This window comes from Chroicocephalus ridibundus, chromosome 23 (assembly GCF_963924245.1).
Source record: "Chroicocephalus ridibundus chromosome 23, bChrRid1.1, whole genome shotgun sequence".
Classification (NCBI taxonomy): domain Eukaryota; kingdom Metazoa; phylum Chordata; class Aves; order Charadriiformes; family Laridae; genus Chroicocephalus; species Chroicocephalus ridibundus.
In genome coordinates, this window is record NC_086306.1 from 880,850 (window position 1) to 947,315 (window position 66,466).

General features: G+C 57.9%; 6 protein-coding genes across 8 annotated transcripts in view; 2 read left to right on the forward strand and 4 right to left on the reverse strand.

Annotated features, from left to right (window-relative positions):
* The first annotated feature begins 8,350 nt into the window (after positions 1 to 8,350).
* Positions 8,351 to 15,234, forward strand: LOC134526683 (uncharacterized protein C2orf42-like). Its single transcript, XM_063358803.1, has 5 exons — positions 8,351 to 9,634; positions 10,317 to 10,427; positions 10,745 to 10,849; positions 12,524 to 12,628; positions 13,601 to 15,234. Exons 1-5 carry the CDS (start codon positions 9,442 to 9,444, stop codon positions 13,966 to 13,968), a joined length of 882 nt encoding a protein of 293 aa, XP_063214873.1. The 5' UTR covers positions 8,351 to 9,441; the 3' UTR covers positions 13,969 to 15,234.
* Positions 15,235 to 17,723: 2,489 nt separating this feature from the next.
* On the reverse strand, positions 17,724 to 30,228 carry MXD1 (MAX dimerization protein 1). 2 transcript variants are annotated; one of them, XR_010074019.1, is made up of 7 exons: positions 29,902 to 30,228; positions 29,699 to 29,795; positions 25,377 to 25,406; positions 22,725 to 22,839; positions 21,665 to 21,824; positions 19,781 to 21,577; positions 17,724 to 19,513 (listed from the first exon to the last, which is right to left on the reverse strand). XR_010074019.1 is itself a non-coding variant. In XM_063358834.1 (6 exons), the coding sequence occupies exons 1-6, from the start codon at positions 29,972 to 29,974 to the stop codon at positions 21,390 to 21,392; spliced, it is 663 nt and encodes a 220-aa protein (XP_063214904.1). In that variant the 5' UTR covers positions 29,975 to 30,228; the 3' UTR covers positions 19,523 to 21,389. The 2 variants fall into 2 exon arrangements, 1 of the variants encoding a protein (XP_063214904.1); XM_063358834.1 differs by lacking the exon at positions 17,724 to 19,513 and having other exon boundaries at positions 19,523 to 21,577.
* Positions 30,229 to 30,680: 452 nt separating this feature from the next.
* Positions 30,681 to 33,178, reverse strand: SNRNP27 (small nuclear ribonucleoprotein U4/U6.U5 subunit 27). The gene is made up of 6 exons (XM_063358835.1): positions 33,037 to 33,178; positions 32,353 to 32,473; positions 32,081 to 32,193; positions 31,845 to 31,924; positions 31,678 to 31,742; positions 30,681 to 31,045 (listed from the first exon to the last, which is right to left on the reverse strand). Exons 1-6 carry the CDS (start codon positions 33,071 to 33,073, stop codon positions 30,991 to 30,993), a joined length of 471 nt encoding a protein of 156 aa, XP_063214905.1. The 5' UTR covers positions 33,074 to 33,178; the 3' UTR covers positions 30,681 to 30,990.
* A 225-nt stretch (positions 33,179 to 33,403) lies between these two features.
* ADD2 (adducin 2) lies at positions 33,404 to 44,643 on the reverse strand. 2 transcript variants are annotated; one of them, XM_063358832.1, is made up of 16 exons: positions 44,585 to 44,643; positions 43,870 to 43,990; positions 43,200 to 43,383; positions 42,530 to 42,668; positions 41,972 to 42,123; positions 40,540 to 40,620; positions 40,270 to 40,419; positions 40,044 to 40,187; positions 39,834 to 39,932; positions 39,213 to 39,389; positions 38,849 to 39,106; positions 38,317 to 38,436; positions 38,111 to 38,200; positions 37,810 to 37,966; positions 37,604 to 37,708; positions 33,404 to 36,639 (listed from the first exon to the last, which is right to left on the reverse strand). In XM_063358832.1, exons 3-16 carry the CDS (start codon positions 43,380 to 43,382, stop codon positions 36,338 to 36,340), a joined length of 2,157 nt encoding a protein of 718 aa, XP_063214902.1. In that variant the 5' UTR covers position 43,383; positions 43,870 to 43,990; positions 44,585 to 44,643; the 3' UTR covers positions 33,404 to 36,337. The 2 variants fall into 2 exon arrangements, with proteins under 2 accessions (XP_063214902.1, XP_063214901.1); XM_063358831.1 differs by lacking the exon at positions 44,585 to 44,643 and having other exon boundaries at positions 43,870 to 44,147.
* Positions 44,644 to 45,084: 441 nt separating this feature from the next.
* FIGLA (folliculogenesis specific bHLH transcription factor) lies at positions 45,085 to 55,073 on the reverse strand. Its single transcript, XM_063358710.1, has 5 exons — positions 53,481 to 55,073; positions 47,348 to 47,574; positions 45,952 to 46,104; positions 45,447 to 45,593; positions 45,085 to 45,201 (listed from the first exon to the last, which is right to left on the reverse strand). The coding sequence occupies exons 1-5, from the start codon at positions 53,524 to 53,526 to the stop codon at positions 45,181 to 45,183; spliced, it is 594 nt and encodes a 197-aa protein (XP_063214780.1). The 5' UTR covers positions 53,527 to 55,073; the 3' UTR covers positions 45,085 to 45,180.
* A 4,677-nt stretch (positions 55,074 to 59,750) lies between these two features.
* LOC134526528 (hexokinase-2) overlaps positions 59,751 to 66,466 on the forward strand; it is a 28,432-nt gene continuing 21,716 nt past the window's right edge. The window contains exon 1 of the mRNA XM_063358471.1: positions 59,751 to 59,885. Within this exon, the coding sequence (XP_063214541.1) occupies positions 59,823 to 59,885 (63 nt within the window). The 5' untranslated portion in view covers positions 59,751 to 59,822. The remainder of the gene's footprint in view (positions 59,886 to 66,466) is intronic.

The following is a 66,466-nucleotide window of genomic DNA, read 5'->3' on the forward strand; positions in this document are numbered from 1 at the left end:
GGATGTTGTATGTCAGCCAAGCAAGTGGACTACCATGGAAAGAGGTATCCAGTACCTGAGAGAATTAGCCGTGCGGGAGATGATTTATTATGACTTGGACAATGCCGACTTACCCACGGACCCTGATGAGGTGCGATGCACAAGGCCCATGTGGCGGAAGTTTGTACGGAGCGCACCATCGTCATATGCCAACTCCCTGGCAGTAATGGAATGGAAAGGTGAAGAGGGACCAATGGTGGATGAGGTGGCTGGCCGGCTCCGGCGATATGAAGAAAGTCTCTCTTCCCCCCTTGTCTCAGCTGTGGAGAAACTGTCGCAGAAGGTCCAGCAACTTGAAGAGAATATGTTCTACTCCCCACCTGCACGGGCCAGCATCTCAGCTATTAGAAGCAGGCATTTCCCCACTCAAGAGAGAGAGTACAGAGGGTACACACCACGAGGCACCCTGTGGTTCTACCTGCGTGACCACGGAGAGGACATGAGGAAGTGGGATGGACAGCCTACTTCGATCCTGCGGACACGGGTACAGGAGTTGCAAGGAAGGACAACCACAAAAGGGGATCCCTCCAGGAAAAGTGCCGCCCCAGTTTCCAGTGGGCCGTTCCCCAGACAAAGCAGAAGGCCTGATCTTGCTTCTGATCCTCTTGAAGGAACTTCCAAGTCATTTATGCAAGAAGTGAGTAATGGATACTATGACGAGTATTAGGGGGGCCCTGCCTCTGGCCAGGTGGAGGAAAGGGACAACCGGGTTTATTGGACGGTGTGGATTCGATGGCCTGGCACATCAGACCCACAGGAGTATAAGGCTCTAGTGGACACGGGTGCACAGTGTACTTTAATACCATCAAGCTATAGAGGGGCAGAACCCATTTGTATTTCTGGGGTGACAGGGGGATCCCAAGAGTTGACTGTACTGGAGGCAGAAGTGAGCCTAACTGGGAATGAGTGGCAAAAGCATCCCATTGTGACTGGCCCAGAGGCTCCATGCATCCTTGGTATAGATTACCTCAGGAGAGGGTATTTTAAGGACCCAAAAGGGTACCGTTGGGCTTTTGGCATAGCTGCTTTGGAGACAGAGGAAGTTAAACAGTTGTCTGCCTTGCCTGGTCTCTCGGAGGATTCTTCTGTTGTGGGGTTGTTGAGGGTCAAAGAACAACAGGTGCCGATTGCTACCACAACGGTGCATCGGCGGCAATATCACACTAACCGAGACTCTCTGATTCCCATCCATGAGCTGATTCGTCAACTAGAGGTTCAAGGAGTGATCAGCAAGACTCGCTCCCCCTTTAACAGTCCCATATGGCTGGGTGAAAATCTAATGGAGAGTGGAGGCTAACTGTAGACTACCGTGGCCTGAATGAAGTCACGCCACCGCTGAGTGCTGCCGTGCCGGACATGCTAGAACTCCAGTACGAACTGGAGTCCAAGGCAGCCAAGTGGTATGCCACGATTGATATAGCGAATGCATTCTTCTCAATCCCTTTGGCAGCAGAGTGCAGGCCACAGTTTGCTTTCACTTGGAGGGGCGTCCAATACACCTGGAATCGACTGCCCCAGGGGTGGAAACACAGTCCCACCATTTGCCATGGACTGATCCAGACTGCACTGGAACAGGGTGAAGCTCCAGAACATCTGCGGTACATTGATGACATCATTGTATGGGGAAACACAGCAGAAGAAGTTTTTGAGAAAGGGAGTAAAATAGTCCAAATCCTTCTGAACGCTGGTTTTGCCGTAAAACGAAGTAAGGTCAAGGGACCTGCGCAGGAGATCCATTTTTTAGGAATAAAATGGCAAGATGGACGCCGTCAGATTCCAATGGATGTGATCAACAAAATAGCAGCTATGTCTCCACCAACTAGTAAAAAGGAAACACAGGCTTTCTTAGGTATTGTGGGTTTTTGGAGAATGCATATCCCAGATTACAGTCAAATTGTAAGCCCTCTGTATCAAGTAACCCGGAAGAAGAATGATTTTAAATGGGGTCCTGAGCAAGGACAAGCTTTTGAACAAATCAAACAGGAAATAGTCCATGCAGTGGCCCTGGGGCCAGTCCGGGCAGGACAAGATGTTAAAAATGTGCTCTACACCGCAGCCGGGGAGAACGGCCCTACCTGGAGCCTCTGGCAGAAAGCACCAGGGGAGACTCGAGGTCGACCCCTAGGGTTTTGGAGTCGTGGATACAGAGGATCCGAAGCCCACTACACTCCAACAGAAAAAGAGATACTGGCAGCATATGAAGGGGTTTGAGCTGCTTCGGAAGTGGTTGGTACAGAAGCACAGCTCCTCTCAGCACCTCGACTGCCGGTGCTGGGCTGGATGTTCAAAGAAAGGGTCCCCACCACACATCATGCAACTGATGCTACATGGAGTAAGTGGATTGCACGGATCACGCAGCGAACTCGAATGGGAAACCCCAGTCGCCCAGGAATTCTGGAAGTGATCATGGACTGGCCAGAAGGCAAGGATTTCGGAATGTCACCAGAGGAGGAGGTGATGCGTGCGGAAGAGGCCCCACCATATAATAAACTGCCAGAAAATGAGAAGAAATATGCCCTGTTCACTGATGGGTCCTGCCGGATTGTGGGAAAGCATCGAAAGTGGAAGGCTGCTGTGTGGAGTCCTACACGACAGGTTGCAGAAGCCAGTGAGGGACAGGGTGAATCGAGCCAGTTTGCAGAGGTGAAAGCCATTCAGCTGGCTTTGGACATTGCTGAGCGAGAAAAATGGCCAGTACTTTATCTCTACACTGACTCATGGATGGTGGCAAATGCTCTGTGGGGGTGCTTATAGCAGTGGAAGCAGGGCAACTGGCGGCGCAGAGGCAAACCCATCTGGGCTGCTGACCTATGGCAAGATATTGCTGCCCGGATAGAGAATCTGGTTGTGAAAGTACGCCATGTAGATGCCCATGTACCGAAGAATCGGGCCACGGAGGAACATCAGAACAAGCAGCAGGTGGATCGGGCTGCTAGGATTGAAGTGGCTCAGGTGGATCTGGACTGGCAACATAAGGGTGAACTATTCATAGCTCAGTGGGCCCATGACTCCTCAGGCCATCAAGGAAGAGATGCGACATATAGATGGGCTCGTGACCGAGGGGTGGACTTGACCATGGACACTATTGCACAGGTCATCCATGAATGTGAGACATGCGCTGCAATCAAGCAAGCCAAGCGTTTAAAGCCTCTTTGGTATGGAGGGCGATGGCTGAAATACAAATATGGGGAGGCCTGGCAGATTGATTATATCACACTGCCACAAAGCCGTCAAGGCAAGCGCTATGTGCTCACAATGGTGGAAGCAACCACCGGATGGCTGGAAACATACCCTGTGCCCCATGCCACTGCCCGGAACACTATCCTGGGCCTTGAAAAGCAAGTCCTGTGGCGACATGGTACCCCAGAGAGAATTGAGTCGGACAACGGGACTCATTTCCGAAACAGCCTCATAGACACCTGGGCCAAAGAGCATGGTATCGAGTGGGTGTATCACATCCCCTGTCACGCACCAGCCTCTGGGAAGATAGAACGATACAATGGACTGTTAAAAACTACACTGAGAGCAATGGGTGGTGGGACTTTAAAACACTGGGATACACATCTAGCAAAAGCTACCTGGCTAGTTAACACCAGGGGATCTACCAATCGGGCTGGCCCTGCCCAATCAAAACTTCCACGTACTGTAGAAGGGGATAAAGTCCCCGTAGTGCACGTGAAGAACGTGTTAGGGAAGACAGTCTGGGTTAGTCCTGCCTCAGGCAAAGGCAAACCCATCCGTGGGATTGCTTTTGCCCAAGGACCTGCGTGCACTTGGTGGGTGATGCGGAAGGATGGGGAAGTCCGATGTGTACCTCATGGGGATCTGATTTTGGGTGAGAATAGCCAATGAATCAAATTGTGTGTTGTTCATTACTAACTAACACTGTCACTGTATGTCCTCATTGCTATAATTGCTATCAGTTGTACTACGAGTAAGGCACGGGGGTGATGGGATAAGAACTGGCCTCAGCAGCTGGCGTCCAGCAACTTCCTCAAGATCTACATCTTCAGCCCACGGACTGTGTGCATGAGCCACACCGGGTGCGCCAGCCACAAGCTCCAAAAAATACAGCATGCAACAGACCAGCACCACACAGCATCTCACCTGCCCTGAGAGACTGTTCTAACAGATGGATCCCAAAGCCATGGATTACAAGAACTCAACGGACACTTTGGAGGGATGGCCTATAAACTAAGGGCATTATATCTGCATGAATATATATGTATATATATATGACAGGGGAAAGTGGTGGCAATTCATTGGAACCTGTAAGATCTGGGCATGGCATAGATGGTATGGACTAAGGGGTGGATAATGTCCTGGTTCCGGCGGGGATAGGGTTAATTTTTCCTGGTATTCCATGCCATGTGAGCCATGCCCACCCTGAGCTGCCGGGGGACGGGGCAGGAAGTCGCCGCTGGGAGCAGGCTGGGGCGTCCCGGGTCAGGTCGGTGAGCGGCGGGGAGCGGCAGTTCCGTAATCGTGTTTGTATGTTCCTCTATCCGTGTTATTGTCATTGTTTTGCTTGTTCCCTTTGCTGTTCTGTTAAACTGCCTTTGTCTCAACCTTTTTCTTCTGATTCTTCCTGTATTAGGAAGGCCCAAGCGAGCGGCACGTGGTTCTTTGTTGCCGTCTGAGGCTAAACCACGACATCCAGGTTGTAACGGCAGCAATGCCAGGAATTCAGCAATTCTGGGCCAAACTTCATATCGGGGCAGGCAGGGACGAGGATGCCCACGGTGTCAGCAGGCAGGAGCTGGGCACGGGACCAGACGACGGGCTGTGGGATCCCAGCCTCCCTGGTGGGACCGGCCCGATAAATTCTGAGCCAGTGAGGCAGCCACGGGGCTTGTCAACAGGTCATCACCCTCTTACATCCCGGTCCAATTACGTTGGGTCCAGGAGGGGTTTGTACTGATTCTGAGCGTGAGTTTGAGACACAAACAAGGTCAGATGCCGCTCACTGCAGTTTTATTGTTATTCCCCATCATTAGTCACTAAGATGAGCACTAGAGCGAAGGAGGAAGTAGAGAAAAGGCAGAAAAGAGAGGAGCAGTATTACGGAGCACAGCAAGAGTCTAGTCACCACCACAGGCCCGATGGCAACTCATCGGTCCTTTGGAGTTCAATGGCTTCCCGTTGATCCGTAGGTCTCAAGTGATGGTGGTGAGGGTCCCAGTTGTGGTCTGGCTTGGCACTAGTTTATAGTCCCTGTCGGCTCGCAGTTCGATCAATCAGCGTGCAGGTCGTCTTGGCTCGGCCAGTCGCTGTTTGATGCGGTTGCTGGGTGAGATTTTCCTGCCCCTGTTGCGTGGGCAGCGCTTGACTTAGCACAGTCATCCTGCCACAGTAAATTTGGGGTACCCTTGGTTGGCACATACACCACACAGGCAGCAGCAGGCAAACTTCCAGACATCCCGTTGGTCTGCCAAAAGTCAGACCTTTTGGCTCTGGACTTTCCTGGCGCCTTCAACCTCAAAACCACCCTTTCTCACTCGCCCCAGGTCCAGCCTCAAAAATTTCCATAAAGAATGGAAATCCCATAAAGAAAAGAGAGGCTTCTTCCCACTGTCTCTGGAAAGCCCCACTCTGCCCTCCTGGCACCGTCGCTGTGGGAGAAATTCTCAGAGGTTTGATGGTTTTGAGCCCGGTTCTGGGGAGAGCGTTAGCACAGAGGTTACTGGGGCAAGGAAAGCTGTCCCCAGAGAGGGTGAGAAGAAGCAACACTTTTCCCTCCTGGCTCCTTCGCCCGCGGGGTGAGAACGGGCCCGGGTTGTCGGCCCTGGCGCCTTGCCAGGAGCTCGCGCGCCACCCCACGTGATACTGGCCGACCAATAGGAGCGAAGGGGCGTGGCGCCACAGCCGAGTCCCTCGCGGTGGCCGGGGCCGGGCTCACGCGCCGCAGCGCAGGTTAAAAAAGAGAGGGGGAGGAGGGAGGGCCCCACGCGCGAGCGGGACAGGATGTGACATCAGAGGGGCGGGGGGGATGGCGGGAAAACGGCACTGGGAACGGGAACGGGAAGGGGAAGAAGCGACACGGTGGCGGGGGTGAGGGGCCGACGACAGGGTGAGGCCGCGTTAGTGACGTCAGCGCGGGGGTCAGGGGTGGGCGAGGGGCTGTGGGTGAGGCTGCACGGTGGGGAGCGGGGGGAGGGCTCGGGCCTGCTACGGAGGTGAACCCGGGCGTGGTCGTGTGGGGACCGGGGCCCAGGGGAGGTCCCAGGCCCTGTTCTGAGGCGACTGAGGCCGTGGGGGGGCCGCAGGGCCCCTCCTGAGGTGACAGTGGTTATGGAGAGGCCCCAGCCCCTATCCTGAGGCGACAGCAGCCGAGGAAGGCTCTGTCCTCAGGCGACAGCGGCCGTGGGGAGGCCCCAGGCACCCTCCTGAGGCGACGCAGATCGAGGAGAGGCCCCGACCCGAGGTGAGAGGGGCCAAGGGGAGGCCCCAGCCCTCGCTCTGAGCCGACAGTAGCCGAGTGGAGGCCCCCTCCTGAGGCGACAGTAGCCGTGGGGAGGCCCCAGACGCAGTTCTGAGGTGACAGTGGCCAAGGGGAGGCCCTGCTCCCCGGTGCCCAGCCCAGCATGGTGCCCCCATCCTGGTCTCACATCACCCAGGGCCCAGCCTGGCCCTTCGTTCCTGCGCTGGCCCCCGGGCCCTGCTGGGATGGGGGTGTCCCTGCCCCTGCGCTCCCCTCGGTGAGGGCCGTTCTGCTCACCCAGGGGGGTGTCGGGGCATTGTCCCGCCTGGCATAGACCCACCATTCCCTGAGCTGTGCCCTGTCCTTTGCAGTTGGGCCGGGAGCTCCCAGTACCGCCAGTTTATCCAGTGTAAATACCCACTGAGGTCTGGGACTAGCTTCAGTGAGCACGGGGGCACCGGGAGCTGCTTTTCAACGTCCCCGGCCTCTCCTTACGCCCACCGCTCAGCTCCGGCGGTGACAATAAATGTCCCTTTGCCGCTGTCTGCGTCTGTGGGACGCTGGCTCGAAGGCTTGGCTGCGTGTGGCTTTTCACACAGTGCCTGGTTTTGCCCCAAAAAGGGGGGTTTTGGTGGTGGTGAGGAGGCAGGGGTGAGCGGAGGGCTCTGCCGAGGGGTTGAGGGGAGCCGGGCAGCCCTCCCAGCCCGCCTGGTGTCTCACACCAGGACAGGGTGGGGCAGGGGAAGGGGGAAATGCGGTTGGCAGGGGAGAAATGTTTATGGATTGTGTCAGGAATGGTGTGGCCGGGACTGGGGCAGTGACCGTCCCCCTGTACTGGGCACTGGTGAGGCCCCACCTCGAATATTGTGTTCATTTTGGGGCCCCTCACTCTAAGAAGGACATTGAGGCGCCAGAGCGTGTCCAGAGAAGGGCAACGGAGCTGGTGAGGGGTCTGGAGCACAAGTCTGGTGAGGAGTGGCTGAGGGAGCTGGGGGTGTTCAGCCTGGAGAAGAGGAGGCTGAGGGGAGACCTTCTCGCTCTCCACAACTCCCTGAAAGGAAGGTGTAGCCGGGGGGGTCAGTCTCTTCTCCCAAGGAACAGGCGATGGGACAAGAGGAAATGGCCTCCAGTTGCGCCAGGGCGGGTTTAGGATGGGAATTAGGAAAAATTTCTACACCACAAGGGTGGTCAAACATCAGAAGAGGCTGCTCAGGACACTGGTGAAGTCGCCATCCCTGGAAGGATTTAAAAGGCGGGCAGACGTGGTGCTGAGGGACGTGGGTTAGTGGTGTTTTGGGCAGGGCTGAGTTAATGGTTGGACTTGATGATCTGAAAGGTCTTTTCCAAGGATTGTGGGTCCAGCAGCACCAGGGCTGCTCGTCGGGTGTCGCTCGTGCTCCTCGTCTGCCAACCTGCTGCCAAAACCCGACCCAGGTGGATCTAGTGGGAAATCGCTCGGTTTCTGTCCTGTCCACGCAAGCTTTTCTCTCCCACTGTTGCTGCCTCAGATGGTGGTTTCCACTCCGGTGTCCCTCCGAGGAGCTGCTCTGTGTGTCCCCTTGCCGCGTGTCCCCCCGCAATGGTGGCAGGCCACCCAGCTTTACGTCCCATGTCCTTTCAGCCAGTCGCTTCCCCCTCTCTCTCTTTGTCCCCTCCATCTCTGTGGCTGCTGGGGACTGAGGACGGCCACTGCCACCTGCGTATCCTGTGGGTGTCACCAGCCGAGCACCGCGTCCCCGCTGTCCCTCCCCAGGCGGTTAACTCACCCCCCTCTCTCTGCCCTTACAGGTTTCCCAGAGGATGGAACCGGCATCGGTGAGGACCAAAGTCCCCTCCTTCCTGTCAGACCTGGGGAAGGCCACGCTGTGGGGCATCCGGAAATGTCCCCGCTGCGGCACTTACAATGGCACCAGAGGCCTCATCCGCAAGAACAAGACCTGCGGCACCATCTTCCGCTACGGCACCCGCAAGCAGCCCAGCGTTGACGCCGTCAAGATCGTTAGTGGCTTGGACTTACAGGTTTATTCAGTGCAGCAGAGGGACCGGATTACCGGTGCTTTGTGGAGCTGGGGGTCTCGGAGATGGCCATCCAGACGGTGGACAGGACCATCATCACGCAGCCCCCAGCCATGGAATGAGGGAAAGACTTGGAAGAAAAAGGCAAAACTCATGGGTTGAGATAAAGGCAGTTTAACATTACAGCAGAGAAAAGAAGAAAACAACAACAAGAATACTGAGAGAGGAATATACAAAACATGACTACGATAGCACCGCTCACTGACCGGACCTGGGAAGCCCCAGCCCTGCAAAGTGGCAGCTCCCAGGGCATGGCACACAGGGGATGGAATACCTGTGTCCCTGCCAGGTCCTGGGGAAATTAACCCTACCCCCACCGGCACCAGGACAGCAGGTTGCCAGTTTGAAAAGGAGCCAGCTCTCTTAACACCCTCGGGTGGATATCATCAGGGCCCATTGATGTGTAGGGCTCAGGCGCCTGTAATAGCTTCTATACCAACTCTCCCTGGGTTTGTGTTTACGTCAGCCTGGATTGTTGTTCCCAAGGCCAGCCGCCCAACGAAGGGAATTCCCTTTCTTGGGAATAAACTGGTTTTGTGCTTCCAGGAGAGCATTCTTGAAAAACTCCCAGCACTCACTTGCTCCTCCGGGGAAGCTTCCCGTGGAATCCCTGCCATTTGGGCTCTCAGGAAGCTGAACCTTGCTCTTCAAAAATCTGAAATCTGTGCCTCAGTGCTAACCTTCAGGGCGCCCGGCAGGATCCCAGACTCCACAATACTGAGATGACTGCAGCCGAGGCTGTCACTAACTGAGGCGCTACGAGGCAGGTGGGCTTGGTTTGTGAGTAGCACGTCCAGCATCCTCGTTCCTGCTTGGTAGCGCATCACCAAGAACATCCTGGTGGTGAATTGCAAGGCCAGCCAGAAGCACAGCCTCGGCAACCTGCCTGCCTCCTTGCCCAGAAGATGAATGCCAAGATGCTGACGGACCACAGGTTCTTCTGCTCCTGCCAGGCTCCGAAGCCCAGCAAGGGTGGCCCGGCTGAGGAGGAGCCGCCATTGCCGCGCTGCGTTCACTTCTTGGCCTGCCTCTGCGCCTTCACCAGCGACGAGAGCCTGGCGCAGGAGTTCGCCAAATTCCTCACCTGCGACGCCAGCGGTAGGTGGGGGAAGCAACACGCGGAGGATTTTTTTGGGGGGAGTGGGGGGGAACATGTGTGGGGCTGATGCCACCCACTCCCCTCCTGCTCACCTGCCTTGCTTCACCAGGGCTGCCCTCGCATGTGCTCCCCATCAGGGCTTCGTTAGCTGGGGTTTAATTGCCTGCCCCCTCCCTCTGCAAGGACAGAGCTTCTTGGGGAGTGATTCCTCTTGGGTTGCAGCTCCCCCCTGCTGTGTGGGAGCTGGAGGGTTTTGCTGTGATGGGTGCTCGGGGTGAGTTGGGTGTTCTCTTCCCTTGGGCCGGAGCAGCGCTGGGGGGAGGCCAGCTCATTGTGAACCACCCCCTCCCCCATGGCAGCAGCCTCTGGGGTTCAGTCCCCCAGGGGTTGTGCGCCCCGATAGGCGCACCTGGATAATGCTGCCTTGGTTTTAGGCACCCAAAGGTGAAAATCCACCCTGAGGAGAGTGCCCTGAGTGACGTGGGTGAATTAAAGTCACTGCTCACCTCAATGTTCCCCCAAGAAGTGTGTCTGGGGGGGCCAGGAGGGCTTTGGGGGTTCTCTGAGGATGTCTTGGGGGTGAAGTGCCAGCGTGGGGAGGGGGACACGAGACCCCACATCTCCGCAGTGCTGCCATGCGTGGTTGAGATGCTTTTAAGGACGGAGTCTTGTTTCTCCTAGGGCTGAAAGGGCTGTCGGTCCTGCAGTTGGTGGGCAGCCCCGAGTCCCTGGGGCAGGCTGGGGAGGTGGCTGCTGCCAAGGCCAAGAAGAGGAAAAAGGACGTCATGCCGGGTGAGTGTCCGCGGGAGGTTCTGTGGGACAGCGGGGGTGCAAGCCAAAGCCAAAAGCCATTGTCCAGCAGGAGGAGCAGCCCCGCCGTGACCTGCTGGGCTCATGTCTGGTGCCGGTGGCAGCTTTCGGAGCGGCTCTGGGTGTTGGGCACAGCCCTGCCCTGAGTCCGGTGGGTCTTTTAACGATCGTTGGTGATGTTAAGAGCTGTGGTGACAGCCGGCTCTGAGGAGAGAGGGGATTTCTCCATCCCATCCTGCATGGGGTGCCCTGGGACCCCCGGGACTTGTGCGCTGACGCTCTTTGAAACCATCCCTCAGGGGCACAGGTGGCCAGCCCCCTCCTGGCGCAAGACCTGGATCATGGCAATGCCAGGAGAAGCAGCCTGAAGAAGCCGGCCGTCGCCTCCTCGCTGAAGAAACAAGGTAAGCCTTGGCCACGCGCCTCAGGATGCTCGGGGACTGGGCGGATGCTCGCAGCCATTCCATTTGTGCCACTGTGACCCCCGTGGAGGGGACAGCCGAGCCCTTGCCATCCTTTGCTGGCTCTAGGAGGTGGAAATTGGGCTCGGGCAGCTTGGTGTTACTGGTAGCCATGTGTCTGGCATGGCTTGGGGCGTCGGCATGGCTCTGGTTGGCCATAGACGTGGTTGTTGTTAGAGAAGGACAATGCCGGCGTCCTCCCAGGGTGGCTCTTTGGTGGATTTTTGGGCATGACAAGCTTAAAAAAGTTGGCTTTTGGTAGTGCTAGTGCTGCTGTGGGTGGGCAGGTGTTGGTAAGTATCTCCTAATGCCATGAGGTGCTTTCCCAGGTAAAATGAGGAGGTGAATGGGGTCAGACACAGTTGTGAGCTGGTTTCCATTGTTTTTTTGCTGCTGCTGGTGTTTGCAGTGTCTCTGAATGGCCAGAGCTGCTGGGGGGGAACTTGTTGTGGCCAGAGCCGCTGTGATTTCTAGTGGCAAATCTTTGCTAGGAAGCATGGTCCGACGCGGGGAGTGTGCCGGCGGGGGAGGAGCCGGGAGCTGGGGTCCCCCCGGGGAGGTGGTTGTGGGCACCAGCGTCATGCCTTGTCTCTGAGCAGGCGGCCGGGTGGTTGTGTGTGTTCCGATGTGATGTTCAGAGAGGGAAGGGTCAGCCCCATGCCATGGGAACACGAAAAGCAACTCGGGGCCCTTCAGAGAAAGCCGCTCTCCTGGCTGGTTGTGGTCTGGGGCTGTGCTTTAGTGCTTTTGTTCCTCCCAGCTTTAGCGTTGGCCTAGAAAGGGGTACAAATCCCTTCTCTTTCCCCGTGTTGCTCCCGTAGATGCCCACCCGCGGCCCTGGGGGGTTGCGGTGCTCTGGGCCGGGGGCGAGGAGGTGTCGGGTCCCGCTCCCAGGGCCAGGGGCTGTGGAGGCAGCTCCCGGGTGTCACCGTACGGCGGCGCTGAGAGCAGAGGGGGGTTTGGAAGCAGATTCAAGCGGTGCCGCGTTTCCCAGCCCTGGGAGCGAGGTGCCCGAGGCAGCGGCATCTCGTCCATCGAGCTGACGGATGGGGTTGCATTTGGTGTCCTGCTGCCTTTCGGGGCTCGGTTTAACACAGGCAGCTGCGGCTGGCGCTGCTGGGGGAACTGGTGCAGGTAGAATGGGGAATACTGGACTGCAGCTGGCCGCGGCAGCCGTTCCTGTCGAGCTGCAAGCCCCTCGGCGCACGCCACGAGCGTACCGGGGTCCGGTAGAGAGAAGGCTGCTGGTTTAGGCATCTGGCTCTTCCCCGGAATTCTAGGGCATCCAGGCTTGTCGGGCTAGGAAAGGCTTAATGAAAGCGGCTGGGTTGGATTCTGAAGATGCAGGTTGTTATCCTGTGGGTCTGAGCAGAACCTGAGAGGCTTTAACTCTTGTTTAAGGCTTGAAGGCCTTGGGTTTGGGTTATCCCTAAGTGCCTCGAGGGGGTCAGGATTATGGGGGAGAGGGGTAACAGGGAGGCGAGTTGTTATTCCCCAGTTGTTTCTCCTGCCCCGAGTTGTTTCTCCTGCCTATCGGGCTTGACGCTTCACTTGGGTGCGGATTTGGATTCGGGTTCTAAGTCTGATTTTTTTTTTCCTGCCCTTTCTCTCTTGCAGGCTGTAACCAGCTGCTGGACGAGGCGCAGGTGACCCTCTGCTTCCAGGACTGGCTGGCCAGCGTCACCGAACGCATCCACCAAACCATGCATTACCAGTTTGAGGGTAAGGCTGGGGGGAGCCTCTCTGCACCGCTCCCCTCCCCTCTGTCATTCAGCTCTTGGCAGCGTTAAATAACTCTTAACAGGGAGGGAAGTGGTTTTACCCAGTTCGGAGACAATATTTTGCCCTGGGGAAGCTTCTGTCTGCTGGGATTTATTTCCTGATTCGCTGCTCAGCAGCAGCCGGGCGCCAGGGTTTATCCCGGGGAAGGGAGAAATTCCCCAAGAGGTGGTTGATGCTCGAATTCGAGCTCGGGGAGGCAAAGGCGGGTGAGCTGCCCGACTCAGAAGGGCTGGGGGGCTGCTTTGCAGGCTGCGGGGAACTCTCTGCCCTCCCCCCCGGCCCCCTGCCTGCCCCGAAGGCAGGGCCCGAGCGTTCCCTGGGCACGTATGGCCCTGGGCGATGGCTCGTGGCTTCGATACCTGTCACCTGCCCCACTCCGCTTCTGAGCCGGCAGCGGGGCATGGCTCTGGCCCGGGGTCCAGCCGAGAGGCGGCAGCTTGCGTTGGGTCTGTGAAAATCCTTACTGGGGATGGACTTTGTGTGTCTCTGGGCTGCTGGGAGAGCTGGGCAGCTGCTGCCCTGAAGAGAGGGACCCAAAACAATGCCAGAAGGGAAGCAGCTCTTTGCAAGCAATTTAGGAGTGCTGTGAGTTTGTCACCTAGGACAAAGACATCCTGCTCTCCACCCCCTGTGCCCCTACACCTCCCCAGCTGACCAGCAGCACAAGCCAAAGCAGCTCTCCCCAGCCCGGCACCAGTTAAGATTCAATTTATTCGCTGTTAATCCAAAACCAAGTCCTGGGGAGAAGCAGACGGCCAAGGGCAAAGCCAAATACTCAGGAGTTGCCCCCCCCAGCCCAGGCCAACAGCCACACAGTGGAGTAAAAGCTGAGGCCGCTGCAGAGAAAATGGGGGAAGAAAGAGGCACAGAGTGACCCCCTTCGCCCCCCCACCCCCCTTTCCCTCCCCACAGCTTTTGTCTGCAAGGACGCCCTCCCCCTGGGCACCTCCTCCGAGGACAAGTGGCACATCACCAACATCAGGCAGATCTTCTACATGCCTGAGGTATGGGAGGGAGGGAAGGCAGCCCCCCACTGCCCCCTAACCCCCCCACCGCTTCACCTGCTGCTGCTGGAGATCACCCGCAGCTTCGTGCAGGACCTGGAGAAGCAGCCAGCCATCCAGCCCCTGGAGCTCAAAACCTTCCTCAAAGTGGGTAAATGGGGGGGCAAGCTGCAACCCCCCCACCTCATCCCAGCCATGACCAGGAAATGCCCCACCAGCAGCCTCTTCCCCCCAGTATGGGAGCAGCAGCACCCCCCCCCCAGCAGCCTGGAGTGAGACCCCTGTGGGAGCTGCAGACCGGGGGAGGGCCAGAACCCCCCCCCCCCAAGAATTATTTTAAGTGCTGCATCCTTTCTCCTTGCCTGGGATGGGGGGCATGGCAAGAAGTGCCCCCCCAAAAAACAGTCCAGGCACAAGACACAAGGGACCCTAGTGCTAAGGGGGTCCCCACTCCCCCCTCCCCCCCAGGAGCCTCACTCATAAGGGGCTCTCCCAGACCCCCAACCGGGGGGGCCCTGAAGCCAAAAGGGCTCCCACACACACACCCCCACCCGGGGAAGGGTCCTACACCCTGCCAGAGCCACAGCTCAACGTTGGTCCCCACCCTCCCACCCCCGAAAAATAAAAATAATCTCAAACACTTGCGAGAGCCCTTCCCAGATTTGCCAGCCCCCACCCAGGAACAAAAAGACAAGAGAAAAAAAAACCAAAAAACAAACCAAACCCTGAACACTCACCACACCAGTAACCCCCAGCTGCTCCCCCAGTCACCTGAAAGACAAACACCAGCTAAACATCCCACAGCCCCCCCGTAAAACACCCCAGGAGGGGAGGGACCCCTCTACTGCCCACCCACCAGGGGAAAGGGAGCGATCTAAGGTGGGGGGGGGGGGGGGGGACGTGAAGCTTGAGGCACCCACAAGCCAGTGTCGCTTGGACAATGGGTCCCTCCCCCACCCAGGGGAGGGCAATAACAACAACGACACCCAAACAGGTCAAGTATAAAACACTTTTCAGAGGGTAACGCTAAATAAGTCACTTTATTAATAATAATAATTAAAAAAAAAAAGCCCCCATGGAGCCCCACACCGGTATGAAATACACCTGTAAGAGTCAGGCCCGGACCCTGCGGGAGGGAGAGAAGGGCTCAGGGCTCCGGAGTTCTCATCCCAGAGAGAAAAACTCCTCAAACTTCCTCATTTCCCTGCAAGGTGTCGTTCCTGGGATGAAATAATCCCGGAGGCCGGTGCCCGGCTCTCGCTCTTCCTCATCCCTGCACCTTGGAGGGGTGGGGGGGCTGGAAAACACCCAGACCTTGAACCCCCCCGGCCACCCAGAGCTACCTGGAAAGGGAACAGTGGCACCAGTTCAGGCACCAGAGTCCTCGAAAAGGTGGGGGGGGGGGTGGTTTCCCAAGCAGACCTTACTGGAAAATAAAATTCCCCATGGAATAATTAGTCCTCTGTGTGTCTGCCCCCCCTCCGACACAGAAGGAGCCCCCCCACACACACACACACCCCCCTTCATCATCGAGTGGATCCCCAAAATCCTGCCCCGCTCCCGCATCGAACTGCGCCTCAAATTCCAGTACGGCCACCACAGCGCCCACCAGCCCCGGCCCCCCCCACCGCCGCCACCACCACCCCCCCCCACCCCCCCGAGCTCGCCCCTCTGGCCACCATTGCCTTCACCTGACACCCCCCCCCGGGGAGGGGGCCCAGGACTGCGCCCCACGCACCCGCAGGGACGATGGCGCACCCGCCGCCGCTCCGGCAAAAACACAAACACCTGGAAAATAAAAGGTGTCGTCCCCCCCCCCCCCCCCGCCGCCCCCCACTGGGTGCCTGGAGGCTCCCTGCACCCAGCGTGGGGGGAGGAAAACAGCCTGGGGACCCCCCCCTCCCCACCCCGGGCGGGGGGGGGGGCCTCACACCAACGGCAGCCCCCACCAGCCCTGGGTTCAAAGGGGGGGGCTTCACCCAGCCAGGGTTGGGGGGTGTCCGGGGGGGGGACGACCCAGGGAGCAGCACCCAGTCTCCCACGGGAGGGGAGGGGGGAAAAAAAGCCCCCCCCATCCCAAAAGTGACCCTGGGGGTCCCGACCCACCTCTCCCCGCGCTCCAGGGCTCAGCTCCGGCCCGGCGGCTGCTCCTCGTCTGGGGGGGGGGGGGGGGGTGGAGAGAAAGAGCTGAGACAACATAACCCCTCCCCCAGCACCGCCCCAGAAAGGGGGAGCCCCCCTCAGCACAGCCCGGGGGGGGGGGGGGGGGGCAGCCATTCCTCACCCCCCCAGTCTCACCCCGCTCCATTGCCGCCTCCTCCAGCAGAGCCCCCCCAACACCAACCTTCCAGCCTGGAATAAAGACACAGCACTGGGGGGGCGGGGGGGCGCACAGCCAGGACGCCCCCATAACCCCAGAACAGAAACAAACACCCCCCGGGGACAGCACTGGCAGGGGGGGAGGGCAGCCAGGGCACCCCCCCAATCCCCGGGACAAAGCCAAGACCCCCCTTCCAGGACAGCACTGGGGGGGCCTTCATCCAGGACCCCCCCCAATCCCCAAGACAGAGACAAACACAACACTGGCGCGGGGGGGCATCCAGGCCCCCCCCCCCCACCTCCAGACCAGCACTAGGGTCCCCATGCAGGACACCCCAAAGACAACACTGGGGCTGGGGGGGACCCAGAACCCCCCTCACCTCCAGGGCAGCACTGGGAGGGGGGTGCATCCAGGAGACCCCCCCCTAATCCCCAGGACAGACAGACACCCCTGGGGCTGAGGGGGACAACACATCCAGGGACAACCCCCCCGGGGGGGGTGGGGGGGAATCACCCCAAGGGCAGCCCCTGATCAAGGGGGGGACAGCACCTGGGCTGGGGAAGTCGCTCCCAGTAGGCACCAGCAAGCTCCCAGCAGCTCACCATGGGCAACAGCTAGCCCCCCCATTGCTCCCAGTAGGCACCGGCAAGCTTCCAGTTACTCCCAGTCTGCAGCAGCAAGCTCCCAGTAGCTCCTAGCAGGCAACAGTTAGCCCCCCACTGCTCCCAGTAAGCACCCAGTAGCTCCCAGTCTACTCTCAGTAGGCAGCAGCTAGCCCCCCCAGTGCTCGCAGTAGGAACCAGCAAGCTCCCAGTCGCTCCCGGCAGCCCCCAGTAGCTCCCAAGAGGCAACAGGTAGCCCCCACCGCTCCCAGCAGGCAGCAGCAAGCTCCCAGTTACTCCCAGTTGACACCAGGAAGCTCCCAGTAGCTCTTAGCAGGCAACTGTTAGCCCCCCATTGCTCCCAGCAAGCCCCCAGTAGCCAGCAGTGTGCCCCCCCCCCCAGCCCCTTTGTTCCCAGTAGGCAGGCAGAAGCTCCCAGTAAGCAGCAGCCAGCTCCCAGTAGCTCCCAGTCACCACCGGAGACATCCCAGCAACCCCCAGTGGCTCCCACCAGCCCCCCCGGGGGTTTAAGAGGCCGCGGGGGGGGGGGGGGCCGTGCCTAGGCCCGCGATGGGGCACAGCTGTGTCCGGGGAGGGGGGGGGGGGGGTGTCCTGCCCCCCCCAGCTGGGGGGCGTTGGGTCCCGATTGCGCCGGTCCCGCCCCCGGGGGTGGGGGGTGGGGTGGGGTGGGTGTGCGTGTGTGTCACACCTTGTGTCCGTCCCGTCCCCCCCCCCCCCCGGCACTTTCCGGGGTGCGAGGTCACCCTTTGCCCCCTCGTTGAGCCCCGCTCCCCAGCACCCTGCGGGGGGGGTGGGGGTGGGGGTGTGTGACAGCCTTTGTGCCCCCCGGCCCCACGGGGGCCAGATCCGCCTGGGGAGAACCCCGAGGTTTGGATTCGGGGGTGCTGAGCCCCAGCAGGGCTCGGAGTCAGCCGGGGTCATACGTGCCCTTCGTGCCCTGCAGTATCGGGGGCTCCGGCTGGGGATGGGAGGGGGCCCACCACCCCCCCAGGGCCACCAGCACCCGAAACCAGAGCTCCACCTTCCCAGGGACCCTTGGTCGTGGGGCAAAACCTACGTGGGGGGAGGCCAGGGGGACCTGGACCCTTTCCGGCAGCAAAGCTCTATCCCGTTGGGTGCCGAAAACATGGGATTGGGCAGCGGGACTGGGAAGAGCAGGATGGAGGCGCCCCCCAGTTGCCGTTTCTCATCCGCGGAACATCCCCGAGAGCCTTCCGCTTGCTTCCCGAGGCAGCGGCCAGCACGCCGGTTCTCTTTCGTAATGAAATAATTTATTTTCTAACAGTCGAACAATACAGAAGTCTCCATATACACAGCAAAGGTCTCCTAAAACATGTAGTTTCTAAAAACGCGTGTGCTAACCGTAATAAAAAGCACCATTAGATGGCCTTGACACAGGATTCTGAATGACGACGGGGTATTTACAGCAGGAACCGAACGGCTGGAAACAGAATTCCTATTCTCCCATCTGCCGCTCCCCGGCTCTCGAATGCCTAAAATAAAGCCGATGCTCTACAGGTTTGCTTCTCGGGAAGCAAAAGGTTAGGAAGAAAAAGATGGAAAAGCACAAATAAAATGCGTCAAAGGAAATACAAGCAATGCCCAGATGGTTCTGGATCAGACGTTTCGGACGGCTCGCGTACCGCTACGCTGGATAAATTAAAAGGATGAAAGAAACGTCGCGGTTTTCAGCCATAGCCGTGGCAGAGCAAGGACGTGACGTTTTCCAGGGAGCAAGTGACGGCAGGCGATGTCCCAACCTTTTTCTACACGGGGGGGACAAATCAGGGAGCAAAGCGCCAGGACAGTGATGGGCTCCAGAGGGATTGGGGTAGGGCCCCGTTCCCAGCAGCTTCCCGTTCTCTGCCCGGCTGTGGGTCCCATCTCTCGCCACCCAAAGCAGCGGTTTGGGATCTGCCTTCCGCAAGGAAAAAGAAAACGAAAAACGAAAAACAAAACAAAACAACCCCCCCAAAAAAGCGTGTTTTCGACTCACGCCCGTCTGTGCAACGATCCGTTGTAAACGTGGGGCGCGCGAGTGGCTCCTCGCATCCCCTTTTTATTTTAATCACAATATACAAAAATGTCCTTCCTGCAGCTTATTTCTTAGGAATGCTGGTGGATCAGTGAATTCCAGGAAAAGGCTCGCACAGCCGCCGGGCGCCTCCGCCGACGAAGTGGGGGACCTGGAGAGAGCGAAAGCTGCCAGAGACGGTCCCGGCCGCTCGCCGGGAAGCAACCGCCGGATTTACAGCCTCCTTCCAGGTTAGTGCATCATTTTGGAGGGTTCCCATTTCTCTTCGCCCTCAGGCTGGAGAGGAGCACATCCCAACAGTGCAAAAGGTCCGATAATTATTATTTTGGGACAAAAAAGAAGAAGGGGGCGGGGGGGGGGGCGGGGAGTAAACCCCCACGCAGCCTTTCACCAAGGGAAGAAGGCGGGTAACTCAAAAAGGCACAACACTGAAAAAAAAAATTAATAATTTACACCGAATTGAAACCTTAAGACTCAGCCTACCTAAACGACAACCAAAAATTAACTGTTTTCTGCCTCCCGTTGAACCCCGACGGTGCTTTCCCAGTGCTGGATGTCACCCTTCCCTGCTCAAAGGCAGCAAGAGCCGCCGCTCCGGAGGGAATCCTGAGGCGGTTTTTGGAAGAGGGTGAGGGAGGGCGCTCGGCAAATGCCTCAAAGTGCTGATATTCCACTTCCTTTTCTCTGTGCTTTTCATCCTTTTGCCTTCCCCCCCCCCATTTTTGAAAGCGCAGGGGTTTTGAGCTCGCGTGGCAAAGGCTGGCTGCCTCGGGCGTACCGGCGCTAAAGGCATCTGAGTTGCGGGTGAGTGCAAATCCGTCGGACGTTGGAAAACTCCGTCTGCTTTAAAAAAAAAAAAAAAAAAAAAAAAGAACACACCCCCAAAAAAATTCCTCGTGGTTTTGATTTTTTTTTTTTTTTCTCTTTTGAAACCCAGAAGGTGCAAAAAGAGCTGAGACTTGGGAGTTTTTAGCAATTCGTTAGCCCCATCTCCCATCCCTCTTGCTTCTTCGAAGATTTCAAATGATCCAAAAATAGATTGAGGATATTAAAAAAAAAAAAAAAAAAAGCCGGGGGGGGCAGAAAGAAATTGAGTTTTATATTGCTCACTTTATGGAGCATCTCGGTGGCTTCCGGCGTTTTGGAAACTGCATTTCTTGAACGGATTGGTACAGACCGTGGGAAGCTCGGTTTTGTCTCCCACTGCTAAAAAAAGCCCTTGGAGAGCGAAGCGGCTCCTCACCGCGTGCCGACAGGGATCGAGGGAGAGGTTTGCCAAGGGGGCGGAAAGGACCTTCGCCTGGCTCAAGGGGAAAAGAAACATCTCTGTTAGCGGACCTCTACGTATCAAAGTTTCCAGAACATCTATAAAAGCAGAAAGTCATAAGAATGTTATCTCCAGTACATAGAAAAAGGAATAAATACTATTTATAGCTCGTGTGTTTTCTGTACATTTCCGTGTGCTCTCAGGTCGGGACCCCTCCGCTGTCAGGGCAGTGGGAAGGGCTCTGGCCCTTCCGTGGTGTGTTTGGGTTTCTCTCCCTAAGGTGGCGACCACAAAATCCTTCGCGAGCCCATTTGAGTGCCTGAAAAGATCCCCGCTGGCCGGAGAAGTGCTTCAGTGAAGATCTGTGGGGTCCCCTCGGGCGCCGACGGCCAGAGGCTGCCCCGCTCCCCCTCACCGTCGGGTTATTGCTAAACTGTCATGGGATGGATTTGAATGGGGCCGGGCATCGCTTCTGTAAAACAAATGAGGCATCATCTTTGTTTTTTGTGCTAAAGGGATGGAGATAATCTTTGTTCATCTCTCCGAGGTAGAAAAAATTTGTCCCAGAGACAAGAAGCATGAAAAAAATTCCAGGAGCGCTCGCCTGGAACAGCACTGTGCAGCCGCGAAGCAGGAGGTGGGACGTCGCACAGGATGGGAACAGGGACCGTTTGATTTTAGGTAGGACAGAAAACTTCCCAGACCGAAGGCGTCCGACCCCAAATGACGAGTGCCGAGTCCCACAGCCCTTCCTGAGTGGCGTTCCCCATGCCAGTAAGGCTCCAGCTGCGGGATGACGGCAGGGCTGGGCTGGGCTGGGCTGTACACGGCTGTGCTGCCACCCGGAATATTTAGAGTCGGCAGAGAGAAGCCCTCTGATCAATGTGCCGGCGGCTGCGGGTGCAATCCCTGCGCCCGTCCGAGACGTGACGCGGCAGAAATGCTCCGCTTCCCGATTGCCGACTTGCCTCTGCTCTCTCCTGGATCTAAACTATGCAAGAGGTTGGCTCTGCCTTCGGATACTTGCCCACAAACTCTTACATTTGGGCCCTGCTGCCGATTATCGGGTACGTGATGTTGCTGGGCAGATGCGGAGTAGATTGGGAATACCAGGTGGTGACAGCAAGCCAAAAATCCCAGCGGAGGGCTTTTGAGGTTGCTGTTACTGCTGGGATAGTCTCGGGCGCATCAAAACGTGGCTGGAATGTACGGTCTTGCAGAGAGGACTTTCAGACGGGAAGAGAAGCTGGCAGATGCGAGCTCCGGGGAGCAGCTTGCCACCCGCAGCCCTGCGCCGGGTTTTGGGACTTGCGCAAAGCTCAGCTTCGTTCTGGTCGGCAGTTCATTAAGATTTTTTTTATGTGCAAGAGAATGGCAGGACGGTCTGGTGTGCTACCTAACGAGATCCAAAAGGGAAACGGCAATGGGTGAAACGGCTACGGGAGTTGCTCCTTACAGGTCGAGAGAAGGCTTGTGATTGCTCTGCAACTTCACTCTCTTCACGCCGGAGCTGGAATAACCCTCGTCGCTACATACGCTCTGCAGGCTCCCTCTTTCGTCCGAGTCGCTCAGGCTGCTGCTGCTCCAGTCGAGGTCCGCGGGAAGGTCATCCGTGCTCTCCACGTCCACATCTATCTCTTCTGCAAGAGGAATGGTTAAGCATTACAGCACGGCCGGCCAGAATTCTTCCCAGCCAGCCCCGCTACGACCTGAGTGCAGGGTCTCACCTCTATCCGAGTCTGAGCGCTCTGAAGAAACAGTGGATCCAATACTGTCCATCCTTATCCTCTCTATCCCCAGCTTCTCCAGCTGCCTTTTCAGGTGCCGCTGCTCCCGCTGCAGCTGGTCTATTTGGTGTACGGCTTTCCTGTCATAGTCTTCAAGCTTCTGCAGAGGATGAGAGAGAAGGCATCCTGAGCTGCCCAGTTGCCAGCCGCACGTGAAACATCGCTTTCCCTACCCAAGCTACCCAAACGCGACTGCCGCCAGCTACCGGGGGGCTCCCTGGCTTCACCATGCTCAGGACGTCGAGCACATGAGTCATATGGACGCAACTTTCATCCTCCCACGAGCCAACGGACATTGAAGCAGGGTGCAGCCTCTGGCCTAGGGATGGAGAGGTCTGGACCTGCCCCGAGGCCGCTGGGGAAGGCACATAAAGGACGTTTTCCTCTCCAAACAATTTACACGCACAGCTACGCTGGAACCGGCCCCATCCTATTTATAGATTTTTAGAATTTTTGATAACCAGGGAGTGGAACACAGCCCGATGCCCTGGTTTATCTCTCAGCTCATGGAGCCTGAACACACCCAGTGAGGAGAGCCCTCTCAGTCAAAGTCTAAAGGACAAAGAGTGAAGTAGGAAATACTCTAGAAAAGAAAGGCAAAAAAACAGGTGTCCTGCAATCCTGCAGCCAGTCTCATCCCTAAGGCCTCCAGGCATCGCTGCGGTGTAGGGTACAACGCGGAAGTTTGGCTGTAAAGCAGCGTGGCCGTCCTCTATGACCCCGTTGATAAGGAGAATCACACGGACTCGCTGTGCCAGCTGCGAGAAGGGCAATACTGACCTGCAACAGCATTACCCTCTGTCAGTATTTCCAAAACGATGTCCTGACCCGGCTGTTACCTTCATCCCACTTGAGGATCCAGATGCCCAAAGCCCTGCGCCCCAGGTGGCGGTGCTGCTCTCGAAACCGAGCTCGGCACCTAACCAAGGGGGACGGAACCCCGTTTCTTGTGTCTCCCACTGCGGGTGGGTTCAGCAGCACCGAACGAGCCCACGCTCACCTTGATGTGCAATTTGGCTTTCGTTAGTAAACTCAGGGTGGTGTGTCTGCTGGCTTCGGGTCCGAGCGGTACGAGCCCTTTCAGCTTCTCCAAACACAGCCGTAGATGGGCACGCCTGTAAGAACACACAAGGCGCTGAGCGGTCAGGTACCTGCTTCCCAAACAGCATTTCACTCCCACGAGCGCGGATAATCAGGGTGGTTGGAAGCTAAGCTGAACCAGATGCCTCCCCACCCTCTGGCAGCTTCCATACACCGGGCAAAAACTGCAGGCAGACAAAAGGACTTCTCCAAAAATCCCAATTCCAGCTTCGGCCAACTCTGACAAAACCCTGCCGGGCTGTCGGGACGCTTGCTGGCAAAGAGCTGCCAAAGATGTCGATTTTTTGGGTGAGGGTATCTGCTTTTGGTCTTTCTCCTCTCAAAAAGCTTCACTTACAGGGATGCTGTTTGGTCACTGCCTTGCCCCACCGACAGCTGAAGCCATGTGGGCTGACGCCACACAGCTGTAAACCCAGCACCTCCCTTGGGAGTGCTTCTTTTCCCTATTTTTAGTAGGATCGGTCTGGTTTCGGATCCATCGCCTTGGCATGTGTGGCTCCGGTCAAAACAAAACCAGCTCCCCATGGGAACGCCAGCCCCAAGCGGCATCACACTCCTTGGCTGCCAGGAGCCTGCCAGGAATCCCTCCCTCCCTGTAACACACGGATTTTGTCTGCTTTAATACACAGGCCGGTGCTTTACTGCGTGCATGCCGCTGCCGAGGGAAGCTCTGGCTCCTCGAGGAAGTCCCTTTATCTGTGGATAACCGAGATGCTCCCAGCGTAGGCTGGTTTCCCTTGCGTTCGCCACTCCAATCCCAAGATTTAGGTCACATTCTTGGGCATCGGTTGCAACACCTGCCTTTGTAACACCCAATGGACACAGGCAGCTGCAAAATGGGATTTTGCAAGTACCTGCCTATCTTGTCTCGGGCGCGCTAGGAGTAAACAGGCATTTGCCTACACAAAGTACCTCCTGAATTACAATGCAAGCAAAACATGTGGTCTTCATTCTTCGGGTGAATCCCAAACACCAACGGGCTCAAAGATGAGCCTTTCCAAAGATTATTTTCCTGAGCAGGGTGAGGAAGAGCTGCCTGGAGCAGTGCAGACCTGTCCAAACGTGCCGTGCCAGCTTACAAGTGATTTACCTGCGAGATCTACGGATAAGGAGCTAGCCCAGCCACGCTCTGCGAGGGCTGTGGCAGCCAAATCAAAATCCTTGGCCGTCTCTGCTACAAAATAATGCCTTGTCACGCTGGTTGTTCACACCAGAAAACAAACAAACAAACCAACCAAAAAATGGCAAAAAGCCAGCCCCCCCTGCCTAGCAGAAGTTATGCAGAGGGGAGCTCAGCAACCAGCCCCGTGCCGAGCAAGTTTCTGGATTACACAACGCCAACGCCAGAGTCAAAACCGGGGCTTCCGCTTCAAAGTCAGAGGCGCAGCACGTATAAAAGCGCGTTTCTGCCACGCTTCGCCCAGCTGAAACTGCTGCCACGCTTAAAAAGCCCTAAAAATCCCACTGGCTCATATTAATAATAAAAAAAGAAACCCTCAAAGGATTCATTTCCCGGGCAAAGGACCTTCCAAGCCCATCGGCTTGTTTCGTTGCCCTTGTCTTTACACTCTGTGAGATACTCATCTTCTCATCGCTCTCCCTCCCCAAGCTGCTCCTCATGCCGGGGTAGGAAGCTGGCAAATTTTGGTTGAGACCCACTGGCTCGACAGGATTAAGGTATCTCTAATGAGGAGCGAAGGGGTACGTAAGCCCTGTCCAGAAGCTCATTTCTCCAGCCACCCTGTTCGAAGGGGTGGAAACGATGGAGCATTTACTGCACTCGCTTATGCAACGTTACCAATGGGATTTCGACATGGCTCCGGTCTAAACAAGGCGAGAGGGACGCAAGGTGAGCCTGAAGTAATCAAACTCTAATTTTCTTGGTCTTTTCAAACGAGGAATAAATGGCCCTGGCCTTTTCTAAGCCATGTCACTTGGGACACTGCCTCTTAAGATACAAACCAAGCAAGTTCACACGAATCCTTCGCTGGCAGCAGGACATGGCAAGATTTGAGCTGCATCCAAGCCATGCCGAGAAAAAGAGCAGCCCATTGAGGCCACAAAGCCATCTTTCAGCTGGACCACAAAGACTGCACCGCTCTGTCGCAAATAATCCCAGTTATTTGTGTGCACAGCTCCAGCCGTGTACCTACAGCCCGACTGCGGGTGAGCAGAGGATGCTGGCCATTCCACCGGCATGGGATTGCCCCCAGGAATTGGGAGAGGCCTGGAAACCCTTCTCCCCAGCAACGCTGAGAAGTGGGATGAAGGGTTTTGACAGCAAACTGGAGCTGGCAGAGGAGAGACATATTGTTCCCACCTCCTTATTGCACAGCTGCTCCAGCAGCCAAGGACAGCGAATGCTTCAAGTCCAAGCACTCACCTTGGGCAACACCGGGAACCTTCTCAGTGACCACTTTATCCAGCCATCCTGTCCATTCCCTCCTGCTCCCGACTTCAACGCCACCTCGTCTCCTCGACCCTGGTTCCCAACCCTTGGAAAAGCAGCGATTCGCCCAAACCCCGCTCCTCACAAGCCTCCAGCACTCACCTATTCTTTTCCATCTCGTTGTGTGTCGACCTGAAAAAGAAAGAACAAGTTATTAACTCCTCCGTCTGACTAAGTACACTGCAATTAGGATTAACACGCGTGATTTAGTAAATGCTCCCTGGAAAAGTTGCCAACCTCAGGGGCTTTCAGAGCCACTCGGTACCCCGGGGATGGCAATAACAGTGGAAGGGATGCAGACAGCCCGGCGCAATGGTGAAATTGCCAGATAAATGGTAATAAAAAGGCCAGTAAAACCATAAAATGGGATTTTAATGTGGAGAAGTTCAAGTTTTAGAACAAGGACTAAGATTAAGCAGCTGTATCAGTGCCATGACGCAAGAGAGAGGGTACACCATCCACCAGTGAGTGTTTGCTGGACTCCTGGTGTAGAAGGGGAAGCACCAGCCCCGAGAGCACGGGGCAGAAGGGCTGATCTCCGGGCAGGGGGAGGGAAGTTGCTCCATCGCAACACAAAACCTGCAACCAAGCCTTTCTTGGAAAGAAAGCAGGTTTTCAGACAGCACAGGTGCTCTGAAGAGCTTTTTTTAAATGCGGCTTTTAAAAGACTTCTTGCACAAGAAGGGCAGAGAAAGCAAAAGGAGAACCTACAATCCTCAGCACGTAAAGCAAAGAGATGGGGGCCGACAGCTCGGGTGCTTGGTGCCACCTTTGGGGAAAGCACACTGCTTTTTGAAGGCTGCACGGCATCCAAGAGGTTGTGTCTCACGCCAGGAGCCCCAAACCAGCTCAGAACACGCCAGCCACACAAGATGGGGACTAGGAGGGAGCCCCCAAAGTCTCGATGACATTCGGGCCTGTGTCTGCTGCTCAGCCAGTCATCTCTCTGCAAAACTGGGGCGAGCTGCCAGGAAGACAACGGGTAAAGAAAAGATTCCCCATGTCCAACAATGGGTTAGCACCTCTTAACGAGAGATGCCCAACGTGATGTTGAAACTCAGGCAGGCGTTACGTCCATTTACAAATTCCCCTGAAGCTCCTAATTTCGATGCTAAGAAAGGACAGAAAATACAAGCTACTACATATTTTCTCTCTCTTGAAACCCGGGACAGCCGCATGAGGCCACGTTGCCTGTGATACCAAGACCGACTCTTAGGGAAGAGCCACTTCCCTGCCCGGGCTCTCCTTAACAGCTTGAGAGGCCACCTACTCTAGTTTAGGAAAAACGTTGTTATGCGCCTGAAAACCTAAAGACATGGAAAATCCACAGGCTGTTTGGATAAGGACGCCTACCTGGAAGCCCCCAGGCCCCAAGGCGAAAGGGAAAACAAGGGATGTCACCGACACGCCAGTTGAAGACGCTCGTCAGGGTCTTCTTCACTTTGCCAGCAGCATTTCCCAATGGATCGCCATCACTCGGGAAGCCATTGCAGCCCTCCCGTCTTTCTCCCAAGACTCATCTCAGCCCGGCTCCTTCTGTTTGCTTTCCGGTGGCGCTGGCTGAAGAAATCTGCTCCTGATGGCCAGCATCCCGCTCGCAGGAGATCACAGAGTCCAAAACCATTCAATTCCAGGGGAACCGCTTCTCACTTAAGTGGACAGGCATTATCCTGACATGCAAGGGAACAGCGAGTTCTCCTGAGCAGAGCACCTGCCAACACCGGGAAGGACTCAGGTCTTCGGCTCCCGTGGGATCTATCTTTCCATTAAACTTTTTTCTGTATAAAAAGTCCCACGTCCTTTGACACAGCTCTTGCAAACCTCATGCAAGGCGGTGGACTGCAGCGAGCCCGAGCTCTCCCCTTGGTCGTAAATAAACCAAATGCTTCGCGAGCATCAGCACTGACAGAGATGAAGGCTCCCATCACTACTACACTTTTATTAATAACAAATTCCTTCCTTCTTCTGCAGCTTTGTTTCAGAATCCTTCTTAGCCTGAGGGTTTTTTTTTTTTGTTTGCATCCACAGTTGCTAATATTTAGAAGAAGGTTCCTTAGTTGACGGATTTTAATTTTGGATAAAATAAAAGGGGAGAGGGGATCAGAGGGGACTGCAGCTTCACGCCGGGGCTGGCAGACTCCTTTACCATGTGCCCCCAAAGCCCTTCCTGAGCACAGTCCTGCCCACCAAGGCACCGATCGTGCCTCCCACTAGCTGAAACCTTGCCTGTCAGCCCCAAAACTTCACCTGATTGCCTGAAATGTGGTCTTTTCTTCTGCAGACCATAACAATAAAAGAAGGTAACAGCAAGAGCTGCAGCTACCCCTTCTCTTTTCAATACAATGCAGACCTTTGCTCTGCTGTTATGATTCACCTCAAGTGAAGAACAAGCTCCAAATCTTCCAAAAAGAAAATTCTGAGTGTGTGCAGGCGTGACAAACGTCCACGGATTCACTCAGAGCCTGCTTGAGAGAAGACTGAGAGACTTCAGCTGCCTTGTGCCCCCCTAATGGGAACCCAGCAGCCCCAAAACCCCAGCGTGGGAGGAGATCGAAACACCTCATCTCAGGGAGACACTGGGATTCAGGGTACGAACAAAACTCATGGGGCGTTCCGGGACATATTTGCTGTTACAGCAGCTATCAAAGGTCAGCTGTCACTGCGTCACGCATATGAGTTTACTCCCAACCAGGAAAATGTGATATATCTGGTGACATCGCCACCTTGCTCCTCCCTGGGCAAACAGCCTAAAATAAGCCAGCGGGAAAGGAAGTGATCGGCCACCGGTGACGTGTCGGGATGAACCTGCTCAGACTTCGCTCTGCCCGACGAAATTTCCCTTGTAGCTGTTTCAAGGGGCTGGACGTGCATATCCTGCCACAGAGGTGGCATTCCAGAGCCAGCCCTCCTGAAAGTCAGATGAAAATTTCCCCTCAACGACACCTAAGTGATTTTAATGTTATTAAAGTGACTGAATAAACCATGGCGGGCGCTGGAAAGAAAGAAGTTCACACAGTGACTCTGGTTTGCACCGTGACACAAGCACTGGCTCTGAGGTGGCAGTTTCTGTTGTACAAAACAGAAAAGCGAGCAAATAAAATGACACAGGAGCATTAAGTAATTAATCCATGGGTCTGGGAGTAGAAAAATCTTGCTTTCTTTACGGAGAATCCTCACAGATCGAGAGCAGTTTCACTTCCTGAGCTTTGGCATAAGCAAGTCTGAAATCAAAAGCCCAACTTCCACATTCCCTTCAGCAAACCCCTCTGCCACGTCAGACGGTTGCACGCTTCCTACCCAAGTTTGCCCAACAGGAGGTTTCCCCTCACGTCTCGCTGGGAAGTTCCGGAGAGACACAGGCCTGGCATGATCCATATTTGGGGATGGGGGTGCCGGTAGGAATCTCTTGGCAGAGGCGTGAAAGAGAAAGGGGTGGCAGGGTGATGGTGGGGGACTGTGGGGCTGGCGGACGGACTGTGACGGCAGGATTATGGCAGAGCCCGACCACCTGGTGACAGGAGAGTCCCCCAGCCCTGCCAGCACCCCATGATGGCAGAATCCTGCCAGACCTGCCTCCTGGTGAAAGGAGGGTCCCCCAACTTTGCCAGCACTCTGTGGTGGCAGGACCTTACTAGATATGGGCACCTCATGACAGGAGGGTCCCCGAGCCCTACCGGCGCCCTGTGACGGCAGGATCCTACCAGATCTGGGCACCTGGTGACAGGAGGATCCCCCAGCCCTGCCAAGTGCCCTGTGACAGCAGTACCTTAACTGGGCACACTCACCCGGTGACAGGAGTGTCCCCAGCCCTGCCACACGCCCTGTGATGACTGGACCTTGTCCGATCCAGGTACTTGGTGACAGGTGGGTCCGCCCCAGCCCTGCCAGCACCCTGTTGATGGCAGTATCCTACTGGATCCCAGGCACCCCCTGACAGAAGGGTCCCCCTCAGCCCTGCCACAATCTCCGCGACAGCAGGACCTTACTGGATCTGGTCACCCAGTGACAGCAGAGTGCCCCCAGCCCTGCCAGGCAACCCATGATGGCAGAACCTTACTGGATCCAGCCACCTGGTGACAGGAGGGTCCCCAGCCCAGCCACACACCGTTTGACAGTGGGACCTTACTGGAGCCCGAGCACCCCTGATGCTCCCCTGGTACAGGGGGCCCCCAGCCTGCCAGGCGCCTTGTGACAGCAGGACCTTACACAGCTTGGTCACGCAGTGACAGGAGGGTCCCTGGTGACAGAAGGGTCCCCCCCAGGCCTGCCAGGTGGGACCCTGACAGATCCGAACACACCGCAACAGCCGGGCCCGGCCCCGCCAGGCCTCGGGAGCGTCCGTCCGCCCGCGAATCCTCCCAGCTGCCGGTGCAGAGCCCCTCCCCCCCCCCCGGCCCCCCCCCCCGCCCGGTACCGGCCGTTACCTGCTGCCGCCACCGCTCTTCCTGGCCTTGGCGCGGCGCCGCAGGGTCTCCCCGTCCTTACCGCCGGGCAGCAGCGAGGCGTAACCGTGCTCGGCTTCTGCGGAGACACAACGGCGGGCGGCCCATCATCGCCGGGCCCGGCTGAGGCCGGGGGGGGACCGGGCCGCAGCGGACCGGGGAGTGGGCAAGGGGGGAACCGGTACCTCGCTCCCGCCGCTCCAGGTACTCGGCCGCTTCCAGCAGCATCTGGATGTTGAGGCCGCCGCAGGCCGCCATCTCGCCGCGCTGTGAGGGCCGGACCGGGCCGGGCCGGGCCGGGAGCGGCGGCGGCGACGGGGCGGTGTCGTTTGTACGCCTCGCCCGGCCGTTCCGCCAGGCCCCGCCCCCCGCCGCCGCTCATTGGGCGACGCCCCCCAACTGCCGACGCCCATTGGAGGAAGGGGGGCAGGGAGGCCCCGCCCCACGCCGGCACGGGAGGGAGGCAAAGGGGCCGTGTCCGATGCCACGCCCTGCGCTCGCACCTATTGGCCAAGAGCGCCCCGCCCTCCCGCCCTCGCCCCGCCCCCTCGCGACGCCCCGCCTCCCCAGCGCCGCCATTTTGACCCAGAGCTTCCCTCAGCGGTTCCCCCCCCCACCCGCCCCGGGGCGAGCCGGGCGTTAATTAGCAAAAAAACGTTAATTAGCAAACGGCGGAAGCCGCCTAGCGCGTGGAACACCATGCTGTCAGAGAATACCCAGCCGGGCCGCCAAAAAATAAGCAAAATAAAGTGGTTTTCTGCAATAAAAGGCCCCAAATGGGTGCTGCCGTTGTTGTGAGCTTTTTAACTTATTTGTATAAATTTATATGCATTTGTGTGAGGCGAGAATTGAAGCATTTTGGGGTGTCAGGTTCCCGCACCACTGCAGCAGCTCGGGGAAACAGCTGGAGGTTCGTGGCAGCCTGCTCCCCCGCACGTTATTCCCAAATTATGAAAATAAAAAGGAAAAATAAATATGGGGTTTTATTGTTAACGGGGAACAAACACCGTGTCAAAAAACCATGACAGGAAAAACGCCACGAAATCCCAGCGAGGAACAAACCACGAGGGATACTGAGAAAAAAAAAAAAAAACAAAAACAAAAAAACAATAATAACCAAAGACTCCGGGAAACAGTAACATGTACCCGCTGCGGGGCCAGGCGCACGCGGCAGGACTTGCTGGGAATAACCCGAATTCCTCTTGAAATCCGGTCTCCGACAAAGCGAAGTCTTTGTCGGCGGGTGGTTTCTCCCGCCCTGAGCAAGCCCAGCGTCAAGCGATGAAATCCAGGGGTCTGTTGAATCCTCCTTTTCTGTTCATGTATTGCCTGCGGCCGGAGGGAAGGAACCGGTGTCAGCTCCAGGGCGGCCAGCTCAGAACAAATCCACACAAACACACCCAAAGGAGGCCTGCGACAACCCTCAGCAGCCGCGGGGGATCGAATTCCCTGTGGATTTGCCCAAATCTGCCACCAACGAGACATCAGCGGAGGCTGGGCTGTTTGAGGACGAGGTCTGAGCCGAAGCCCAGCACACAGCGTGGCTGTACATCAAAAATGTTCTTTTTTGATGGCACTTTCCATCAAAAAGGAAACAGAACTGGCAAACTGAGCAGAGTTTTTGCGGAAGAAACATGCCAACCGCGCTGCTTACGCAGGCCCACTGCTCCAACCCACCCAGGCCACACCTGGGACATCCCGCCCACAAACAATGCGCTCTTTTGTTCCTCATCTCTCTGCTTTCACCATTTCCAGGAGAAACCAGAGGCTTCTTACCTCCATTTGACAGTATAAACCACAAACTTCGCATTTTTCCAAAGGCCCGAGAAGCCACACCACCCCGCTGCGTGCACCGAGAGATGGTGCCTTTGACATACAGTTGCAGAGTTTCCTCCACGCTGCGTTATCTCATCAAAGAAATTCTCTTTCTACCCAAAAAAAAAAAAAGGCTGGGCACAAACCTGTACTTCCTCTTCTGGGAGACATTGATGGCATAGGCATTTGCGGCGCCATCCACCTTCTTCCCCTGAAAAACATTAAGAAAAACGGTCCCAAAACTCAGCATATTATCCCCAGAAAGGGACCGTTGGAGGCAGCTGTGGGCTGCACCGCGCCAATTCACACTCACTTTCGTCGTGTCAAAAGAGGCAAAGCCCATCATCTTCATCATCTCAATTTCCTCTTCTGTCTTGCCCTGCAAATCTTCCTCTGCCGAGGCAACAAAAAAGAAAGATTTTGACAAAGACAGCCGTCAGGTTTCACCAAAAACATTTCAAATAAGCACCCCGGTGCCACCTTGGTCCCAACCCAAGCAGGAAATTCAGTGCCCAGGACGTACTGAACAAGGAAAATCCCTGGACTCACCTGTGATCTGACGTTCTTTGCCTTTGGAATCTTTTATCTCCTTCTTCTCTTCATCTCGCCTTTCCTTCAGCCGTGGTGGGGAGGAGGAGCTGGATCGGTGCCGTCTCGGCGACCTGACATTGCAAACGCAGAAGGGTTTGCAACTTCCCAGCTGTGCCATTACCAGTTTTACGGCGTTAATGAGTTCCCGCTGTCCCGATACCACCCGAACCTCGTCTTGCCCGGGCTCTCCAGCTTGTCCCCACCCCGGCATTGCCTTTTCTGCCCCTCACCTGGATCGTCTCCTGTGGGGGGAACGAGAACGACTCCTCCTCCTGTCCCTGTCCCGGGACCGGGATCGCTCTCTTCGCCTCCTCTCCCTCTCCCGTGAGGTGGACCGTGAACGCCTGCGCTCTGCTTGCAGAAAGGCATGGCTCTGTTTAGCTTCTGCTTCTTCACGTCTTTCCTGCTTTCCAAAGAAAATCCTACGACATTGTGACAGGTCCCAAGCAGCGACCCCACGACTCCCTCCCACCTCCTTCCCTCCCTGGCTGGGCTCAGAGATCGAGCCCAGCACCCGCAGAAGCGGGAGGAGGAGCAGGAAAAGCCCTTCACCCAGGAGTAGGGGAATGAACCTGCCGGCAAATCGGTGCCTGAAAGCTGAGGTGCCTGGAAAGAGGCGGGAGTCGGTGTCCGGAAGGAGAAAGAGGAGAAGGAGGAAGGGAGCCTCTGCTCTCCCCAGAGCGAAGAACCGAGGCTCCAGCACCGCCTCCCCACACAGACCCTGGAGGGGCCTCACCCCCTCGCTCAAGGGTTGGGGGGACTCCCAGGGCCCGCTCCCACCTCGGCCCTGGGCTGCCTGCGCCGGGCCTACCTCCCCCCAAGGGCCCGGATCCCGCCCCCGTCAGCGCAGCCCCGCCCTGTCGCGGCCGGACGCCCCAGGATGTCCCCCCGGTGTCCCCTCCGTCCCTCCTCACCGCGCCGCGGCGGCGAGCGGGAGCGGCTGCGGCCCATGGCCGACCCTCAGCGCCGGCACTTCCGGCCGCCCAGCACTGCGCACTTCCGGCCCCTCGCCTCGCGATCCTCCACGGAACCGGAGCAGCAGCGCTTTGGTTCCGTAGCGAAAAAGGTCCGGAGGGGGGCCGGGGGTGGTTGAAATCGCCTTCCCCGGCGGGCTCCGCTCCGCATCCAGAGCCGGGGGTGGGCACAGGGGGTCGATGAGACCGTGAACCCCAGCCCCAGCCGAGCGCCTTCCCCAGCCTCGGCCCAGCCTAGCCCCAGCCCCGCCCCAGCTCCCCAGGGAGGCCATGACACCCCCTCATCCACCTCCAAGCGCCACAGCACTAGCGTGTGCCAAACACGGGGTTTATTTACAGACAGGCGTTACACAGCACTTTCCAGCGACGATTGTCAGACACCGGCCATTGCCCTTGCCAGCCCACAGGTGGGGGACACCCCTCTCCCCTCCCCACCATGCTCCCCCGGGCCATGGCGGCAAACCCAGCATTGAGCAGCCTCCTCTCGGCCTCATGTCGGTGGGTGTTCAGCAGCCGCATCCTCGCCGGCGACCACGGCATGTCCACCAGCCCCAGGTGGCAAAAAGGGTGCTGAATCCAGCTGGAACCACAGCATCGCCCTCGTTTCCCGCAGTGTGTCGGCGTATCCATGGTCGAAGATGGAAATCCGGCCTCTCTTCTTTTCAGTTAAGGATGCAAATATGGAGGGCGAGGAGCACCAGGCCTCTTGGGGCACTGGATGAACGGTTTGCCTCGCAGTCAGGGATGCGTCCCGGCCTCCCCGCCACTGAAAACCCACACCAAGGGCTTGACCTGGGGCTCTTGGGCACAGGCAGCCTTGCACAAAGGAGGTGAGAAGGAAGCAGCGAGCCTAGGGGCTGCCTGCAAGCAGCCGGCAGCAAAATGCTGGCAGGGGAGAGGGGGAAAATTATCCGGTGGGGCGGTCCCGAGGGTGCCCTAACGGATGGGGAAACCGTGGCATCGACGTGACCTTATATCTGTTTTCTTCTAGCTAAGTGGCAAGGACGCACATTGCAGTGGTGGCCATTTGAGCCTTCCTCCTTGCTGAAGGCACCGGTGTCTCTTGCTTCCCAAAACTGAACAAGATGCCTAGCTCAACCCAGACTGGCTCACAGGGGGAAAATAAATCCCTCTCCTGTGGAGAAAAGGGGTCGCAAAGCCCCTGGGGACAGACTCTCGGAGGAAAAAGGGCTGCAGCTGGTCCGGTGGTGGGGTGTGCGGCAGTGCTGTAATTCAGGGAATTGCCCCGGGAGAGACCGTGCCGTCTTGGGGTGGCAACAGAGACGCCACTGTGGGGCTTTCCTGGCCTAGGTCGAGCAGAGGCATGGGCCAGATGACAAAAATGGCCTCAAAGAGCCTTAAAATCAGTGGCAGTAGACAACACCCCATGGGAAATGGTTACAGAGCTGTGATTTGCTTTCTGCGGAAGAGACACTGAATATAGGCACGACCATGGGGCTGGTGTTCGGTCCATCAGTTGCAGATGGTGAATTTAGGAGCTCAGGGTCCCCCTGGTCCTTGCAGGAGCGTGATGGGGAGCTGTGTCTCTAACCCCGGTGCGGACCGGGCAGGACAAACACTATCCCCGAATACCGGGCTCGGGTTAGCCCTGGGACTCCAGTAAGGTACCCACCAGGTACGTATTTTTGCAATTTTTTGCTTTTTATGTTTTACTTTCTGATTCAGAATTTGCCCAGCCTGCTCTGTATCGCAGCCCTGCAAAGAAACCCAACCTGCCTTTACAAACCTCCTCTCCTTGACCCACAGCTGCCTGCACGGGCCCCGCTCCCTGCCTGCGCCCTGCTCGGGGCCTGCTCCCTGCCACCCCCAAAATTGCTGCCAGGCTTTCAGCTCTTCAGAAGAGGAAAACAAGAGCTGAGACCTGCCTCGCAGAAGCAAAAAGGCTTTGAAAACACAGCGGTGGCACGTGGGAAAATCATATTGGGGTGAGGAAACCTGGCGCCCTCAGAGTGGGGGGGTTCTGGGGTTTCCTGCAGACCCCCAGCAGACAGGACTCGGTGGGCGTTGGGGCTGTGGCAGGGAAGCCTGGTCCCCGCGGTCAGTGCTGCCCCAGGAAGACGGCAAACCCCTATGGCTTGCAGGAGGATGGGGGCTGATCCTGTGGGTTTTGCCCCCTAAATCCCAGCATTGGAGCGGCTGCGTTTTCTTCTTCCCTTGGGGCACGGCCGGCAGGTTTTAACGATGGTGGTGTCGCTGTAGGGAACGCTAGAGGCGGGGAGGCAAGGCTGGGTGGGAAGGGAACACCAGGGAGGATTTTAATTTGTGTTTGGGAGTCTAGAGCTGGGGAAAAGCAATGATCTGGCCTCGGCCGTGTGGACGGGCGCTCGCTGAGCCCAGGGTCGGTGCCAGCAGAGACCTGGCACAGCCTTGGCCATCAGTGATGGTGGGGATGGGGGTGGCAGCGTCGGCAGTGCCTCTGGCTGAAGTGAATTGGCAGCGTGTGTTCATCCCGAAGTAGCACTTAGTGAGTGAAGTTTTGCTCAGTTTTAAATAACACGGACAAATCCCGGAGGCTCTTTTCTTCTCCCTTCTCAGGCGCAGTTCATGCAGTGTGGCAAAATTCTCGGACAGGGAATTTGTGAGACGGTGGCACCAACAGGGGGTTGAAAGTGGCTCTCTGGCCCTGGGGAGAGGAAGGTTACGATCCAGGAAGGAAAGGGTCCCAGGCCCACCACCTCGCCCCCTCCTTCGGGGAGAACTCCCCCGCCTTTGGCTTGATCCGATTTACCCCAGCAAAGCGGTGAACAATTTTACCTGGAGCTGAAGCCAGGACCATTCCAGTGGAGCTTGAAACAGGAGGTAAAAAAAAAAAAAAAACAACAACAACACACCTCAAACCAAGCGGATCCCCACATTTCACGAGGGCTCTGCAAGCGGCGGGTGGGGAGAAAAACCCAACCCTCAGCCCATGTGTGGGGAAGGGGCTGATGCCCAGAAGGGAGAAGGGAGAGCTCGTGGGAGGAGGGAGATTGCAGCGGGTATTTCCCCAAGCAGCAAACAGGGACCATGATCTTTTCGTAAAGCTCAGTGAGCGTCTCCAAAAGCGGGTGACGGTGGGGACGAGGTGCCTTGTGCCAGGAGTACCCAGAAAACAATTCGCCTCCGGGGTTTTCGACTGCGTCTCAGCCAGACGCGCGACGCAGGAGCTGTCCCTCCGCCTTGGCGCCTCCATCCAGAGCGGTTTGTGGTTGTCACCACAGCGGGAGGCCTTGGAGGAGACTCAAGATTCGATCTTTTCCTTCTTTTTGCCTTTTTTCAGGAAAGACGGGGTCCGGAATTTCTTCTTCTTCTTGGAGGGTGATTTGGAGGGTGAGCCTTCGGGGGAGACGGGGCTGCTGGTCACCGTCTCCTTCTCCTTGGGGGCATCTGGGTCAGCGTTGGCGGGGGAGGTCGTCCGCCCCCCACCTTTGCCCAGGTTTTCCTCAGTGCTTTGCTCCTCGTCCTTCCCGTTCACCACTGCCGGTGGCTCCTTCTCGGTGGTGGAATTGGCCGACACTTGGCTGCCGTCTGCCTTGTTGTCACCTTGGCAGGGGGAAAGGGGAGAGATGAGGGTTGGGGTAGCGGCAGCCGGCACTGCGGAGGTTTAATTCCCCCCCCCAACTCGCTGGTTTGACCTGGGCAGGAGCAGGATTTGTCCCCTGCCAACTGGAAGCACAGGGACCTGATCCCCTCCTGCTGCAGGCACCGCTTTCCTGAGCCTTCCCCCCCAATCTTCCCTGCGGGACAAGTGACAGAGGGATGGAGAGCTAGGAAGAGGCAGGCAGGGCTCCGTCCTGGCCTCACCTCTGGAAATAAAGTGGGCAGGAAAGAAAATGAGGCGACCCAAGGCATTTCCTTCTGCGAAACCCTGAGCGGGGCACCACTCCTTGCAGGACCATGGCCGAAATGGGGCACGGAGAGCAAGGTCACCCCGAGCTAGCGGGGAGCGTGGTCGCCCGCGTCCCTCCGCCCGCAGTGAGGCTTGAGGACGGCCTCTCCGTACTTACTACGGTGACAAGTATTCAGAGTCAGAGGTAACTCCTTGGGGGAAAGCCACACGTGGAGGAAAGAGAAAGGAAGATGTGGAGACAGACATACAGACACCATGAGACACGATGAGAAAGCGAGAAGCCGCGCGCTCCCACTGCTCTCTCCCACCCCCTGAGACCTGCTGCAGTTTGTTGATGACAAATTTGCGTTTGAGGACACGTAATAATGGGAATATCGCACCCATCAACGCATTAGGAGGGGACAGAGGTGTCCCGCAAAGCCACCAGCAGATGCTCATGTCCTCCTGCCTTGAAGGCAAGTGATGGCTTTGGTGCCTTGGGGCGCGAATCCCCATCGGTGCTCAGCCCCGCCAGAGCGGGGTCCCCCACAGGGAAAGGCAGAGGGACCTGGGGGTGACATTCATCTGTGTTTCAGCGGGGTTTGGCTACAGCCACCCTCATCCCCGCTTGTCACCTCCGCTTGGCTGGTGAGCCCAGGCGCTCACCAGCCCACTCACCCTCCGAGGGCTTGGCAGGTGTTGGGGCTGGGCTCTGCGGCAGGGAGCCGGGAGGCGATTTGGTGGGGGAAGCCTGGCTTTCCTTGGCTGTGGCATCCTTCTCGCCTGCCAGCGGAGAGAGAGTGCTGGCCCCAAGGTCCACCGGGTGCTGTGGCCCCAGGGGGGACTTTGGGATTGGGGTTCCCCCCCCCCCGTACCACTCCTACCCTGTAGCCCCAGCTTTTTCCTCTCCACCTCCTGCTTGTACTCCTCCAGCTCCTGGTCGGTGAGCTGGCTGAAGGGGTTCGGGGGCTCTGGCTCAGTGGGTGCCTCCTCCCGGGATGCCTCTTTGGCCTCTGTGTCCCCCAGATGACTCTCTGTGGACTGAAACACCACCCCCCCACCCCCCCCGGAGTGGTGTCACCTCACGACCAGTGGGATGCCAGGGAAGGGCTGGACACTCCGGGGGGAAGAGGGAAGGCAGGACGTGGCGTTGGGGATGCGGGTTAGGGACGGGGGGTGACCTACAGGGCTGCGGCTGGTCTCAGCGATGACACTGGCCAACAGTTGCGACTGGGGCCCGGCCGACTTCACATCTTGGCGGTTTTGCTCCCGGATCTGTGGGTGAGATGCAGAGAGGGGAGGGGAAAAAAGCATCCCCCTTGCCCTGGGGTCTGCTGAGAGCCTGGCATCCGCGTCCGAAAGCCTCTAGGGCTTTTGGGACGGGCCCATACCTTGTTCCTCATCTCCAGCACCTCCTGCGGGTCTGTGTAGAGGGGCACGAACTGGTTGGGGTTCTCGATTCGGATGGGGGTCCCGCTGCTGGCTTTTTCCACCTCATCCGCTTTCAGCCACTGCATGTCAGAGTGGTGAAACCCCAATAAACACACGTTGCGGAGGGAGGAGACCCCCGAAAAAATGCATCTTGCATAGAAGGGAGACCCCATAAAGCCTGTGGTGCTTGGCCCCCTGGGCTGGGGAGGTGACATTTTAAGATAAATATTATTACGGGGTGGGGAATAGAGGCAGAAAGAAAAGCTTGCATTAAATAAAGGCACCAAATGAAGTGTTTCTCGCTTCTGGAATTTCTGGGCAATCTGCACACCAGATTTTGGTGTGATCGATAACATCCCAAGCGTCCCTCCATCTCCCTTTTTTTTTTTTGGTACCCCAAAATCCCCCCATCATCCATACAGCTGATGCCATTCCCAGACCCTTTCCCAAATTAACCCAACACCCCCCCAGGATGCCACGGCAGCCCCGCACCGTCGTCTTTGTCCTCTGGCTGCTGGCACTGCCCTGCTGCTCCTCAGCCACATTGACCCTCATGTAAGTGTTGGGGGTGTTGAGCCACCGTGTCTTCTCCTTCTGCTGCTTCTGGGCATGCTGCCGCAGCGTGGGGACAAGGGCCGCCTCCTCCTCGAAGACGAAGGCCGTCACGGTGGCGGGAATTAGCACGTCACTTTTGGGCTTGCTCTTCTCCTGCACGAAGGGGTAGCGGTAGGTGTAGCCTGTGCGGTAACCCTGGAAAGGCAAAAAGCACTTGGTTGTGACTAATGTAGGGATAAAAAGAGACATTTTTCTGCATTTGGGGGGAGGTTGCCGTGTTTTGGCATCGGCTGGTGCTCACCAGGTTGTCCAGCATCCTCATCAGGGCTTCGAATTCATGCTCGCCCAAGCGGCTCTTCTGCATGGGCCCGAAGGTGCTGCCAGCCCAGCGCACCGAGCCCACCTCGTGGGGCCGGTGCTTGGCGCGCTCCAGGACAATCAGGTTCTCCACGCCGCCCGCGCTTGCCAGCGCCGACACCTACGGCCGAGCCCAGGGAGACACAGCTGATGCAGCTGAACAGCCCCAGATCCGCCCGTGGCCCCCGTGGCGGTGGGGCCGTGCTGGTCTGTCCCATCCCAGGCACCGCACTGGTGGCAGAGACCTGTCACAACTCAGTGCATGGTCCCAGGGTACCATGCTGGCAGCAGAGACTGTACACAGCTCAGTGTGAGCTCCCGGAGCACTAGGCTGGCGGCAGAGACCTGGCATAGCTCAGTGCATGCTCCCAGAGCGCTGCACTGGGGGTGAAGACACAGCGCAGTTCAGTGCAGTGTCCTGAGGCAGAGACCTGCCACAGCTCAGCGCATGCTCCTGGGGGCACAGTGCTGGCAGCCGAGACCGTACGCAGCTCAGTGCTTATTCCTGGGGGCACGGCGCCGGCAGCAGTGACTGTACGCGGCTCGGGGCGTGCCCTGCGCTCACCTGGATCTCACAGGCGGCCTGCAGGTGGAAGATGCTGTAGAAGGCCTCCTCGGCGGTGTCGCCCAGCGCCAGCACCCCGTGGTTGCGCAGCACCAGGATCTGCATCGCCCAGTGTTGGGAGAGGGGACCATCAGCGGGGCAAGGAGGAGGGGACAGGGACAGAGAGGTGGCCCCCGCCGTCCCCACCCCGTGTCCCACTCATCCCCTCACCTTACAGGTGGGACCAAGGGACTTTTGGAGCTCGACCCGATCGTCTTCGTCCTCCACCTCCCCGCGGAAATCGAAGTAGGCGACGTCCCCCAGCAGCAGGGCAGCGCGGGAGATGGGCAGCACGCCGCACCGCATGGCCGACACCTGCGGCGGGGCGGGCAGGGCAGGCAGGTCGACAACACCCTCCCCCAATCCCCCCCCCCCCCCAAAAAAAAGATCATCTTACTGCAGCAGTGGCTGGCGTGTGCAGGCGGATGATGCAGCGGGCGTCAGGGCGGGCGGCGTAGATGGCGGCGTGGAGGCTGAAGCTGCGAGCGTCGGGGGTGAATCCGGTGCTGCCCTGCTCCACCACGGCCCCCAGCACGTTCACCTTGATCTTTGGGGGGGTGCATGTGTGTGTGGGGGGGGAGGATTTTGGGGTTCAGAGCTGGCTGAGCATCCCTTTTCCCCCCTGCCCGGGGAGGGGGATGGGGGCACGCACGCAGGCGTTGCTCACCAGGCTGGCTGCTGTCACCTCGCTGCATGCCAGCCCCTGGGGGGCCACCAAGAAATGCTCCTGCTCCTTGCTGACCCGCAGCTGCACCGGGGAAAAAGCCCAAATAGGTATAAAAATATGAAAAAAAAAACCCAAAAACCAAAAAAACCCCACCAAACATCAAAAATCCATACCCCCTAAAAAGAACACCTACTCCCCCAAACCCCCCCAAAACCTTAAACCCCCCCCAAAAAAAAAACCACCAAAAATTCCCAACCCCTCCAAAACCCAACTCCACCCAAACCCCTCAAAACCCAACTCCCCCAAAGAGCCCCCAAGCCCCCCCCAAAACCCAAACTCCACCGAAAAAGCCCCGACCCCCCTGCGCCCCCAAAACCTAACCTCCCCAGAAAACTAACCCCCTCGACGCCCCCAAACCGCCTCCCAACTGCCACAAAAAAACCCAAAGCCCCCAAACCCTCAACTCCTCCCCAAAACCCCTCACCCCCCCCCAAAAAACAACCCCTGAAACTCCGCCCCCAAAAAAAAGCCTGACTCCCCGAAAGAATCCCCAACCCCCCCCAAAAAACCCAAGGCACCCAAATCCCCAACTCCCCCCAAAAAGACAAAACCCCCGTGTCCCCCCAAAAACACCAACCAACCCCCAAAACCCAACCCCCTCAACCCCCCCAACACCCACAAAAAGCCCAAAGCCCCCAAACCCCCAATTCCCCCCAAAAAAGCCCAACCCTCCTGCCCCCCCGAAAACCTCACACCCCTCAAAAAACCACCCCCCCACCACCCAAAAAAACAACTCCCGCAAAGAACCCCCCAACGCCCCTCAAAAAACCCCGTTCCCCCCAAACAACCCCAAACTCCTGCGCCCCCCAAAAACCCCAAGCCCCAAAAAAACCAACACCTCCAAAAACCCCTCACCCCCCACCCCCTGAAAAACTCCCCCCAAAACCCAGTTCCTCCTCCAAAACCCCCACTTCCCCCCAAAAAAAACACCCTCAAACCACCCGCAAACCCACCCCCCCAAAAAAAACCCACCCTCTAACCACCCCCCCAAAAAAAACCCACCCTCTAACCACCCGCAAAACCACCCCCCCCAAAAAAACCCCACCCTCTAACCCCCCCACAAACCCACCCCCCCAAAAAAACCCACCCTCTAACCACCCGCAAACCCACCCCCCAAATAAAAAACCCACCCTCTAACCACCCGCAAACCCACCCCCCAAAAAAAAAAAACCCCTCTAACCACCCTCAAACCCACCCCCCCAAAAAAAACCCACCCTCTAACCACCCGCAAACCCACCCCCCCAAAAAAAACCACCCTCTAAATCCCCCCAAAAAACCTTCCCCCCCCCCCCAAATAACACTACCCCACACAAACTCCCTCCAACTCCCCCAAAATCCCTACCCCCCCCCCCCCCCCCCCCGTGGTGCTCACGGTGACGGCGGCGTGTCCCAGCTGGGCCCAGCCGTAGAGGTCGAGCAGGCGGTGGATGCTGCCCACCTTGCAGCGCATCAGCCGCTCGCCCTTGGCCAGCGCCGGCACCTCGGGGCCGTGCAGGTCGTTGATGGGGGTGACGGCCGCCAGCCCTGGGAACATGCCACCCCCCTGGTGAGGCCGGAGACAGCGAGGGGTGGGTTTGACCCCCCCGCCTCCCCCAAAGCCTCCAACCCCAGGGGCTTCCCCAGGGATGGGGCAGTGGAGGGTTGTGGAGCCGGGTTCGCTGGCCCCACACATTTGGCGGTCCCCAACGGTTTCGGCGGGGGCGGGGCGGGGGGTTGGTTGGGGGTCTGCCTCTGTCCCCACAGTCGCCGATCACCTTGCCCCTCCCCTTGCCCTCTCCCGCTTTTTCTACTAGAAATGACAAGAAAACGGAGCCCTGTGGGATGTTTTCTCCCCTACGACCCCACAAATTAGGAAAAACAATCAAGAATTTCACCAAACTGTTGCGCTTCCCCCCCCCCCCCAAAAAGCCCTTGGCAGGTGCAGTCGTACCAATGGGGGAGGTGGGGAGGATGGCAGGGGACGTGGTGGCCATGAAGTCAGCAATCTGTCGCAGGGCCCAGATGTGGGACGAGTTGTTTCCCTTCTTCATCTGCTCCTGGATGAGGCTCTCCAGCTCCTCCCTGAAAGACTGCGGCATCCCAGCCCCGCCGGTGTCACCTCCCCCAGGGAAGGGATGCGGTCACCGAACAGGGACCACAGGGACCATCCGGTGGCACCGGGGCAGGAGGCACCACCAGATTGGTGGTGGCACAATCACTAGCTTGGTGGCAGTGGCACCACTGGCATTGTGGCGTGATGACGATGGCACCACCAGCTAGGTGGCAGCAACACCGCTGGCGTAGCGGCACGGCTGGCTTGGTGCCAGTGACACCATTGAGTTGGTGGCACGGTGATGGTGGCACCGCCAGCTTGGTGTCAGCAACACCGCTGTCTTGGTAGCACTGGCAACTGCGTGATAGCAGCGCCACAGGCTTGGTGGCAGGGACATCACCGGCTTGGTGGCACGGTAGTGGCACCACCAGCCAGGTGGGGATGTGCCCCAAGGCAACGCATGGTGGCATTTGCTTGGGGATGGGAGGGACTGGGGCAAGGGACAGGAGGGACAGGGTTGGGGACCAAGAGGGACGGGGTTGGGTCACCGAGAGGTGCTGCCCCTCACCGGGCTCTGGAGGATCATGGTGACCCGCTTCTTCTGCTCCATCATGTTGAAGTCCTGGCGCAGGTCGGCCGCCATGTTCCGCGCCCGTAGGAAATCGGGGTCCTCCTCGGCCAAACGCTCCAAGTAACGGGGTCCAGGGGCGGGGGGGGAGGGCAGGGGCTCCGGGCTGGCGGCTGTGCTCATCCTGGACAGACAGACGGACGGCGTCGGTCCCTGCTGCCCTCACTCACGCCGCCACCGAAAACAGCCCCAGCTGTGCCACCTAGATAAGCCCAGCCAGCCCCCGCCCTGCCTGAAGGCATGACCCATCGGTGTGATGAGTTGGCAGGGAGCAGGGGAAATGTCCCCCCCCCCCGCTGCCTGCGCTGTCTGGCCCCCATCACACCCCACCACCCCCGCCCCGGGGAGAAGCACCAGCTGAGAACTGGCAGCTCAGCGCACCGATGGGAGCAGCACCAGCGACGCCCAGCTCCGAATCGGGGCCGCGTGACGTCGAGGTGTTGACACTGTGGTGCGTTTCGGGTCACCACTCACCACCCCCCTCTCCCCCCCCACCAAAATGGGGGGGGGGGGGGGTGGCCGGGGCGGGGGGGGCACCCCCCAACAAAGCCCCCCCCCCTCCACTTCAGCCCCCCCTCCCCCCCCCCCGTTTTGCTGCCTGGGGACCCACCTGGCTCAGAGGGAAGCGGGGAGCCTTCGCCAAGGTGAAATTCACGGGGGGGGGGGGGGGCGGGTCTCCACGGTGGCCCCCAGCCCACGTCGGCGGGTGAGCGACAGGCGGCGGCGAAGTCCTGAGCATCCCGGTAGGATTTTCCCCCCCCCGCACCCCCCGGTCCCCAAGAGAGGAGGAAGGAGAGAGCAGAGGGGTCTCTAAGGGCCCCCCCATCACTCGGTACCGGCGAAGACACACACACACACACCCCCCCCCGCCCCCCCCAGCATCCCCGGCCGCCTCCACCCTCGCCGCACCCGGCGCTGCGGCAGCCGCAGGGATGGCGGACGATGATTAAAAAAAAATAAAATACGGAATTTTATGGGGTTTTTTTGGGGGGGGAAGGGAGGGGGGAGCTGCAGCATTGCGCCTCCCCGATGGATGGATGGATGGATGGATGGATGGATGGGGGGAGGGGGGTCGGGTACCCACCGCCCTCGGAGGATGAAGGGCCGGGGCGGGGAATGCGCTGCAGCCCCCCCGTATCTGCATGCAGCCCTCTTGGGGGGGGGGCGCGGACACACAAAAGAAGAAAGAAAAGGAAAAAAAAAAAAAAAAAAAAAGGCGGGGGCACCCAGCTGGTCCTACACCCACCCCCCCAAAAAAAAAACCAAACCCCAAACCCACCCTCCCCGGGGGGTGCTGCGGCCGGGAGGATGCTGCCATCACCCACCTCCTCCTCAGAGCATCCTGTGACAAAGACCCCCCCCCCCCGCCCCCCCGCGCAGGTCCAGCTCCCTCTGTCGACACGCCACGCCTGGCCCCGCCCTAGCCAAGGTGGGGGGGGGGGGAGCCCACGGACAACACATACCCACCCCCCCCCCCCGGTAAACTCCACCAGCGCCGATAAACACGGAGGGGAAACACAGAGAACCCTCAGAGACACCCCCCAAACCCCCCCATTTTATTGCGAGTTCGTTAATTGGGACCCGGATGAAATAAGCCGTTACCTGGCAGAGGGGAAGAGCAGCGCTGCCAAGTGCTAATTACATTCGCATAGAGCAACTAATTACAGCTCTCGCCCCCCCGCATTTTAGGGGTGATGGATACCCTCCCCCCTCCCCCCCCCCCCAAAGCCCCCCATTTTAGGGACAGCGCAGGTTGGGCTGCTGGGTTTAATGGGATGGGGGGCTGGAGCCGGCCCTGGGCCAGGAGCCATCCCTTCCCCCCCCCAAAAAAAAAAATGAAAAAAATTGTTGCTTGAGGAGCGTTGAACTTGGCCATCACACTGACTCCCCCGCGGGTCTCTGCGGGACACCTCGGGTTTTTTTAGGGATTGGTTGGGAAAACCTTCAAAAAAAAAAAAAAAGAAAAAGAAAAAGATTTTTCCCTCCTTTGGATTTTTTTTTGGGGGGATGGGGGGGGTGGGTGGTAAAAGCCGATTTGAAGCAACCCCCATTTATGCTGATATAAGCCAGAGGCTCCCCAAAACCCCCGAGCCCATGTGTGGGGGCTCCCTGCAAGGCCCATGGGTGCCGTCCCCCGCTTCCAGGGTGCACCCAACCCTGTCACCCTCAGGGGGACCCCCAACTCACCGGCCCCCCGCTCTCCTCTGGTAGCCCAGTGCAGAGGGGCAGGACGGGGGGACCCCACGGGCATGGGGTGGGGACACCGCCAGGCCAGGTCCCGGGGTCCCCCTGCCCGCTGTCACCCAGCTCCTGCTCAGCATCGTTGTCCTGCCGCTGGGAAAACGGGGGAGAAAAGGGCAAAGGGGAATTAAAAATAAAATAAAATTTAAAAAAAAAAAAAAATCACAAATTGCTATTTTGAGGTTTTGGGGTTTGTTTTTTTTTTTTTTTTTTTTTTTTCCCCCCCCCTGTTCTGGACCCTCGGATGAGGAATAACATTCCCGTCCCCCTCCCCGGACTAATAATTAATTTCATTTCTCAATTTTAAAATTAATCGCACCCTGAAAAACGGCAAGCAAGAAAACGGGGATCAGCCCATTCTTACACGCACGTGTAAGAAGGGGGGGGGGTTGGGATGCAGGGGCTCTATTTTGGGGGTGACCCACCCCATCCCACCCACCCCCCCCAGTACCTCGAAGCCCCCCGTCTCATCCAGCACCAGGCGCAGCAGGCGGATGTACTCGGCGGCCGCTCTCAGGGTGTCAACCTTGCTGGGCTTGCGGTCGCGGGGGACGAGGGGCACCAGGGTCCTCAGCCGCGAGAAGCCGCTGTTCAGGTTTTTAATCTGAACGGGAACGAAGGAACGCATCGAGTCACGCCCCGTGGGAACACGGGGGGGGGACCCCGGCACTAAACTGCCCCCCCACCCCCAAGGATGAAAACAGGGACCCCCAAGGATTAAACTGCACCTGCCAGAATTGAACCAGCCCTCCCGTTCCCCCCCCCCCCCCCCCGCCGCCACCCCCCAGGATTAAACTGGGGACCCCCCCCATTATTAAACACCAGGATCAAACCAGCGCCCCCACCCCAGGACTGAAGCAGGGACCCCTATGATTAAACTGCCCCCCCCCCAATAAAATCAGGGACCCCAGGATTAAACCAGCCCCACCCAGAATTACACCTGGACCCCCGCCCCCCCGATCATTAAACAGGTCTTGCCAGGATTAAACTGGGACGACGCCCGGGATTAAACATCCCCCCTCATTATTAAAATCAGGGACCACAGAATTGAACCAGCCCCTCCAGGATTAAATGAGGCGTCCCAGGATTAAACTGGCCTCACCGGGATTGAGCCAGGCACACCCCCCGCCCCCCCTCCCCCCCCCCCAGGATTAAACCGGTGACGCGACACCCCACCCCAGGATTCAAACCGAAACCGCTCCATGACTCTATAAACTGGGCTCCCCAGGATTGAACGGGGCTCCCCCCCCAGGATTAATTGAGGGATCCCAAGATTAAACGAGGGGAACACCCCACCCCCTCACCCCCCCCCCCGATTCTTAAACTGGCAACCCCAGGATCGAACCGGGACAAACCCCAGGATTAAACTAGGCCCCTCCAGAATTAAATCAGCCCCCCAGGATTAAACTCCCCCCCCCAGGATTCCAACCAAAACCATTTTATGATTCTATAAACAGAGCTCCCCCAGCATTAAACTGAGACCACCCCCCCCCGATTAAACCGGGGACCCCCCCGGACGGAGCTGGGCTTGCCAGAATCGAACCAGGCCCACCCAGGATTAACCCAGCCCTGCCCCAGATTAAACCGGGGACCCCCCAGGATTAAACTGGGCTCACCAGGATTAAGCCAGCCCCCTCCCCTCCCCCCCATTAAAACAGGGACCCCAGGATTAAACCGGGGACCCCCCAAATACAGAGGCAAAGGCAATCCCCCCCCATAACCTGCTGCCAAGGGTGTTGCTACTGGTTTACCCTTCGACTAGAACAGCCCCAGGATAGCAGCAGTTGCACCCCCCCGGGATCTGGGGGGGGGGGGGGTGCAGGGGGGTTTTGTGGGGGTCCCCTCACCCTTTCACGCTCCTTGGCGTTGGCCGCTTGCCGTCGCTCCAGCATCTCAGCCAGGTCCCCGGCCGGCTGGTAGCCCCCGGCTGGATGCTTGCGCAGGCGGGCGATGGCGGCAGCGTGGGGCAGGGGGCCGTAGCGTTGGCTCAGCACCATCTCCAGCACCTCAGGGGCTGGGGTGGGCAGCAGAACCCCCACCGGCCGCCCCCCATCTCTGCTAGCCTCCCCCATACCTAGGCAAGGGACAGATCCCACGCTCCAACCTCACCCAGCTGCACCACAACCCAAAAAGATGGAAAACTGCTTTTTTTTTAAAAAAAAAAGGGGGGCCTTAAATACCCTGGGAGCCCAACGAGCTGCAGGTGGGGTCCAGTGGGGGATAACGAGTGGGGCGGTGCGGGGAGAGGTAGGGGCTCAGCTGCTGAGTGGGGAAACTGAGGCACAGCAGAGGCCCCGAACTGCTGGTTGCCATAAAGCCTTGACCCAAAAAGGGACCCAAAACCATCCCCCCCGGGGGGAACAGTCCCGGGGGACCAGGCCTGGCGCCCTGGGAATGGTCAACTGGCCTTTTTTTCCCCCCAGGGAGGAAGAGGGGTTTGCCGGGGAGGCTTCGAGCCTCCTGAAAAATGTGGGAAGCGCTTTTGGGTGGGGAAAATAAAAAAATAGGAGATGTTTAATAACGGCAAGGGCCGTTTCGGTAGATGGCAGTGTTAGTCCCTGCGAGGGCAGAAACCTCGGCCCAGCTGGAAAGAGGGGAAAAAAAAAAAAAAAATCCCCTTTTCCCACTAAAAACTGAGGCCAGCAGTCACCCCGGGTTATTCACCGGGGGGAACCTCATCCCAGCCCCATGCCCAGGATGGTTTTCCCCCTCCTGAGACTCTGTCCCTCCACCCCTCCGATGTTTTTGGGGAGAAAACCCCACCAAAGCAGCTTGGCCTGCTTTTCCCAGGGGGGGCTTGGGGGCTGCTGGTGGAGCGCAGTTGCCCCATGGGTTGCGGGGGGGGGACAGACGTGTTCTCCCGTGCAGGGCTGTGGCCGTCGTGCCTCAGTTTCCCCAAAGCCGAAAGCACCTGAGGGGGCTGAAAACCATCCCTGGTGCAACACCGGGGTCCTACCACTTTCCTCCTTGCCCAGAGGGAGAGCGGGGCTGGAGCAGCAAATTGAAAAAAAAAACCCAAGTGAGCCCCAAAATGAGCTTCAGAGATGCCTTGAAGGCAAACGAACTTTCAATAGAACCTCAGAAAACCCCATTTTACCCTCTTTAATGCTCCATAATGAGCTTCCCTATCCTGCAGCTGGATCCGGATAATCACATTATTACTGCCCCGATCGGGGCAGGGGTGGAGGGGGGGGGAGCGGATCTTCCTAATTAATCCGAGGGCAGGTGGGTTTAAAGCTGCCCCCAAAACAGGGGCTGTGCTCGCCTGCTCGCCTTTATTCAACGGTGGAAGGAATCCATTTCCCAGGGGATCGCTCTGTTCCCTTTGTTTTATACCTGGGAAAAGTTGTCCAGATTTGGCTGGTTTGGGATGAAAAAATTGAGGGGAAAATGGGAAGTGGGGGGAGGCTCCGGGTGGGGGGGGGGGGTGGGCGACGTAAGGGTTTGGGGGTTGCTGGTGCAAATGGGATTTGCAGGAGCCTCACCCCAAGGGGATGGGAGCAGACCTGGGGGAGGGGGGCAGGGGGGCGGAATTATTAGGGGTCACAGGTATTAGGGACTGTGGATTTTAGGGGGTCGCAGTTATTAGGGGTCATGATTATTGGCAGTCAGGGTTATTAGGGACCGTGTTCTTTAGGGGTCAGGGTTATTAGGGACCACGTCTTTTAGGGGTCGGGGTTATTAGGGACCATGTTTTTTAGGGGTCAGGGTTATTAGGGACCACATCTTTTAGGGTTCGGGGTTATTAGGGGTCAGGGTTATTAGGGGTCAGGGTTATTAGGGACCGTGTTTTTTAGGGGTCAGGGTTATTAGGGGTCAGGGTTATTAGGGACCATGTCTTTTAGGGGTTGGGGTTATTAGGGGTCAGGGTTATTAGGGACCGTGTTTTTTAGGGGTCAGGGTTATTAGGGGTCAGGGTTATTAGGGACCACGTCTTTTAGGGGTCACGGCTATTAGGGGTTACGGTTATTAGGGACCGTATTTCTTAGGGTTCATGGTTATTGGAGATCATATTTCTCAGCGGTCACAGTTATTAGGGGGGGGTCACAGTTATCAGCCCCTGCTCGCAGCAAGCGCTGGGGACCACCTGCAGTGGACGAGGACGCCGCAAAGCCAGACAGGAGTTTATTTTGTCCCCCCACACCCCCACCCCCCTACACCCCCCCTCATTTTCTGCATCTGCCAGCCTGGGACGTGGCCCCTCTAAAACCAGCAGCAGCCCCGCGGAGGCGAGGTGAGGTGGAGGAGAGCAGAAGGGAAAGGCCGAGGGGAAAGGGCAGAGCACCTGCAGCAGCGCAGCCTCTCCAGAGGGTTCGGATAAGGGCTCGAGCCACCCCAAACCGGGGCTCAGGGCAACCCCAGGATTTCTGAGTTTTGGGGGATTAACCCCAATTTCCCTTCCCAGGGTCGCGGTCTGCTTTGCTTCCGGCAGGGATGGGAGCTTGGGAAGTGTATGGGCTGAATTCCCGGAAAACAACATGCCGGCAGCCTGGGGACTGTTTGCCCGTTGGGAACGCTTTGGGACAAGGCTGTTTTCCAACCGTTATGGCTGAAACATGCCCAGTTACCCTGTTTATTTTCCCTGCACTGAGTGCGGCCGGAGCAAGAGCCAGGCTCAGGTCCCAAAGCCCTGGCCCTGGGCTGCTCCCTGAAGCTGGCTCTCCCTATCCCATTAGTTTCGCTCCATCCCGCCCCCAGCCCAACTGGCAGCACCGACATTCCGGCAGGATCTGATATTTGCCGTTATCACAAGACCGGAAAAAAATTACTACCACGAGACTGGAAAAAGTTTCTAATTATTGCGGCGGGGTCAGTGTCGGGAAGGTCAGGGAAGAGGGTTGGTGCCAGGGCTGCGGCGTGGCCGGCTCCTGGCGCGGGGCAGCTGTTGACGTGCGATTAAGCCCAATCTTTCTTGGCATGGCCCCAAACGCCTCAGACATGGCCAGTCCCTCCCGGAGCCACCGGCCTCATGCTGGCTCCGTGCTGCTCACGAACGCCCGTGATGGGTTGGCTGGCCAGATCCTGGCCACGGCTGGCCACCGCCTTCATAAAACACTTAATCGAACCTCCCAAGACGCCCTCTCTCCCGGCCAGCTGCACCCAGGAATTGGTGGCGTCGCTGGCAGCCAGATTTCCTCACCGGGCTGCTGCCGCCGAATCGGCAAATCCAAGTCCCTGAGCTCACTGGGGGTCCAAGCCCCGCTCGGCATCAGGACCACCTGGTGCCTGGGAATGGGGCTCACAGTGTGGGAAACGGGGGAGCGTGGGTTGCCATGCAGCCAGCGAGGCCTCCTTAAAAGCTTTTATCCTGCCATTAAAGCCATAAAATCATCTCTCTCGCTGCCATCAATGCTGACAGCGATACTGATATCTGCGTCTCCTGAATGCCTTATCTTAGCAAAACACGACCGGGCTCCGGCAGGAGGCAGAGAGCTCCGTCTCGGCCGAGGTTTCCTGGCTCATCCGGCTGTTCCAGCTGGAAATGTGAAGGCGTATTTGCGAGGAAAAGTCCAGAGGCTGCTTTTGCCCCCAGCCCCGGAGCTGGACGCTGCCGGGGTTGCAGCCAGTGGGTTCTCAGTGTGATGCCTGGGGGGCTGGGAGACATCCTGGGGGGCGCCGCCGTCCTGCCTGCATCCCGGCCTCGCCGCCATCGCCTCATTATAAAGAAGTTTAATGAAAAGCAGGAGGTGCCACGCTGGGGAAGTGGGGACAGTCCCTGGCCACCCGGGGGGGTCCCATGCTGGGAAAGGGCAGGTCTCGCCCCCGCCATGTGCTGGGTTAAACATGAGTCAGGAGGGACAATAAAGGGGTTTATTGGCCAGCTCTGGCACCCACCGCGACAAGGATTCCGGCAGGGATGGGCTGGGAACGGCCGGGTGACAGGGCTCAGCAACGCCTGGCTCCCATCAACCCTATCCTTTATTACGGCAAGAGATGAAACAATTCCAACTCGGTTAAATAAAAATAATAATTAAAGTCCTTCTGGGACTGGCAGCGGGGAGCTAATACCTGCCGGCACCCCCAGCGGCGCTCCTGGCCCCCCCAGTCCCTCTGGCTCCCCGGCACATCTCCCACCACCCGATGCTCGCAGTTCATTTTATTTTCCCTTTCCTGGAGATTCCCAGCACAGATGTGTCGGGAGGTGGATTGTAAAGCTCGGTGACGAGCTCGGTGAGGGCTCGGTGACTTTTCCTCTGCGCCGGCAGCAATAGGAGCAGGGACGGCACAAAGGCAGCTCTGTCCTTCCACACTTGAAGAAGTCTTTTTGTAAAAGCCGGCAGCCGGTGGAGGGCTTTTTTCCCCATCCAAGGAATTTTCAGAGTTAAAAGAAGTTTACGACAGCCAAAGGTGTTGCCAAACTGCCCCGGCACGAGGCAGGTGGCTGCCAGGGGAGCGGCTGATGGCACGGCTGCCATCGCAGCCAGCGTGGCTGTGAGCACAGGGGGTCCCGCAGCCACCCCAGGGTCTGGTTTAGTCCTGGGCTGCCACCGTCGGCCACGTGCCCTGGGGATGGGGATGAGATGGGGACAGAGACCAAGATAGGGATGGGCATGGGACAGGGAAGGGGATGGGATAGGCACAGGGACCAGGCTGGAGATGGGGATGGGGACAGGGATGGGGAGAAGGACAGGGGCAGGGATGAGGATGGGACAGGGACGGGGACGGGATTGGGACAGGGACCAGGATGGGGACAGGGATGGACAGGGTCGGGATGGGGACAGGGATGGGATACGGAAAGGGATGGGGCTCTGCTCTGCCTCGCTCTCCCCAACTCGCGCAGCACCTTGCAGAGGGAAGGTGCCGAGCTTAGAGGCCGGACTGAGGTTTAGGGCTGGGTTAAGGCTTCAGCACATCCAGGCGCTGCCTGAGCCCGGACGGGGACTCTGCCTCCCCCAGACCTGCCTGGCCCCTTCTCTCGAGCCCCTGTCACAGCCCAGCCACCTGCGACAGGGAAACCCGGGGCTTCAGCTCCGTCCTCCTCCCCAACAGCAATTTCTGCCTGTCTGTCACAGATAACCACGCTGGCGCTGATCGCCAGTGCTGCCCGGCCCTCCGTGCCAGATAATCCCCGTTTGATAGAATTAGTAAGTGCATCAACCTTAAACCTCTTTGCTTTGCGGCTCCTCTCCTGCGGCGGGGAGAAGGGACTCATGTCCCCATGGTCACGTAGGGACAGAGCCGTGGGGCTCGGGAGGCTGCCAGGCCAGCCCAGCAGCTCTTCCCCCCGTCTTTCTACATCTCGTCTGGGTCTTTTGGGGTTCTTCAGGGCCCCAGAGCTCTGCATAAGCAGAGGAGCCACCGCCGCCGCCGTGCCAGATGCCCACAGATCCCGATTAAGCCCTTCGCCGGGTAAGAGCCACGTGGGTGGCCACATGTCCCTGCCCCACGTGCACACACACATGCAACACGCACACGTGCACACGTATATGCACACGCATGAAACCTGGCGTCCCGGGACCACTTCCACGGGTCTTAACCAGGATTGGGGCCATCTGGACCTGGCACAGCTTGGAGCTTCCAGCCCCAAGCAAACACCCCTTTACAAACACCTCCATCCTGCCCCAGCCTTAATTTCCCCATTTTATTTTCCCTCGCCGGGAAAAAGGAGCGAGGATTCGTCAGTAAAACTGTCCGCACCAAAATTCAGGCTGGGGGCAAGCAAGCCAAGGCATCCCCCCACGAGGACGGGGCATTGTGGGGGTCGCCCACGGGCTGGTCCATGATCCGGCTGCTATTTGTTGCCGTGCAAAGGGATATGGCACGGAGGGATGCTCTGCGGGAGGTGTTGGCGGGGGTGATGGTGCGTGGTGCAGGACAGGAGGAGCCCAAACCCACCAGCACTGCGCGTGAAGCATCACATCCCAGGCAGCTCTGTTAGGCTCATCTCGCAGCTCCAAGATTACCCTGGTGCTGCTAAAATCCCATATTTATCTCTGCGGTGCCCAGCCAATGACCTGGGGACTGACGCGCAGGACCTACCTCCACAGGGATCAGAGATGATAAAGCTCTCCCGGTCCCGGCTCATCGTGGGGCACAAGATCCTAGCAAACGGGCTCGGCTGCTCTGGGGATGACGTCTGAGCACGCGATGGACAGGATGGACAGCAAAGTCTTCAGTCAGGTAAGGGGATTTTCTCCCTGGATTTGGGACTTGAGGTTTGTTGGGTTTTTTTTTTTTTTCTCTCTCTTTCCACCTGGCTAAACAGCCGCCACGGGCTCTGGCGCGAAGGGATGCGAGGCCAGTTCTGCTCGTCGGGAGTCGCTGCAGGTAGCAGGGGATCACAGGACGGCAAAATAATTTGTGGACGGGTGTAGGAGAACTGTTTCCCAAACCTCTGGCCCCAAGCCAGGTGGGATGATGTCAGAGCAAGGCGGGATGTAATATTCGGGGTGTTTTTCTGTCTGGTGGAGTGAATTGAAAGAAAAGTATGTGAGTGAGGGCTTTGAGACATGGTCCTCACCTCAGGGGCAAGATGCGAGATGCTGCCGTGGGTGAGCAAGGGTCCGGGGGAGAGCCCAGCTCTGCTCCTGCATCCCAGGGAGAGCCGGCAAGGCCGTGGGCCAGGGTTAGGGATTGCTTTTCTCACCCCAGAACCGGCCAAGGGAGCAGCAGTGTTTCCCTGGCAGGATGCTGAGCATCTGTGCTTGGTTTGGGACTGCCCGGCAGTTTCTCCACCGTTTGGGAAGTTTCCCTGGAAAAGCAGCTTTTCCCCCGTGCCTCAGCAGCTGTTCGCTCTTTCAAAACCATAATCGCTGGAAAGCGCAATAAAAAAAAAAAAAAAAGAAGAAGCCGTTTTTCATTTCCAACCTTTCCTCGTTTCACCCGAGCAGCGGGAAGGGCTGGGAGAGCAGGAGCCCCCCAGCTGCTGGATGGGGATCCCCCCCATTGTGCTCCAGGTTTTAAGAGGCTGCCCGGCTCCTTGCTCCCTCACCGGCTCCGGCAGCGTCTCACCAAAACACCAAGGGTGGGTTGGGAAGTGCATCTATCCGCATGCGGCTTCGTCGCCGTGACATGGACACTGGTCCTTGCCCCTGCACTGGCAGGGCTAAAGGGTGGGATCTTGCCATAGCTGTGCCCCCACGCCTTCCTCAACACCAGGTTTCGGGTTATTTCCTCCCATCGTCCGTGCTGGGTTGAAAAAAGGATTTTGCAGGGATTGGCACAGGGGGGGAGGCTCCGGGGGGGACGTTGCACCTTGGGGGCAGAACCAGAGGCTTCCCACGTGCTCCCAGCTTCTGCTGGCCAGGGCTCAAAGACCCGTCCTGCACCCAGCCTGGGCTGGATGCAGCCATGGCACAGGCGCATTTTGGGGGTCCTGGGTAATGGCAGGGTTATCCCGCTGCCAGCACACTCCAGGGTGGGACCCCTGAGACCCTGCTCAGGGAGCCTGGTGTGGCGGGGGAAAATAACAGGGGACCTTTGAGTATCCAAAATCCGCACACTTAACACGGGCCGCGAATCCCCTGGGCTTGCTTGTACCCCTGGAGGAGGCGAGGGAAAAGCCCCTGGCGCTGAGCGTCCCCCTGCCTGCTCCTGCCTGCTCTTTCAGCAGCCTGCCTGCCGCTGCTCACCCTGCTCACGCCCCAGCTCCGGCTCGGTGACACCGGGGATTTGTGCCTGCCCCACGCTGCGGGATGTGGCGGTGACCCAGCTGCCAGGAAAGCGCCTGGGGAAGGCTGGAGAAACCTCCTCTTTCCGCTGCGATTGAGAAAGTGCCGCACGCACGACTTATTCATCCCAGGGTGGCGTGACTCAAGATCCTGTGTCCCGGCCAGGGCTTTTGACCTCAGAGGTGTGCCAGGTTCGCATGTGCCCGGCACAGCCCTTGCCAGCCCCAGGACCCGCTTTGGGATGCTGGATGGTCCCCAGCTCTCCCTAAGTTTGGCCATGTTAGATTTTGGGGACACCGTCCTTCCTACCAGGGCTCCTGCCAGCTCTGACATCCCCTCTGGGGCTTGAGGACCTTGCTGGGACTTGGGGACAGTGCAGCTCGTGGAAATGCAGGGGGCTCAGATGTCTCCTCTCCGCGTTGCATGATGGGGCTGATCCTGGGGCGCTCCAGGCTGGTCCCATGGGGGATCTGATGTCCCCTCAGATCAGGAGACATTTGATGGAGATGACAGAATCCACGGCAGCTGGACAAGCCAAGGGCTTAGGGCTGGCACCACCACGAGGGAGGTCAGGGCAGGCCGCAGAAAAGAAATGTCAACCTCATGTTGCAGTAATTCAGCAGGAGGCAGAGGGACAGGCCGCCGCAGAAGCTTGGCACGGAGGGGGCAAACTGGATTTGCCAGTGCTGAAGCTCCCACTATAAAAATCCTCCTGGTCAGGGGAGGCGGTGTGGGGATGGAGATGCTCCCAGGGCTGAAGATGACCATCACCCACAGGGGGTGACCATCACCAGCAGACGATGGCCATAACCCAGTGGAGGATGGCCATCACCTGCAGAGGGTGACCATCACCCGCGGAAGGTGGCCATCAACCACAGACGATGACTGTCATTACCACCGGTCCCCTCTCGGCAGAGGTCCACTGACCTCCAGTGCCCCCCCATATCACACACTCGCACCCCCCACCGATTGCCACTTGCCGGCCAAACCCTGTCTGGTTTCCTCCTGTCCTGGCTGGTGGCCCCATGGCTTTGAGGGGAGCGAAAGCGTTTGAGGAGAGCAAGGCAAGAGCAGAGCAGGGCGCCTGGAACATGTGAGGAAGCTAAAATTAGGTGGCTACATCTAATCTAATTTAATCTCCCCTTTTCCGTCTGTATAATGGAGATTAACCTGGTTGTGCAGGGGTGGGAAGGCTGGGCTGCAAAAGCTCGGGGTGGACCAGCTCGGGGGCACCCACTTTCCTGGTCCCCACCTGGCTGGCGGGGATTCCCTCCGGCCATTTTGGGGAGGGCTGGCTGCTCGGAGGGGGATGGCCTTGGGATGCAGCTGGACATTTTGGGATGGGGGGGTTGGAAGCCAACGTCGGGGTTACGAGGACCCTCAGAGGAGCGGTGGTAGGACAGATGGACGGACGGATTCCTCCCGGCCAAGACACAGCGCAATCCTCCCCTCTTCTTCCACCTTCGGTGGAGTGGTTTGGGATGGGTGAACCTCAGCCCCCGCCGCGGAGCTGGGGAAAGGCTGTTTCACCCAGCTCAGCCTCAAGGTCACATGCTCCATCCCCCGGCTGCCGAAGAAAGAAAAGTTCTCGGACCGGTTTTCTATTCCCAGCCCTGTGTGAGGGTTGGGTCCAGCCGAGTTCAAGGTTTCCGGTGTTTTGGGTGACCAGGCAAAGTAAATAAGTGGTCACCGGTGTCATTCTTCTGCCGATGGGTTCATTTGGGATGTGTGTGTGTGCGCGCGCGCGCGCGTTAGATGAAACGTTGTTGGAAACTATGTAGAGCACCGATGGAGCAATGAATCACAGGGCAGGTGATCTAAGATGAATTAACGCCTCTCCTGGAGCGGCTCCAGCTCCAAGATCATCCTGGTTGCTTCATGCTGCGCAGCGGCCTGGAAAAATCAGATGCGCCCGAGCTGGTTCCCAATTCCTCTATCCCCATCCTGAGCCATGCCTCGGTTTCCCCGGTATTAAAGGGGGATATCACCCTCGCCAGGTTTACAGCGCTCTCCCTTGGGGAACGGCAGCGCTTCCGGGGGGCTTTTCCCTGCGCCATGGCTCAGGTTGGCCTCACTGGCATCCAGAGCCTGTCCCAGGACTCCAGGATGCTCCATCCCTCCTCTGACCGCTGGGCATGGCCCTTCCTTTCAAGCTCCGACGTTGTCATTACCGCAGTCATTCATTTTTAAAGAATCGCATTAAAGAAATTAGAGCCGGTTGTAAATTCAATCCCTGCAATCAGCTCATTTCCTTTTGCTAAGGAACGCGGCATTAAATGCCGATAGATTATTACAAGCCCGTACAGAGCCGGGAAGCAGCTGGGAGGGACGGCTTGAAAAGATTTAGATTTTGAGGTTTATTACGTGAAAGGAATTATGAAATGTGTTAGAAAAACTCATTTTAAATAATAATAATAATAATAATAAAAAAAAATCACTTTAAAAGCAAGTGCTGTTTAGGGGAACACACGGATGGGAGACCTGCCCCTCCTGCCTTTTCTTGGCTAGGGTGTTATCCAGCAAATAAATCGAGTGTTGGGGAATATGCCTCCCTGAATAAACTGATTTTGCAGAGGTGAACTGAGCTCCCGAGTGGGACGGAAGGACAAGACAGACCCCTCATTTTGCACGTACAGTCGCTTCCTTCATCCAGCTGGGCAGGCAGCAGATGGGGAAGGTGGACAGATGCGCCCAGCTATTTTTAGGATAAACGCCGCTTTAATTTCATCTTAACCACTGAGAATTTGGGTATTTAGCAAAAAAAAAAAAAAAAAAAAAGCTGGATGAGAGGGTGAATGGAAATGGAGGTGCACCAAAAAAAGATTAAAAAGCGTCAGCTGCCGATACAGGGCTTTAACCAAAACCCCGGCCAAGCTCGGGTGGGATAGGCAGGGTCCGGCAGGACTGGATTACCCGGGAAAGTGAGTCTGGCAGTGGAGTTGTCTCGGCTCCGTTTCCCTGGCTCTATTTCGGTTGCTTCTCCCCCTTCTCTCTTTGAAATGGAGTTTCAACCCCTGGAAAAAAAAAAAAAAAAAAAAAGAAAGAAAGATGTAAATGGCCACTTAGAAAGAAATATTACAATGTAAAGCCATGAAGGGTTTGAGCTGCTCAGAACTGGTTGGGAAAGGGCGGCAAGGAGCAGGCAGACGGGTTGTGTAACTCCTGCCCCAGGGCTGCTGAGACCGGCTCTTCTGGGAGCCAGGATCTGGGCAGCCAGAGCTGTTCCAGAGGGCCAGGAAGGCATAGGACGTGCCCCGGCCCTCGTAGGGCTCCTGACAGCACCCAGCTGCCGGACTCTGCAGGGCTTCGGCCCTTCCATTCCCAGCCGGAGCCTGGAGAAGAGAGGTGGGATGGAGGAAGGAGGGACGGTGGAGACAGATCCCTGGGGTAACGCCGGGGGGAGGCTTCCCAAAGGTTCGGGGTGCGTCAAGCACCCCCCTGCCAGCCTTTTCCTGTGCACAGGGAGCGGAGCACACGCGCGCAGGCAGAGGAACTGCCACGGGCTGTGGGCTGACGGATGCACACTGACGGGTGCACACGGATGCGCACGTTAATGCGCATGTGATGTCATGCACACGGGCTGCAGTGTGTGTGTGTGTGCGCGCACACAGCCCGGCAGCTGCAGGAGCACACCAAGGCACACGCAGATGCCGGTGACCGCCACGGGTGTGTTCATGGACACACGCCAACGTGTGGACACCAGGCCGTGCATGCACACACATGCACGCGCTCACACACGGCCGCTGTGTGCCCTCCCGGGTCTACATAAGACAGTGTGCACACACAGACAGCGGTGCATACATCCACCCCCGCGCCCCGTGCATGCTCCCCTAGAGCAGGCAACCCCCCCCACACCCCCTATGCACCCCCTCAGTACAGACCCAGTGCATGTACACCCACCACCAGTGCACCCCCAACGCATGCATACCCCCTTCAGTACCCTCCAATGCACACACCACCCCTCCCGAATACCCCCAATGTACCCCCCCCAGTGCACCCACACCCCCCAGAGTGCAGCCACACTCATCTCCCCCACACCCACTCAGTGCCCAACCAAGATCCTGTTCCGCCACCCCGCACCCCGAACCAGTTCACGCACACACCCCCGGTACACACCCAATGTAACCCTCCTCCCAGTGCACCCACAGGCCCCCCAGCTCACCCACACTCGTCTCCCCTGCACCCTCCTGTTCGCCCCCCCGTCACCCAGCACCCCACACCAGGTCATGCGCACCCCCCAGTGCGTCCCCAATGCACGCACAACGCCTCCCAGCGCACCCTCAGCCCCCCTCCCCAGTTCACCCACACTCACCTTCCCTGCACCCTCCCCGTGCCCATCCAAGACGTTGTTCCCCCTCCGCCACCCAGCACCCCGCACCAGTTAACCCCAGCACCCCTCGCTTCACCCCCCCATTCACCCCAGTGCCCCCCATTCACCCCAGCGCCCCCCATTCACCCCGCATTCCCTCCCCATTCACCCCATTCACCCCATCTCGCCCCTCCCGCCGGCGCCCCCTAGCGGCGGGCGGCAGCCCCGCGCCGGGCACACACCCTCGCGGCTCAGCCAATGAGAAGCCGCCGCGGCGGCGCGTCACTCGTGGGCCGGGGGAACCTCCTCAATGAGCCACATTGTCGCGGAGCGAGTACCGCGGCGCGCGCTCGGCTCGGCGGCCGCCTCCGCTCCGCACCGCTCCGCACCCCGCCGCGCAAGATGATCGCCTCCCACCTGCTCGCGTACTTCTTCACAGAGCTCAACCATGACCAGGCGCAGAAGGTGAGGGGCGGCGGGGGGGGGAAGATGCGTGGAACAAAGGGGTCGTCGAGGACAGATTGGGGAAGGGAGGGAGAAAAAAGGAGGGAAAAAAGGAAAGGGGGGAAAAAGTAAAGGAAAGGAAGTAAAGAGGAAAAAGAAAAAAAGGGAAAAGGAACAAAAAAAGGGGGAAAGTAAAAAAAAAGGAAGAAAGAAAAAAGGGAAAAAGGAAAAAAGAGACAGAAAAACAAAGAGAGGGGGAAAAGTAAAAGAGGAGAGGGGGGAAAAGTTAAAAAAAAAAAAAAAAAAAAGGAAAAATGGGAAAAAGGAAAAAAAAAGCCACAGAGGAAAAAAGGGGAAATGCGGTAAAAGCAGCGGGCAGCGGAGGGGCCGGGCGGGAGGCGCCGCGGCCGCCCTGCGGGCCCGCCCGCTGCCCCGCCGGGGCGGCCGTGCGGTACGTGACGCGGCGGGCGGCTGCGGGACCCCGCCTGGCCGGGCGCCCCCCGCGGGCCGGCGGCGCGGAGCGGGGCGGGGGGGGAGGAGGAGGAAGGGGCGGGGGGGGATGTGTGTGTGTCTCGCTCCCCTCCCCGGCGGCCCCCGCGGGAGTTGGGTCCCCCGCGCAAGCACGTGTCGCCGCTTCCTCCCGCCGGCGCGCAGCATCCGCGGGCGCGGAGCATCCCCCGGAGCCCCTCGGCGGGACCCCTGCGGGCGACGAGACGAGGTCCCTGCGGGGAAGCGGGGCCCTGGCTCCGGCTGTGCCCTCCCGGTTAGCCCGGGGCAGGGCGGGGGGTGCCGGGGGAGGGAGGGCGGGCGTTGCTCCGAGCTCGGAGGCAAATGCAGCGCCTGGGGCTCCCCTTCCCCGGGCTGTGCTCCCCCATCCACCGCACTGCCATGGAAAACAGCTTCTTGCCTTCCCCCTCCCTTAATTTACGGGTTCTGAACGATCGGAGCCTGTTTCTGGACCGCAACTGCGAGTCAAAGTGTCCCGTTGGGATGCGCGGAACGTTTGTCACCAGTAATTCATGAGTTCAGGCACTTGAAAAATGCAAGTGTTTCTGCTCTCCTCTGGCTGGTGCAAAGCAGCCGGCCTTTGTTTGGGCAGGACAGCGCATAGGCTCGAAAGAGCAAGTATTAAATAAATGATTCCTGGAAAAAAAATGCTGGCTGGGAGACTGCGCGTGAAGGCTCAGGCTCTTCCTCCAGCGTTTGGGGCATCTAAGGATATGTCAGAGAGGGTTTCAGCTCCGAGTCCTGAGGTTGTGCAGTGGTTCCTGTTACCGGGTTTACGGTGCCTTGGTGTGGGGGGGGTCGTGATTTGCAAATGCCCCCTTTCCAAAAAAAAAACAAAAATAAAAAAAACAAAAAACAATGCAAAATGCAGGGCTGCAGAGAGCCCCAGCTTGTTCCATCAGCTAATGCTGGGGACGCCGACAGAGAAACAAAACTCGCCACGTTGGCCATTCAGCTGCATTAAATAGGAAGTAAAACAAGAAAGATCATTAAAAAAAAAACCAAAACCCAAAAAAGCAAACCACCAAGCAAAGTGCATAGAAATAACTTCCCAATGCAAAGCGATCCGTAAGGAAATACGGCTCGGCTTCTCCCTCCGCTCGCGAGTGTCCCAGGGTTGTGCAACAGCCAAATCCACGGGAAAGGGTTGTGTAACCCGATGGCAGAAATAGGCCAGCGGCACGGCCCGACTTCTGCCTCTCAGGCTCCGGGCAGCTTACGAGTTCCTTATCGGGAGCTGGAAATAATGGAGAGGGAAGGTTTTGGTTTAAGGTATTCAGCTTCGTTACCTGTTGGGAAAAGGGTGTGCAAAGCCTCAGGAACCGGCTTCATTTTCCTCCCAGCTCTGAAGCCCAAACAAAATGGGTTGCTGAGACGTGCAGGGGAAAAAATATCCAGGAGCCGTCGTCCAGGGTTATGGCTGCTGCGGGAGATGGCTCTGCTCTCCCAGCCCTAAACAGCTGCCTCCACAACTGGGTTTCTCCGGATTATTTTTAAACAAATGGCTGTGAAGCCTCCAGGTAAAGGAAAGCTGGGGTCGGCACAGCCTCCAGCGAGAGCACGGAGCTCGGCTTCGCTGCAAGGGGAAGAGGGGAAGCAGCTGGGTTTCTGAGCTGGATGCTTTCACCGTGGGTGCAAAAATTATTCCTGGCTTATAAATCTTCCCAGGCAAGGAGGGGGAAGTCCACAGCACAGGGAGATGTATGGACTGAAATTCTTGGAAAGCTGCGATTTATTTTTTTTTTTAATCAAACCCAAAGGCTTCACCCAGAATTTAAGACTGCCTTTGGGAAAAGATTTTTAGGGCAGTAGCCTGGGGTGTGTTCGAGTTGGGCATCTTTTTCGCTTTGGATTGGGCAGAAAAGGAGCTCGGCCGTGGGAAGAAAGTTCTCTTTCCAACTGCTGTGGTTTGTGTTCACATCAGGGCCTTGAAAATAGCCTCCCAAATAGGATTTTTTCTTCCAATTCTTGCCATGGGGCAGCTTTACCTGCTCTGCTGCCCACCTGGGGGTATGTCACGTACGTCCCCAAACCCCCGTCCTTCGCTTTGCCCAGCTGGGAAGTGGGTGCTGTACTAACTTATCTAAACCCCCAACGGATTGGGCAAACTTTAATTAACCTCAGCAGCGTCCTTTGAGATCCCGGCTTGAAAGTTTGCCGCGCATGAACCATGTTCCCTTCGGATGTTCCGGCTCGTGCTGGGTTTCCTGGTCCCCAAACCTCAATCTTGTCATGTGACGGGAGGTGAATGAGCTAAATAACCGGGCTGGCGGCTCTTCTTCCCCATTGTTCCTTTGAAAGAAAGAAAAACTGGCGATGGAGTTAATTTTCCTATATTTGTAGCCATTCCCAGATGCAGGGGCAGGTTTGTCTCTGGTTTTATTTTCCCTTTCCTAGGTGGATTAGGTTTATCTAGCTGATTCCTCCCTGGCTGCCTCTCACAGGCTCCTCTGCGGCTGTGGGAGGGACGCCTGATTGCAAATTCCTGGAAACCAACTAACAACTCTTAAATGTGCCAAGGTCAGCGGGAGGATGGCCTTTCCCACCCTCGGCATTTCTGGGGAGCTGTCGCGCATCCCCTTGCTCCTCGGCGTCTCCTCTGAGCTGCCACGGGTGCAGCCGCAGTTTCCCCAAGCGCGGTGGGATGCTCCCAGCATCTCGGGGGGGGGGGTGTGTGTCTCGGTGCCACCAGGGCACCCCGATCCATCAGCATACGAGGGGTCTAGTGCCCCTTCTGTCTGCCCCAGAGACCTTCTGGGTTCCAAACAGGAGAGAAAGAGGGTGCGTGGGCAGGGGGCCAGCTCAAAGGCCGACTGGGGCTGCTCAGGGCCGGTGGGAGCCGGGGGCAGTTTGACGTCTCCGACTCCTGAGCTGGAAACCATAATGTTTTCCTGGTTCAAATGGGCTTTTCGTGGGGCTGCGGGGTCACCCAAGGACAGGTCCCCGGCCTCCCCTGATGCTCCACAGCGTGATTTCTTCGCCATGGGTGCCAGGCTCCACCTCCGGCGTGGGGTTCAGCTGCCGTCCCGGGGAGGGGGGGCGAGGATGGGGAGGAACCGGCCGAGCAGGAAACCATCTGACTCACTCGGGTTCAAGATGACTCCAGGCGTGTGTCATCAGAGGCTTGGCTGTGGCGGGGAAGGCACGTGGGGTTTAATTTGGCGCGGAACCCTCAATAGCAGCCAAGGACGTGGGTGCTGCCGGGGTCAGGACTGGAGAAGGGTGGGTGCAGCATCAGTCCCGTGTCACCAAAGGCGGGGAGTTGGGGAATGAGACGAGCCAGTTCCCCGTGTTGAAGGGAACCAGGCTGGGTAACGGTGTGGTGACACGGGGACAGGGAGCACTGGTTTTTAGTATGCAGGAGCTGAGGATGTGGCACAGGGTCTGTCCCCTGCTGCAGTGCCCATCCCTGATCCGACAATAAAAGTTGCAAAGTGTGTGCCCGGTTACGGCCCCCAGCTAGGAAATAAACCGCTCTCTGTGCTGGATGCTTTCCCAGATTCACCCTGTGACCTCGGTGAACCGTTGCCACTCCTTTTGCCTCAGTTTCCCCAAATCTGTCACATCCCGACACAGATCCAGGCAGGACAGGGACACGGCTGCCGGCTCGCCCTGGTAGCTGCTGGGGGGTGCTCGTACAGCATCCCCCTCTGAAAGAAACAGAGAGATGGTATTCCAAAAAACTTCAGTGATTTTTCAAAATGCAGCATGTTTTAAGTCAAAAACTGGGGGTAAGGAGGGAAGCAAATTAAAGAAAAAATAATTTCAGGCAGAGATTACCCTGGAGAGAGGATTGACTGTGCACACCGGGGGGTTAGGAGTGCTCAAGCCTTCCCAAACTTCAGCCTCTCTCTGTTGTTCTTGTACACAAATATTTGACTTTATGTTGACGAAAAGGAAAAGAATCCAGCCCAGAAACCAGCCAGCTTCTCTCCATGTTACGCTCGTTCCCCAAACGCTGCTGAAATTATGCACGTCCAGCTGAAAACTACAGTGGGGAGATACCGGAGGGCTGGAAACATTTACTCCCAGTCCGGTTCTCACCAGACTCGTGGCTTTGGAAAGAGATCCGGAACAAAACTAAAACTAAAGAAGGGTGGCTTCCCCTTCCCGGGCCTGGGATCATTAATGGGGAAGATGTAGCCAAGACCTTTTTGCACCAGAATAAACCGCCCACAAGTCCCTCCCCTTCCCCACCGCCGTTTGCTGTGCAGGAAACGGTTGCATTTCTCCGGAAGCCGCTGTCACGTTGTAATTTCCATCCCCGACAGCAATGCCGCCCCACATCCCCACCGAGCGAGGGGGAGAAGGGTCCCCACCACCGCTGCGAAGGGAACGGCATTCTTCATCCTCCCTCCTTTGGACCGCTCGAGCCGTACCACCGCCCCTGCGTCCTCCCGCCAAGGGGGGACAGCGATACGGGACAGATCGATGAGGGAGGGGTTTCCCACTCCAGAAGCAGCTGCCTTGACGGGACCATCTTGCAAGCTTATAAGCCGAGGAATTAATTTTTTTGCTCCATCATAGCGGCACTGAATCGGAATGAAGTTATTTGCAGGCTAATATATTTGCAGTACTTACCCCTTAGGGTCCAGCCCCAACGGGAGGGTGAAGAGAGGGCTTCAGGCAGAAGAGCATCGTTCAGCTGCGGCTTTTGGGGTACTTGAAGCTTGGCACAGCTCAGCCGGTTTCCAGCTGGCGGCAAAAATTGGGCAACTTGAGGTTTCTTCAGCCTTGGGGTGGATGGACCTTGCCCAACAGTGGCCTTGCAGCTGGGAAGGGCGACGCTGGGCACTTCCCCAGCACCCAGCATAGAAATTGGTTGAACCTTTGGAGACAGCCCAGAGCTAAGAGATGGGGATTTGCTCAGTTTTACTTCAAAAAACTCATAATGACCTGGTTCATTAACAAAACCTCCTGCCCTGCATGCAACTATCCTCAGCTGTGAGCACTCCCAGCGCTTCCCAGCTTAGATCTGTTCCTCCTCCATTCAGCTTAGATTTCCTCAGGGAAACACTGTTATTTATGATGGAAGCTTTCCAGGAATTAAATTGCCCTGTCCTGGATCCTAACCTAGTGACTTTATTTATTTGGAATTGGCAATCCTCTCAAAAAAAAGGTTAAACAACCAAGAAAGTTGTTTGTCTTGAAAGATACTCGTGCTTCGGCGCTGCAGACTAAATTCCCCTGTCTTATCAGATCTTTGCTATGATTCAAGGACGCACTTGGGTGCAGGGAGGTAATTGAGGTAACGAACTGGGCCATGGGGCTGGGGAGCCTTGGGCATGAAGGTGGCCATGGCTCTCCCGTGGTGGGGCTCAGGTGCACGCTAAGGGGATCTCCGTACTGAGCTGCTGCCGCCCCGGAGCCATTCTGCAGAATGCCCTGACCTGCCCTAGCTGCCAAGTGGAACGACGTCTACGTCCGTAGGAGAAGATGATCCAGGTTTTAAAGGGCTTTGGAGATTAGAAGAAGGTCACCCTGTTTCTCACGCTGCTGATTATTCCTGGTACGGTGGAGCCTGGAGGACATGGGGAACGTGCTGAGCGGTGCCTGTCCTGGAGAAAGGAGGTGAAACCTCCACATCATTTCCCTGCGCTGGGATTGTGGGGGCTGACGGTTCGTGCATGCAACTTCTTCACTGCCCCGTGCCTTGGGCAGGAATCGAGGAGAAAACACCAATGACTTCTTGTGTATCTGAGCTTCCAAAGCACCCGGCTTCTCTGGGATGACATCTTCCCCCAGCAGCGTCTTGCGAGTCTAGGAGGAAAAGCAGGGAAAGTCAGGGTGGTGGACAGGACATCAGCAGCATGGGGTTCATGCAAGAGTGAAGCTCTGCCCCGAGCTCTGCTGGTGTGGTACCCCACTGCTGGGGTGGGGACACCTCCTTGGGACCCCATCCCCACTCATGATGGTCTCACCAGGCCCCCCAGACCACCGTAGGCTGCCAGAGAAGTCCAGTGAAGGAAGGTCTCACGAGGGGGAGAGGCTGTGGGGAGGCGGAACACCCAGTACCAGCCAGGTTTATCTCTAATTACCACCAACACCTCAGATCAGATGGTGCTGTAGAGGCGATGGAGCCTGGCTGAGGTCCT

Bases quoted from the DNA above. Each gene is read 5' to 3' on its own strand.
- LOC134526683 (XM_063358803.1), top strand. From the start codon at position 9,442: ATGAATGCCAAGATGCTGACGGACCACAGGTTCTTCTGCTCCTGCCAG. The intron at 10,428-10,744 runs GTGAGTGTCCGC...ACCATCCCTCAG, and splicing joins GAAAAAGGACGTCATGCCGG to GGGCACAGGTGGCCAGCCCC. The intron at 10,850-12,523 runs GTAAGCCTTGGC...TCTCTCTTGCAG, and splicing joins CTCCTCGCTGAAGAAACAAG to GCTGTAACCAGCTGCTGGAC.
- MXD1 (XM_063358834.1), bottom strand. From the start codon at position 29,974: ATGGCGGCCTGCGGCGGCCTCAACATCCAGATGCTGCTGGAAGCGGCC. The intron at 25,407-29,698 runs GTAACGGCCGGT...TTTCTTTTTCAG, and splicing joins AAGAGCGGTGGCGGCAGCAG to GTCGACACACAACGAGATGG. The intron at 21,578-21,664 runs GTGAGACCCTGC...TTCCTCTTGCAG, and splicing joins GCGCTCAGACTCGGATAGAG to AAGAGATAGATGTGGACGTG.
- SNRNP27 (XM_063358835.1), bottom strand. From the start codon at position 33,073: ATGGGCCGCAGCCGCTCCCGCTCGCCGCCGCGGCGCG. The intron at 31,925-32,080 runs GTGAGTCCAGGG...TTGCCTCGGCAG, and splicing joins CAAAGAACGTCAGATCACAG to AGGAAGATTTGCAGGGCAAG. The intron at 31,743-31,844 runs GTGAGTGTGAAT...AATGTTTTTCAG, and splicing joins CCTCTTTTGACACGACGAAA to GGGAAGAAGGTGGATGGCGC.
- ADD2 (XM_063358832.1), bottom strand. From the start codon at position 43,382: ATGAGCACAGCCGCCAGCCCGGAGCCCCTGCCCTCCCCCCCCGCCCCT. The intron at 39,390-39,833 runs GTGAGCGCAGGG...GCTCGGCCGTAG, and splicing joins AGGCCGCCTGTGAGATCCAG to GTGTCGGCGCTGGCAAGCGC. The intron at 37,709-37,809 runs GTAGGAGTGGTA...CTCCGCTGGCAG, and splicing joins GAAAAAGCTGGGGCTACAGG to GCGAGAAGGATGCCACAGCC.
- FIGLA (XM_063358710.1), bottom strand. From the start codon at position 53,526: ATGAGCCGGGACCGGGAGAGCTTTATCATCTCTGATCCCTGTGGAG. The intron at 46,105-47,347 runs GTGAGGGGACCC...GTTCCCGTTCAG, and splicing joins ACGCCAAGGAGCGTGAAAGG to ATTAAAAACCTGAACAGCGG. The intron at 45,202-45,446 runs GTGAGTTGGGGG...TTTTTTTTGAAG, and splicing joins CAGAGGAGAGCGGGGGGCCG to GTTTTCCCAACCAATCCCTA.